Source organism: Esox lucius, chromosome 7, assembly GCF_011004845.1.
Source record: "Esox lucius isolate fEsoLuc1 chromosome 7, fEsoLuc1.pri, whole genome shotgun sequence".
In the NCBI taxonomy this organism is placed as follows: domain Eukaryota; kingdom Metazoa; phylum Chordata; class Actinopteri; order Esociformes; family Esocidae; genus Esox; species Esox lucius.
The window spans coordinates 2,473,803-2,545,891 of NC_047575.1; the positions used below are offsets into that span (position 1 = coordinate 2,473,803).

General features: G+C 41.8%; 3 long non-coding RNA genes across 3 annotated transcripts; 1 reads left to right on the top strand and 2 right to left on the bottom strand.

Annotated features, from left to right (window-relative positions):
* Window positions 1-15,935: 15,935 nt before the first annotated feature.
* LOC105031118 lies at window positions 15,936-16,595 on the bottom strand. Its single transcript, XR_829669.2, has 4 exons — window positions 16,463-16,595; window positions 16,234-16,295; window positions 16,082-16,155; window positions 15,936-15,974 (listed from the first exon to the last, which is right to left on the bottom strand). It is a non-coding gene; the product is annotated as an uncharacterized LOC105031118 (long non-coding RNA).
* A 2,198-nt stretch (window positions 16,596-18,793) lies between these two features.
* LOC109615543 lies at window positions 18,794-19,186 on the top strand. Its single transcript, XR_002196537.2, has 3 exons — window positions 18,794-18,839; window positions 18,930-19,047; window positions 19,141-19,186. It is a non-coding gene; the product is annotated as an uncharacterized LOC109615543 (long non-coding RNA).
* A 30,318-nt stretch (window positions 19,187-49,504) lies between these two features.
* Window positions 49,505-58,997, bottom strand: LOC105031117. The gene is made up of 3 exons (XR_829668.3): window positions 58,959-58,997; window positions 58,596-58,703; window positions 49,505-49,543 (listed from the first exon to the last, which is right to left on the bottom strand). It is a non-coding gene; the product is annotated as an uncharacterized LOC105031117 (long non-coding RNA).
* Window positions 58,998-72,089: the final 13,092 nt, after the last annotated feature.

The following is a 72,089-nucleotide window of genomic DNA, read 5'->3' on the forward strand; positions in this document are numbered from 1 at the left end:
TGGGAAGAAGTTGGTAATTTTTCTGAGTTTATAAAATATATAAGTCCAAACGTAACTAGCGATATAGTGCCGTTTTGTGTCATTACACCTAAAAAAACGTTCATTTTATAGTGTTTCATTTCTAGGTTGAAGAACCAAATTTTTTGGGGGTGCCTATATTTTTTACCTTCTATTATATAATTATTTCATTATTTTCAACCCAATTACAGTGTAATTTGATAGTAAAGGCATGAAAGTATGAGGAAATACCATTGACACAAAATCTCATAATGCTTTAAAAAAAAAATCTTGATGCTGAATGGCAGAAATGTTTTCCGAAAACAATTTTTTTGCCTTTCAAACAGATGAGTTTTATAAATAGTGACCCAGAAGTCTGTTTTTATGTGTTTTTATTGTAGCCAGAGGGGTTGCTATTACCAGGATACATCATAATAGGTTGTATCTGTTACAGAAATGAATCTAGGACCCAAAATGTCCCAGTAGTGAAATCCGGCCGAAAGCCCCATAGGCTACCAAATGACTCTGTTAGATTTGAACTATTTCCAGATTGGAACTAATGTCAACGGCTTAGATTGTGACTGCGGACTGTTCGACTGACGTAAGACCCTGAAGCCCCGCCTTGAGCTAACAGTCCTCAACACAGCATAAAACAGACAGACCACCTGTAACTATCAAGTAGTTGGAAGAATTTATGAAACATGTCTCAAGATTACAACCAAGCGGAAATTGAAGAACCCAAGGCTGAGGACTGGCTGTGTGACACCTGGGGTGACAACGCTGAAGTCTTCTACGGAACCCCGGACCCCGACAGCTCAATTCCACCGGCATACCCAACAAGAAAGTACCATAGGCTTGACCGGTTTGGTGATTAGCTAGGACCTCTTAATGTATCACACCTTTCAAATGCTAACAAGTTATCACAAAATGGAAAAATGCCTTGCACCAAAAGTTTTAAAGATCATCAAAGCAACAATGGGTATGATTCTGGAAAACGTTGTTGCGGCTATTCTCTACAAAGCTTGCTTCGGATGTGAGGTGGACCACCCGAGCCAGACAAGACATTCTTGTCTCGATCCGCCTGATTATTTGTTTGAGACCCATTATGATGACATCATGGAGACAGTTTTAACACCACGACTGAAACTTTTGTTGGTGAAGGCTTTGAATGCATCAGGGTTTCATGTGCTGCTGAGCGATGTTCACGTGGCCGCTGAGAACTTTCTGAATGAGCTCAAGTTGGAGCTGAACATCACACAGAGACTGAGTAAGAACAGGGATGGATAAATTTAAAGAGGAAGCTGTATGTGACGCAGTAACATCTTGGTGTGACAAAAGCAAAGAGTCTGCTGTCTAAGGACAAGTAACTTCAGTTGTCATGTTTACATGTATCTAAACAAATCCTATGTGGCTTTAGTGATTAAACAGTTGATGCACAAAGCTGTCAAGGGTGGTATTGATGTTTGTAGACCTTTAAATAACCGAGACCATGTCGGTATAAAGCGTTTTAATAATCTGAACAAGCATATGGAAACTGTCAGGAACACATCTAATGATTGGCTGCAATTGTTTGTCAGTGTTGAATCAAGGCTCTAAACAACTTAATGTATAAACTTAACATTTTCAAATGCTGATAACAAAGACTTTAAAATTGGGCACCTGTTATGTTTGTTTACATATGTAACAGGTGTTTGTGTGGTAAAAGTGTTGAGTAATGATGCTGTGGATGTAGAATGTATTTCTAAATTGTTTTCAGATTTTCTAATCAGCAGAAATCTGAATATATGTGTAACTTTTCAAAATGTCTTGGATGACGTGTAATTTCTCAAATAAAACTATGTTAAACATGTATTACTTATCATTATTGCCAGAATGCTCTATGATGTCTGAACAGGTTATGAAAAGTATTTATAACGACCCGGCAAACCCTGGTACTTATGTGGGTAGAGAGGGTTTGACAAGAGTGTACTTGGAGAAAACCGGGAAGATCCTCAAAAATGGCGAGGCCGATGACTGGCTGCTCGCCCAGGATACATACACGCTACACAGGCCTGTAGCTATACAACTTCAAAGAAAGTGTTATTGTTCATGATATAAATTCACAATTTTAGCTGGATTTGGTTGACATGAGTGCTTATAGTGTGGAAAACGATAACATGACATTTATGTTAACATGCACAGATTTATTAGGCAAATACGCATGGATTTGTGTGCTTAGAAATAAAAGCGCTATCGAGGTAAATCGAGCAGACATTAAAAGAAGGAAAAACACCACAAAAAGTCCAAACAGACAAGGAGGTGTTTTTGAATTCACATTTTGAAATGTTAATGAAGCAGTATTACATTTTGCTACAGGAAATGATGTCAAAGCGAGTATCGAGAGATTTAATAAAACAAATCATCAGTCTGGAGGTATCTCAAAGCTGCCAGCACTCATGGATATGTTGAAGTTATTCAAAATGTATGGTTACAACCATAGCTGCCATCGGTCTATTAAGATGAAGCCTGCTGACGTTTTGTGAAGAAAAAGTTTGAATAGTTCTCAAGAACCTGTATGGTACAACAATAATGAGAAATTTCCGGGTTGGGGATACTGTGAGACTCTCAAAGTTGAGAGTGGCGTTTACCAAAGACTATGAAAAACGGTACAAAGATGAATATTTTACAATAACAGAATGCAATTAAAGTTGCAAGCAGCGTTTCAGGGGGCCAAGTGGGGCACAGGAAGCATCTCACTCCATTCTCTTACTAGAGAAATTATTTGCTATTTAAAAATGCCCAATGCCGCTAGTAGTCAGGATGTCCATTTGAAGAAGAGGAAATCAAAACAAAACAAAAAGACCTTGAAACCAGAAAAGGAACCAGGCAATCCTAGTTCAGCTGATTAAAAGGGATTAATATTGTTGTCGCTGGCAGGTTTCAATCCCTGGTTTTCTATGTGGCAGACTGTCTTTAATCATTATGCTATTTAAACAGCAGAATGCAGCTTTTACCTCAGAAATGTTATTAACCGAACCAAAGAGTAGTCTTGCACAAAGACTGTATAGATTATAACGAAAACAATGACTCCAATCACTCCATGGCTGATTTCCCTTTAGAAAACAATAATAGCATATAAGGGAGTAGAGGAAGGGAGTAGAGGGTAAGGTAGGAATATGTGTGTGGAGCAAAGAATGTGCTTTGGTGAGGAGTCGGGGGAGGAGAGTGTGGATTGTGTGTGGAGAGAATAATGTGTGTGTGATAGTGTGGAGGGAGGAGTGCATGTATTAGCCATCTTGTGTTAGCCACCCTGCGTTAGCCACACAGATGAATGACAGCTAAAATCCTCTTCTTCTAAACGTCACATGCGCACGCAGTGGCCAAAATGATATGTCACCCTGGTTGAATTCCTAATACCACTGACTTTGAATGGGAAAGGATTTAGCTTGTTAAGCTGAATAATTTTTGGCTCAGTTATTTCATTTATTGATTAACATGTCCAGAAAGTTATGTCTCTAAAATATTTGGCAGAATTTTGGTGAATTTCTTAAAATCAGTGAGGTTTGTAGCACCACCATGAGAGCTAGCTGTTCATACCTTTCATGGTTCATTCATGGCCTTGGTGTTTATCTGTAAAGCAAGTAGCATCTTTCTTGGATAATCCTTTTAGGATTTATAGCCTTATATAAGATTTGCCACAACTATGCCAAATTCAATTGCAGATTGCGGCCACATTGTTTGAGTTATCAACTTTTTTACAGACTTTTAGAGATAGTGGTCCACAGATCCTTCACAGCAAACAGAATGCCAATCCATTCAACGGTCTTGGAGATGTCATTCAAGATGTCAAAATAACGCAAAACACTGGTGAGGTTTATAGCCAGAGATGGGGACAAGTCACACATGGTCAAGTCCAAGCAAGTCTCAAGTCTTAACCATCAAGTCTTGAGTCAAGTATCAAGTCACAGTTCAGATAAATCAAGCAAGTCAAGTCAAGGGTTTACCCTAAGCAAGTCAAGTCGAGTCCTTATAAGTTTCAAGTCAAGTCACAGTACTAAAGAGATGAACACACACACACACACTGTCCTCTGTTTCTGACGTGCGCTCGGTGCGAAGCTCGATTTCAAAATAAAATATTTTTCTCCTCCGCGGTACAATTTTTTGGGGGGACGAAGCGGAGGGATCTTGAGTCAGCCTGAAGGGGTTGTATTCGCTATAACAACCGCCTCGCTATACCTTATCCCGCTTATTACATGGCTACCTAACAAAATAAATCTATAATTTGACACAAAATATTGATTTCAAAAGGAATTTATTGATTTAAAAACGATTGTATTGCTTCCTCTAAAGAAAATAGTCCGTTCTGTCTCTAGTTAGAATCCTGCTGCGTCCATAGCAACGCGCTGTTTTTCATGGCAACGGTCTGTTATCAAGAAATAACAAGCATTCTGCACTGGAATTCAGACAATCCATGTAATAAGGGCTAATAATAACAACCTTATAAACTAATTATTGTGACTGAAAAACTGCCTAATATGTAATTACGCTGTAATTATTCTTGTCTGTATGAGTAAAAAAAAAAACCTCTTCGAAATGTTTAGGTGCTAGTAATCACATCGGCGCCTCCATGTTAGCCTTTCATGCAGTAAAGTTAACTGTTATGGTGTAAGCACAATGCTTTTTAGTTTCCACACGCAGTCCACAAACACTTGAAAATGCCCACATTTAATACAGACATTATAGCCTACGTGGAATAATATACATGCCAGCTCATTTTAAGATGCCCATCAACATTAAAATTCAGGCTATGCCACTGTTATAGTCAAATTCCCTTACATCTATTTACCAGACGTATTCAGTAATGATAATGGTCACATTTCTAACAAGAAAAAAAAAAAAACATAATATGCAACCAAGGCCAAATTATGACAAACAAAAGATTAATTCATTACATTAGTAACTTAATCGTTATAGATCTTAGTGAATATAAAGAGATTACTTTCTTACCTTTCCTTGTGGTTCTTAAAATAACAAATGAAATTTGACGTTGTTGCATATTTTGCATCTGGCAAATATTTTTTATTCATACGGTCCAGTTGAAAGTCCTTGTATCCAAACGATACTATTTGTGGAGCTCGACTAACGTTACGGTCTGCCTTTTTGACGCGGTTTGAATTGTGCAGCGTTAAAGGCACATACGCTGATTAGTGGTGCTGATGTCACAACATATAAAATAATTTTATTGCTGTTTGTTTATTATAAGTTCAAGTCATTGTCGAGTCTTCCACTTCAAGTCAAGTCTCAAGTAACTTGTTCTCAAGTGAAAGTCAAGTCATTTTCATACTTTAATCAAGCAAGTCACAAGTCCTGAAAATTGTGACTCGAGTCAGACTCGAGTCAAGTCATGTGACTCGAGTCCCCCACCTCTGTTTATAGCACCCCCATAAGGTCATTCTATACTTGAATTCTGCTGTCCATTTGTGGCAGAGATGTTAATGGGCCTGATACGCTTCGTAGCTGTCGGATCTTCCCATTTGGGATTTATGGACGTCTAAAGTCACAGACCCGCCCAGCTCAATTTAATTCGCTGATTTCAGCCATATTGTTTGAGATATCAACTTTCCTTACATAACATTTAAAGTTAATAGTTCAAAGGTCCTTCACACCAAACATCATGCAAATCCATTCAGCAGTCTCGGAGGAGATGTTGTTAACGCGTTTTTCACAGAAGTCAAAATGGAGGCCATATTGTTTGAGATATCAACTTTTCTTTTATAACTTTTAAAGACAATGGTCCAGTGGTCCTTTACACCAATTGTCAAACAAAACTGTTTAGTGGTTTCGGAGGAGATGTCGTTAAAGTGTGTTTTTATTAATGGTAAAATCGTGAGAAACATTGGTGATGTTTATAACGCCCCCAAGAGGTATTTTTGTATGGGACATTTTCTGTCCATTCCTGACAGACACATGTACGAGTTTGTTTCGTTCCATAGCTGTTTGATGTTCCATTTGGAATTAATAGATGTCTAAAGTCATAGACCCGCCCAGCTCAATTTCATTCACTGATTTTGTCTGTACTATTTGAGATATCAACTTTCCTTATATAACTTTTAAACATATGGGTCCTTCACACCAAACAGCATTCTAATCTGTCCAGCGGTCTCAGAGGAGATGTCGTTAATGTTTTTTACCAAATTCAAAATGAAGGAAAATCCAAAGGGCATATTTGAAAGAACCCAGATACCTTTTTGGTCAGCATGAGAAGGGGTATATCTGGAACTTGGTTGCGTGTCTCTATGACATTCGGTTCATGAGATCTGAGCTTCACTTTTTCGATTTTAGAGTGAGTGCTACAGCACCACCATGAGGAGTATGGGTACATACAATCTGGCAAAGTTTGGAGCGTTTTGAACCAGAAGGGACCGGGCTATGGACCTCTGAAAATGGCCCTGGAGAATAATAATAATAAATATAGCTGCAAGCAGCGATTAAGGGGACCAAGTAATGACACAAGGAAACTTTGAAGCCCCTTGGAATGTATATATTACTGTAATTAAGCAACTGCCTTTACATTTCCAACTTCAATTAAAGCTGCAAGAAGCATTTAGTGGGTTTCAGCATTTAGTTTGCATAAAAATTATGCAATAATAGTGTAAAAGAAAAACTGTACACGTGTGTACACACATTAACCCAATGTTGGAAGGATGTTTTTTCCTGTCCCCATGTAGTGACCACATGTAGTTTTTTACATACTGCTCTGGTTCATACAACACTTGAAGATCTTCATACATAGACGCCAAATTTCAAACTACGGCGATTTTTTGGGTCTCAGTGGCAAAAATGTTCTTGGTGACGAGATACACCTATGGGCTGATTTCCAAGACTAGGTCAAAAGGGTGGTGAACTTGCAAAAAGTCAAACTTCACAGGCTTGTGCCACCATGAGGCTGATTTTCACGTCCACTGTACCAGAAGTTGTGTTTCTTGACGCTTTACTATATTAATTTGGGTACCTGTACCCCATTCTAACACACAGGAATTTGCAAAAGGGAAGTTTCTTTGCCAGAAGAATAATATTAGTTAACTGGAACAAACATAATAGGATTTTGGCAGACAGTTGAAACCCTAATGACACACATTGTCAATTGACGTTGATTGCGAAATCGCTTAGATTATTACAACAACACTTTTTCAGCATCATTGTAATAAAAGATGGATGAATGTCACACTCAGACATTGTATATAGTGAAAAGCTTAATTTTTCTAAGCTACTAATTTATATTTATCTCTTACTCCACTTTGAAGATTGTAAATACAAATAAGGTCATTTAGCAGATGCTCTTATCCAGAGCGACTTACAAGAAGTAGAGGTACATTTTCCTGGAGTAAATTAGGGTGGAGTGCCTTGCCCTAGGACTCAACAACATTTGGATCAATTGGGAATCAAACAGAACTTTACAATTACAAATTTCACTCAAACTATAGAGCCATTTGAACACACACACACACACACACACACACACACAGTTAAGGACAGGCTCCACACAGTCACACACTGTGCACACCCAAAGACATGCACAAAACACTCAGCATATATCCAGGTTTGCGTGGTATCTATAAAACAAATAATATTGTTAGTCAATTTGAAATACATTTAAGGAAACCTTTATTTTAGCCATGGAATTGATCTGAATTCTGACAGGACAATAAAAGTTATACATTGGGGGACAAAAGTTTGGAATAATTTACAAATGATGCATTTTTGAAAGGACATTTTTACTTTTATTCACCAACGTGGTATTCAACTGATCAAAGTATAGTCGGGACATTAATAATGTAAAACACATTACTATGTAAGTATTTTTTATTAAATCTACACAGGCCTCATTTCCAACAACCATTACTCCAACACATTATCCTTGAGTGATCATTCCAAATTGCTAATGTGGTACTAGAACATCACAATTATATCAAAAAAGTCTTTGTGTTTTTGAGTTACCACAGCATGCAGTAGACTGGCATGTGTTGAGGTCAATATTAGGTCAAAAAGTGCAAAAAAGTAACAGCTCACTGTAGAAACCAGTCAGTCAATCAATGTTTTGAGGAATGAAAGATGTGGAAGGAGCAAATGTACAACTAAACAAAATAATAAGTACATCAGAATGTCTAATTTCAGAAATGGTCGCCTCACGTCCTCAGCTTCATTTAATTCCTTTCTGGCATTTGTAACCTAATATCAACCTTGCCAGTGCATTACATACTGTGACAAGTCAATAACACAGACAATGTTAAGTATAATTTAAGTAAACCAAATAGGTTTCAGCTGGGTTTAATATAATGGAAAATGCTGTACAACCACAACCAGTTTTTGGAGGCAAAAACTCGGGCCTGGGAGGAGTTCGGTGAGGCCATGGAGATCGGCTGGCCTCGAAGAGATTCTGGCAAACCGTCCGGCGCCTCAGGAGAGGGAAACAGTGCCCTACCAACGCTGTTTACAGTAGAGGTGGGCAGCTGTTGACCTCAACTGGGGATGTCGTCGGGCGGTGGAAGGAGTACTTCGAGGATCTCCTCAATCCCGCCGTCACGTCTTCCATTGAAGAAGCAGAGGATGAGGGCTCAGAGGTGGATTCGTCCATCACCCAGGCTGAAGTCACTGAGGTGGTCAAGAAACTCCTCGGTGGCAAGGCACCGGGGGTGGATGAGATCCGCCCTGAGTACCTCAAGTCTCTGGATGTTGTGGGGCTGTCTTGGTTGACACGCCTGTGCAACATCGCGTGGCGGTCGGGGACAGTGCCTCTGGGATGGCAGACCGGGTGGTGGTCCCTCTTTTTAAAAAGGGGGACCGGAGGGTGTGTTCCAACTATAGGGGGATCACACTTCTCAGCCTCCCCGGGAAAGTCTATGCCAGGGTTCTGGAGAGGAGAATACGGCCGATAGTAGAACCTCGGATTCAGGAGGAACAGTGTGGTTTTCGTCCGGGCCGTGGAACACTGGACCAGCTCTATACCTTCAACAGGGTGTTGGAGGGTTTATGGGAGTTTGCCCAACCAGTCCAGTCCAGATCCCAGATACAGGCGGCCGAAATGAGCTTTCTCCGCAGAGTGGCTGGGCGATCCCTTAGAGATAGGGTGAGAAGCTTTGTCACCCAGGAGGAGCTCGGAGTAGAGCCGCTGCTCCTCCACATCGAGAGGGGTCAGCTGAGGTGGTTTGAGCATCTGTTTCGGATGCCTCCGGAACGCCTTCCTGGGAAGGTGTTCCGGTCCCGTCCCACCGGGAGGAGACCCCAGGGAAGACCTAGGACACGCTGGAGGGACTATGTCTCCCGGTTGGCCTGGGAATGCCTCAGTGGAAGAGCTGGAGGAAGTGTCTGGGGATAGGGAAGTCTGGGCATCTCTGCTTAGACTGCTGCCCCCACGACCCAGCCCCGGATGAAGCGGAAGAAGATGAATGAATGAATGAAAATGTTCTAGTACCAAACAAGTATGTTAGAATGATTTTAAGGATGAGGTGTTGTAAAAACTCCCCTTAGTGTCCTCCAGAATTCACCTAGCAAATGTACACACTGAAAATGGAAAACACTATTGCAAAAATAAAGTAAAAACATTTTTAAAACTAGCCAAGCAACTTTGACATTTAAGTGAGGGTGAAACATTTTTGTTTAAGCTCCTGAATTCTAAAATAGTACAGAATTGAATATCCTGCTGAGACATGGTGCACCAAGTCATTTAGTCAGAATTACCATGGCAGTGAAACTTGTCATTACAGCGTGACAAAAAAATTATATTAAAGAATTTGGTAGATAACTGATAGAACCTCTGATAACTCTCCTTAAACGTCCTAATATCGGTCGTCAATCTTAGATAATTTCATCTGTACTGATGCTAGAGGAGTGATAGCTTGTCTTAAAACAGCTTTGTTTACTGTCTATAGCATAGCTCTCCAGCACAGCACTAATGAACTAACTAGTGAACTTCATGTTGCTCAATTAGTAAATTAGCTAGCAACAATACTGCATACAAAATAGCTTTAAGATGTTTGGTCGTTATCTGCCATTAACCTTGTTTGAAACAGAAACTAACTCGCTATATCAATGAGAGAGTGGGCAATGTATGCTTTACCTGCTTGGGCACAACGTAGTGAGAAATGTGGTTGCTAACTAGCTCAAACACACCTTACTATGCAATACACTGCTTCGATTCAGGAAAACTCACCCGCAAGCAGCTTCTGTTGCGAAGTCCAGCTGCACATACCAGTACCAGAAACGATTATGGAACAAAGAGGCGAGATGTCAGAGTTTGATACACCTCTGGAGTATTTTTCTGTTGCCTTGGCCTGCCTGCCACTCTGAAATTACTGCCAGGTGCTGAATTTTTTCACCATAAAATGTGGAAGAGGGGGATAATAATGCAATTTCAAAATGTGGAGGGGACAAGCCAATAGTGAAATTTAGTTTTCCAATAGCTTGTTTAGCAGTTTCCATTTCCAGTGTACAGGCTACATTAGATCACTATTGACGGGAATTGTTGCAACAATTAGGCCTACTATATCTATAAACGTTTCCAAAATACACAACAATTTACCAAATAGGCTAATATCCCTATTACAATACCTAGCTTCATTTGAAACATACCCACAAACCCACAAATCCAAGAATCCTACTTACGATTTGAATACAGTGTTGTGTCCTCTGGGAAAGCTCATAATCTTCCGAAATAGTATTACTTTGTAAAAGGGAGCAGGTGTGACTTAAACAATTTAAGCTGTCGGTGGGATTGAATGTGACAAGGTCATTGATAATTGACAGAAAATCACATGGCTACAAACCTTAAGGGCTGCAAAAGTCTTACCAAGGGAAATTAGTTAGAAAAAAATATCTGCTCAAAACATATTTATGTATACAATAATATATGATTTGTGTAATATTTAACAAGAAACCAACCGCACTGGACACACACTCTTGACTATTTATTTTAAAAAAACTGAAACAAATGCTTTAGTCAATCATATTACCTGGTATACTCTAAAATATTATACAGGGTTTTTTTTAACAAGAAATGTGACAAATATCAAAATAAAGGTCTTCTTTACAAGGGGAAAATAAAATGATAAAATGTACTTATTTTGAATAATAATTTCAATAGGGTTAGAATTTACACAGGCATTTGTCATCCATAGCCTTAACCTTAAGATGGTTTGCACTGGAATCTAGTTTATAGCAGCAGCAATTTCAACTGCCAAGACCAAAATTACTGTTCAAGGAGACATATAAACACTTAACATTTGCTCTTCCTAAAATAATAGTCCAATAATAGTCCAATAAAAATAAAAAAATTGCGCAAAATATCAAGGACTGAATGCTGCAATGTTAGCAACAACCCACCCATTCCCCATTGACAACGTTGTCAGGCACTGCCATGGCTCCTCCCATAGCTTCAAAAATAGCCCTCCGTAACTGCTAATAGAACCACCAATTCCAACTCAACATTCTAGCAGATTCACACACCAATTACTCCAGCTCTTCCTTCAAATTAAGTCCAAAATAGAGAAAGAGAATAACACAAAACTTTGGGGACTGAATGTTGAAATATTGTTTGAGATATACATTTTTCATCCAGAACATTTAAATATCATGGTCCAAAGATCCTTTACAAGCAAACAGCATGCCAATCCGTTCAATGATATTAGAGTACATGGTGTTTAGGTGATTTTACTTCATTCACTTATTGCGATATCTAAATAATTCAATTGAAGATACTGGTCCCAGGGTCCTTGTCAGCTAACGGCGTGCAAATCCGTTCAGCGGTCTCTGAAGAGATGTCCTTAGAGTGTGTATTTTACAGTTCATAAATGCACAAAGTTGTCAGTGTGGTTGTAGCACCTTCATCTTGAACTTCTTCCATTTTCTAATAATTGTTCCAACAGTTGTTGCCTTCTCACCAAGCTGCTTGCCTATTGTCCTGTAGCCCATCCCAGCCTTGTGCAGGTCTACAATTTTATTCCTGATGTCCTTACACAGCTCTCTGGTCTTGGCCATTGTGGAGCGGTTGGAGTCTGTTTGATTGAGTGTGTGGACAGGTGTCTTTTATACAGGTAACGAGTTCAAACAGGTGCAATTAATACAGGTAATGAGTGGAGAACAGGAGGGCATCTTAAAGAAAAACTAACAGGTCTGTGAGAGGTTGGTAGGTGATCAAATACTTGTCTTGCAATAAAATGCAAATAAATTATTTAAAAATCATGTGATTTTCTGGATTTTTGTTTAAGATTCCATCTCTCACAGTTGAAGTGTAGCTATGATAAAAAATTACAGACCTCTACATGCTTTGTAAGTAGGCAAACCTGCAAAATCGGCAGTGTGTCAAATACTTGTTCTTCCCACTGTAGATGGTCAGCAAATACTAGCAAACCATTCCAACCAAATTACAGAACGGGGTCAGCAGTGCGTGAATTTTACCAATTGGCCTTAGCTTTAGGAAAACACCTAAAAGACAGAGCCTTGGCTATTGACTGGTCTGAATTCTTACATGGCTATGCCCTTTATGCATTCAACTGGGCGTTGGATGAGGAATGCGGTCAGCACCTAATCTTGATCAAGTCAGGGAATGTATGACTTGAGATGAGGTTCAGACAACCACTGCCCCACACAATGTTTATTGTTTGTTTATTACATTTTTGACTCCATTATTGTAGTGTCAAACCGGCGACAAGTCATGATTGACTGCTATTAGGAAAAAGGTGTGGAAATGAATACCACAGAGTTGACCGGTGTGGGGAACCAATTTTCATCTAGGACTCATTTCTATGGTGTGCTGGCATGCGACCAACTACCTAGTGGACCAGACCGAGATGTTGCATCCATGCTGATTGTTAATACACACCTGAGAAATCACCCCGGGGAGCACTGGCTGGCTATATACATAACAGACAATGGCGTTGGAAGGTTTTATGAAAGGTTTTATATTGATTATTTACAGAAAAATGATGTGCTAGTCTCAAAGTTTGTATCTAGGATGTACCAGAGTAAGCCTGATAAGCAAATGTTTAATTGCATACAACATGCTCAATCTTCTGAATCATTTAATTTGGGTCATGGTTGTTGAAGAAACAGAAAAGTAAATAATGTGTATCTCAGCTTTATTATTCAAAAATATAACCAAGGTAAAACATACACTTTGACAATGAATCACAAATGATAAAAAAGCATGAAATAAAAACACATTAAAATGGAAGCTTTGGTTGGCTGATAACCAGTTGCTAGGTGAATGGCTAAATCATCCATTGTGTCGCCAAATGTTTGTTTATACAAATGGATTTTACGGCTTAAAAGCTCATTTGGAATAGTTGTAAAAGGCATGTTGAGACATGCCATGGCCTCTAAAAACACCCCCCACCCCAATGGCCTTATAGTCTCCGCAATTCTATTGGTTGCTGTCACACCTTTGACCAGATCCAACAGGTGCAAACCCTTGATTATCTCTCCTTTGAAAACGAATTCCCCATTTAAAGTCCATGAATTCAAATCTAAGGGGGTTTCAAAACCCCCTTAATGATGAGCAGAATTTTGAGTTCCGTGACCTCGCCCGGTATGGCACAGCCGGGGCCCCACCCTGGAGCCAGGCCCGGGGTTGGGGTTCGTACGCGAGCGCCTGGTGGCCGGGCCTTTTCCCCATGGGAAAGGCCTGGTGGCTCAGCCCGAAGGAGCGACGTGGGGCTGCCTTCCCGTGGGCTCACCACCCACAGGAGGGACCATAAGGGGCCGGAGCGGAGAGGATCGGGCGGCAGTCGAAGGCAGGGGCCTAGACAACCCGATCCCTGGACACGGAAACTAGCTCTAGGTATGTGGAACGTCACCTCGCTGGCGGGGAAGGAGCCTGAGATCGTGCGTGAGGTTGAGAGGTTCCGACTAGAGGTAGTCGGGATCACCTCTACGCACGGCTTGGGCTCTGGAACCACACTCCTTGAGAGAGGATGGACTCTTCACCACTCTGGAGTTGCCCATGGTGAGAGGCGGTGGGCTGGTTTGGGTTTGCTTATAGCTCCCCAGCTCTGCCGCCATGTGTTGGAGTTTACCCCGGTGAACGAGAGGGTCGTTTCCCTGCGCCTACGGGTTGGGGATAGGTCTCTCACTGTTGTTTGTGCCTACGGGCCGAACGGCAGTGCAGAGTACCCGACCTTCTTGGAGTCTCTGGGAGGGGTGCTGGAAAGTGCTCCGACTGGGTTCTCTATCGTTCTACTGGGGGACTTCAATGCCCACGTGGGCAACGACAGTGACACCTGGAGGTGCGAGATGGGGAGGAACGGCCCCCTTGACCTGAACCCGAGTGGTGTTCAGTTATTGGACTTCTGTGCTAGTCACAGTTTCTTCTGCGCTGTCACGTCTTCCATTGAGGAAGCAGAGGATGGGGGCTCAGAGGTGGACTCGTCCATCACCTGGGCTGAAGTCACAGAGGTGGTCAAGAAACTCCTCGGTGGCAAGGCATCGGGGGTGGATAAGATCCGCCCTGAGTACCTCAAGTCTCTGGATGTTGTGGGACTGTCTTGGTTGACACGCCTGTGCAACATCGCGTGGCGGTCGGGGACAGTGCCTCTGGGATGGCAGACCGGGGTGGTGGTCCCTCTTTTTAAGAAGGGGGACCGGAGGGTGTGTTCCAACTATAGGGGGATCACACTTCTCAGCCTCCCCGGGAAAGTCTATGCCAGGGTTCTGGAGAGGAGAATACGGCCGATAGTAGAACCTCGGATTCAGGAGGAACAGTGTGGTTTTCGTCCGGGCCGTGGAACACTGGACCAGCTCTATACCTTCAACAGGGTGTTGGAGGGTTTATGGGAGTTTGCCCAACCAGTCCAGTCCAGATCCCAGATACAGGCGGCCGAAATGAGCTTTCTCCGCAGGGTGGCTGGGCGATCCCTTAGAGATAGGGTGAGAAGCTTGGTCACCCGGGAGGAGCTCAGAGTAGAGCCGCTGCTCCTCCACATCGAGAGGCGTCAGCTGAGGTGTTGCTTGAAGTGTTTATGCTGTCTATAACAAAAGTCAGAATAACATTGCACTGCTTTGTGTTACGGGGTTGGGTGTGACAATCTTCATGAAGACAGACACTACAGCTATGTTTACAGCCGTGATCACCGCAGGTGTTAAAAACTGTATAACACCACTCACAAACATATGACACACCCAAATAACCTGTCAGATTCATGATGCCACAGAAATGGTCATCGTAAGTACATAAAGACGGTTCTAAGGTGGGTGTCCTCGCTGTTTTGAAACTTGGTAAAGTGACCATCCCGTGTTCGATGAAAGAGAGAAATGTTTGCATAGAATGTGCAAAAATCCTCAACTTCACCAGTATTTTGTAAATGTATCAATCAATCAAATTTATTTATAAAGCCCTTTTTACAACAGCAGTTGTCATAAAGTGCTTTACTGAGACACCCAGCCTTAAACCCCAAGGAGAAAACAACAGTAGTGTTGAATTACTGTTGTAAATCAACGTTGTCAAATTAATTACGTTGTATAACTCTAACATCGCCATCATCGCAATGAGTTTGCATCAGAGACCTCAGAGTCAAATAGATCATGTGAAAAACAGAGGCTACTAAGCTCGGTTAACAAACCTTACATCTGAGGATTATTGTGCGCATTGCTGTGTAACAAAGTAATGGCCGGTTCATTTGTATTTTGGGGTGTGGTTTGTTGATTGTGTAGATGTTGTTGGTTGTTCCGTGTCTGGTCTGTGGTTAGCAATATCTTTTGCCATTTCTCTAGCTTAACATGTAAATAATGATCCACTTACAGGTTTAAATATTATTCTAACTGAAACATACATTTACATACATCATAGTTTTGATGAGTTGACGGTAAAATATGTATTACCTTCATCTTTCAAGCATGAAAGAAAACAATGAAACAAAAATCCCGACGCTGTGCAGCCACAAGGTGGGGTGTCCGTAACTGAAGCCATTATGGTGATGTACTCTGTATCATCACCTGGGGTCCTCAATCTGTTGGTTGGTAAATAGATTACAAAGGTTCGGCTGTATGCATGTTGTCGTAATGTTTATAACATTTTAGTATTAGACTGAAAATATCTGTAAATAATTAGACTTACACAAAAAGGATCTGTTCAGGTTGTCTAAGATCACAACCACACAGTCCAACTGACATTGATGCTGGTCACTTGGTCTGAAATAAAAACAGAGGGTTAAAAAGCGCATACAGGTATTTAAAGCTGATTAACAATCATGTTAAAAGTGTACTTACCAAGATTTGAATGCCCAAAAATGTGTTTACCAAACACGGCTGGGTTTAATTTCAACCTAAACCTGAGATATAAAACAGACAATATGAAAGACAGATAAGAGCGCATGGAGTGCTCAATCGTAAAAATTGATTTACACATTCTTAAAAAGTTTGAAGGTGTTGTTTGTTGGCGTTTGTAATTGCAACACAACTAAAACCAATTATTTCAAATGAAATAACTTGTACTTACAATGTAAACGACATACTCCGCGCTGGAAACAACAGCTGTCTTCTGTGGAAGCCGTGAATTTAATTGTCTTCACAACTGGGGCGCCTCCAGCAGGTCACGCCTCTTTACTTTGTCATTGGTTACACATCATCGTTCTTCACGTTAGAAGTATACCGGCTGCAATGATTAAAATTCTGGATAAAGCTTAACTAGTTAGTTCAGATAGTTGTTGATGTTTGATTACCAAATATAGTGATACTTCCTCGTTAGTTATCATGGCTCATCCATGACATCACATAATTTAATTGTATCTATTAACGACAAATTCATCCGCTTACATATAAACACTGGCTATTGTCACCATATCGCCATTAATCTCTTCAACATTTAACAAACAAGTCCATAATACAGCAATCAAAATTCAAGTAATTACGAGAATGCAGCACATCTTACACAGAAGTCCCAGCATCCCAAACCCTTCTTTATATCTTACACAAAAAAACATGTTTCCCACACGTAATTCTGTGCTTGTAGAAAAACACCATGCTACATGCACATTGTAAAACATGAAAGGTTAACATCCACAGGTTGTAGGACTTATTGGAACATAAAATGTTGGGGGTTATAGCATTGCTGAACTCTGGTGCCCCATTTGTTAAACACCAAACATCTTGCCACTGATATAACACTTACTTATTGCCTGGGGATTTAACATTCCGGAACCGTAAGAAACCATTGTTAAACATAAAACATATTGCACGTGTTATATCACTTGTCTGGGTTGCTTACCAGTCGTTGTAAAATATCAAACATGGACACAACAATGCAATCATAAATTACAAAGTCACTGGGCATGCATATGTCACACTGGAAGACCCACACAACAAACTAGATGTCCCGCCCACCTGTCAAATCAATCTGGAAGCCCCGCTCACCAAAGTGACACATTATACCCTACATTTACTACTCACATTTGCCGGCTACAACATACATTAGTTACGTTATATCAAGCCTTAACTTAAAATGTATACGTTTAATTTGCAACTGTTTCTGGCAAGTTCATCTTCAGTCTTGCTAGCAATTGCTCAATTCTTATGATTATTCCAAGGAAGTTAGTAGATACTAGTAAGCCTATTACTGGCTAATAAGCTGTTAAAACGGCCAGTGGCAAAAGCAATACAATTCATAGACACTATGGTGGAGGTAAACTTAATAAGAAACGTTAGTCAGTGTAACACAAACTGCAATGGAGTCTAGCGACTGCCGAAACGTGTAATTCACGAATGGCCAACTAACTATTAAAACGCCCAGTGGCAAAAGAGGATTTGTTAAGGATAGAGATAAGAGGCTATACTGACACCCGGCAAACGTACAGCTCCATGGTGTAGTGGTTAACGACACCCAGGTTAGAATCTCGGGATGGCAACACTTTCTATTGCGGGCCGGCTGAACTAGTCTTGCCTGGTTTCTTGTTTTTCAGTATCAGACAGTGGAGCACAGTGACCAAAGCATGTGAGCAGAGTTATCTGTCAGAAATACCACTCACTGACAGAAAAGTTAATTTCCACTGCTCCAGGCACAAAACATGTCACTCCAATATTTTTAGTGTATTTGAAGGCTACTATTTACAGTTCCTTAATTAAGGGGGCCCAATTGGCACACCTATTCCTCAGTGAGAGTTACCATCAAATAGCTACTATTCTTACTTGCAATATTCTATTAACATTAAAATTCTTTAGTCAAGTTACTGGTAGCTGAACGCAAGTTCTAAACCATTAGTGGGAAAACAAGTTATAGAAACTGAGCTTGAAAAAAAACAGCATTAACCTGAAATTAAATACCTACAGTAACCCTTGTTTCTTCGTGTGTCCACAAGTTTGGTTGCTTACTATTTCTTGTTTCTTTGTTTATCCTCAAGTTTGGATTTTCTGAGCTAACTTGTCTAAATCGTGTTTCTTATGGTATCAACAAGTTGGAATGTTAGAATATTTGCTTATGTAACGTTAGCTAAATCGTGTTTCTTTGTGTAACGTTATCCACATGATGTGGATAACGTTACTCTTGGCAGTAAATTTTGTTAGACTAGCTAAACCTGCACTAGTTACAATTCCGTTACTGAGGTGTCTTTGTGTATCTACATTGTTCTTAGCTAGCCTGTGTGTGTCTTATGCTGCCGGTTTTTTAAACCTCTTTGCTAAACATTGCTTTCAGGTGATGACGTTATCTGTAGTTTTGTTCCTGGAGGAGAATGACTCTGTGGCAGTAGTTCCACGCCTGTGTCTCAAAGGAGGACTTTGGCCACCACACAGCATCACCATCATCCACAAATCAGTTTGCCAGAACTTGTTCACCACCTGAATACACCTGGGAGAGTGTCCCTTATAAGCTCATCAAGCATGTAGGTGAATTTGAAAATGTAATAATTTGAAACTTGGAATGAATATATGTTTTGCTTGGTAAATTCTTACAAAACCTTAACTTTTCCTAGACACGTGAGAGACTGGACGTATGTATCGTCAGAGGAGCGAAAATCGTTCCAGCGTGGGCCCCTACCACCCCAAGATGCACATCTACACCTCAGCACCCTGTGGATTGCAGCCCTGGTGGTATGTGAATTACATGTTGATCTCATAATTGCTGCAATGTTTACTTGGTTTCACCATATTTACCTGTTCACCAACTTTTATGTTTATTTATAGGATGGAGCAAGCACAGTACTCCAAGGCACCATGTAGAGGATTGCTACATAGGTAAGTGTGGGTTCATTCACTTAACCCAGATGCTTAACTTGTTATTAAAGCATGTTGATTCCAATTTTATTTGTCAATTTCAATTTATTTTTAAGGGCAAGAAGGCAGAGGTAGGGGGAAGTTTCAGCTCTGCACATGAAGGTAAGAATGAATATTTTGCCAGACACTGCGATTTGAGTTCTGATTGTAAAATAACCAGCTATTTAGGACTGAATAATTAACTGTCTGTCTTTACTTTCAGAGCATTTGGAGATCAAGTGGCTGACTGAAGAGAAGGTCGAGCTGAGGGCACAGCTGGCTCTACAATCAGGTAAAAACAAGACTATAGTTATGCTAGAAACATGATTTAGCCAACGTTACGTATCAGTTGATAAAAGTTACAAGGAGTTAAGCACATATTATAAAATTCTAACTTGTTGATACCTTAAGAAACACGATTTAAACAAGTTAGCTAACGATGTTTCCATACTGTTCAACTGTTGATATGCGAAGAAGCACATAAAATCTGAACTTGAGGATAAACGAAGAAACATAAAATAGTAAGCAACCAAACTTGTGGACACAATAAAGAAACAAGGGTCACTGTTTAATCTCAGGCAAACACTGTTTTTTTCAAGCTCAGTTTCTATAACTTGTTTTCTCGCCAATGGTTTAGAACTTGCTTTCAGCTACCAGTAACTTGAAAGAATTTTAATGTTAATAGAATATTGCAAAAAGTCATTGTTTAATACAAAACAGTCATTATGTTCTTACTCAGTAACCTAACAACACCTAATGCTAGTTATTTATAATAGAACAGAACTCACCATAGCTATGTAGGTGACTCTGCGTTCAACAATATCCAGTCTGATGTCCAAAAAATCCTTGATCTTTGTTTGTTTCGGGAGTTGTAGTAAAACAATGTGATAATCCACATGTTGTATTGTCCAATTCAGAGCATATAGCTTATACCTTATACACTTTCAACAAGAGTTGATGAGAGAACCAAGTCGTTAAAATGAATGTTCCTTCTAGTTTTCACGGTACAACAGCGTGGGATCCAAATGGCGACTGTCTTGCCTTACGCAATTCGCTATAGCACCATCTACAGACACAGTGGTGTTTAAACATAGTAAGGAACTATCCCCCATGTAATATTAAAGTCGAGGCTATAGACGAGTTGAGCCGGTACCATGCAGTGGAAAATGGCCATTAGGTCGGGAAAATATTATGGTAAAGCAATGGCGAGATGTGTTTGCTGTAAAGGTCCTTTACACAAGCAATAGTGCAATAGTTAAAGTCAATTTTATTTTTAAACTACCAATGTTGACCTAAATTCTGTACACTAAGATTTTACAATATTAAAATAAATCAAATAATCAGTACAAGAATAAAATGGGTACAATAGCATCTCTGCTGAAAGAAAATGGTAACACAAGCAGATACAGCAGACTAAAGCGCATGCCCTCTTTTCGGCGGCTAGCCACCAGCATAACACAGTCTTATGCAATTTAATTAGCTTACGCAATTTGAGATCAGGAGAAAAGCAGCAAAAGCTCACTGGGGTTGCTCACCGTGGAGTCAGTTGTTCTTTGCTTCAGAGATGCAAATTTAGTGGAGGGCCGGCACTACCCAACTTTTTGTCCTGCTACTGGGCTGCCAATTTTTAGAAAACGTTTTGTTTGCATGCTCCAAATACCCCATGGTCCCACTTTGAGTCGCGGTCCTGCATTTCTTCCTTTCTTCCTGCTTTACTCTGCTGTTCTTTGCCGGCACCCCTGTCTCGCTATACTGGCAATTCGGTGGTACTTTCCACAATTAATATCTGGTACCAATTTCAGGATAATTTCAAATGAGGATAGCTTTTTTTTGGTATTCCGGAGGACCTGTCCTCATTAGCCTGCAGCCAAGCAGACATTGTGGCTTTTACTTCCCTACTGGCTCGACGCAGGATTCTCCTGAACTGAAAATCTGTTAACTCCCCTCCTATTTCTCAATGGCTATGTGACGTTTTTTCTCACATTACCAGGTCCTGTGAAAATGAAGTATTCCCTCAGTGGCTCCAGCACAATTTTTTTTACTGAAATGGCTTCCTTTTATGTGATATTTTCATGTTGCAGAGGCTCCCTCCAGATGTTGTGCTTTAATCTTTTTTTATTATATGTTTCTTCATCTATGTAACTTTAGTGTCTTGGTTTTGTGCTTGTATTTCATAAATATTTTTTACGTAAAATAAATAGTGTATACTTTCAACAAGTGCCTCTCACTTTCAAAGTTTTGATTTGTCTATTTAATCTCCTCTATCTCAGAAAAGGCAGCCTAACTATTTCCACAATTTACCACCAGGGTTTCCTAAACTGCTCAATGAGACCTTTTGACATTTAGCGTTTTTGTTTTTACCCTAAACTAAAACACCTGATTCAATAAGTGAACTAATGATCTTTGATTCAGGTATTTAATTTAATTATTGACACAAATAGATGTTTGAGAGACCCTGGACCATACAAAACATACTTTGTTTGTATTTGGTGTCAGACACTATTACAGAGAGAAGCTTTATATAAAACATCTTTCAACTAGCTTTATATGCTCATGGTCAGGGCATGAGCAGGTATTCGTGGGTGTTTAATTAAGGTATCAAAAAATATAAACCTAAATTAAAAGGCAAAGCATTTATTAAATACTTTGAATACTCGTATCTACTTTAATTGGATAATAGTTCTTAACTAGCATTTGAAGTGCACTATGTGAAATTGAAATTAAATTCATGAACAACTTCAGTATTTATATTTATAAGAGACATGTGAACCTTTCTTCTTAACCTCAAGGGTCTCTCACATCCCCACATGATGTCACATCCTGGCACGTGGCTTTCATTTTATTTTATCCAACATAGTGACATAATGTTGGTTGCACAAAATTATAATGATAAGAATATTTAAAACCTTTCTGTTGTGGAAAATAATTAAAATTATTTATAAAAGCTTCTGACAGATTTATTGGGATTGAGGACATTTTATTAAAACCTTTTAAGACACGTATCTACATTAGTTGGATAGTCGTTTTTAACTAAAGTATTTTCAGTAGTAGCATTTAATGTGTACTATAAAACTGCAGTGCCAACACAGATTGCATTGCACCTGGTCACCTGGTCAGAGTGCCCATGGTGACCCCTGTCCACCATCAAAAGCACCCAGAATGGCCACGCGAGCATCTGAACTGGACCGTGGAGCAGTGGAAGAAGGTTGCCTGGTCTAATGAGTCCCATTTTCTTTTACATCATGTGGGCGGCGGTGTACGTATTAGACTTTTACCTGGGGAAGTGATAGCACCAGGATGCACTGTGGGAAGACGACAAGCCAGTGGAGGGAGTGTGATGCTCTGGCCAATGTTCTGCTGGGAAACCCTGGGTCCAGGCATTCATGTGGATGTCAATTTGACATGTGCCACTTTCTAAAAATTGTTGCATACCAGGTAAACATCTTCATGGCAATAGCATTCCCTGATAAATAATAATGTAGCCTACAACACTGCACACATTGTTTGGGAATGGTTCCAGGAACATGATGAAGGGTTCAAGGTGTTGCCATGGCCTCCGAATTCCCCAGATCTCAATCAGACTGAACATCTGTGGGATGTGATGGACTAACAAGTCAATCCAATCCATGTCGGCTCCACCTCACAACTTACAGGACTTGAAGGGCCTGCAGCTAATGTCTTGGTGTCAAATACCACAGGACACCTTCAGGAGCCTTGTATTGTCCATGCCTCGGCAGATCGGTGCTGTTTAGGCAGCGCACAGAGGACCAACATCGTAATAAGCAGGTGGTTATAATGTTTTGGCTTATCAGAGTATTAACACTTAACTTTTAAATACGTGAATTTTGAAGCCTATATGTTACTGTCTCATCAATCTTTATGCAAATAATGCTTCAGGTAGACTAAACCTGTAAATTGAAAGTTCAGGGATGGTCATTGGTTTTGTATAAAATATTAAAGTAAAAATAAAATCTCTATTTAAACCATAATTTCTAATAAAGACATTCCAAATAAAGGACACAAAGAAAAACATATGATAGAATTAAAAAAATGTATGAACAAAAGTGGTTTATTTTACAAAAACTCAGATTTTGTGTGCAAAAAATATGTGAACCCCTTACATTCAATAGCTTCCAGCACCCCCATTAGCAGCGATAACAGTAGTAAATGTCTCCTATAGCCACTAATCAGTCTCTAACATCTTTTTTGATTTTTGCCCACTCCTACAGAACTCAGTCAAGGTCCCTGCCAGAGCATCTCTAATGGATTAAGGACTTTGACTTGGCAATTGTAAAACACAAATCTTCACAAGTCTTCTTCCTAGTAAAGCTCCCATGAATGCTTTTTCGATTCAGTGTTCTTATTGTTGAAGCATGCATTTTAACCTGAGATGCAACAAGGGAGGTCTGCAAATCTCTAGACCTTACGTTTGAGTTGCCAGTTACCTGAATTATTATTTTTCTTGTGGTTCTTCGGGATATTTGGGAGGGCCATTCACTTCCAGGCCCCAGTTGCTATCACGATAAATGCTTTCCATTTGTAAATGATTTGCTTCACAGTGGAATGTCGGAGATAAAATCTTAGAGCTCTTGAGATGATTGTATAGCCTTCCCTACACATTTGTGCTCTCACTACCCTGTTCCCGATGCTAGATAATACTTTGTTTTAATTGAATAAACATTTCATAGTAAATTCAAAAAAATAAATCCATGAATGCACAAGGGCTTCATGTAATTTCAAGCAGTAATGTATATGTGCAGACTGTTTCTTTTGTACCATTTTTGTATGCACAGTATAGATAGATGAGCAATATTGTTTTTCATTTATTTTAGTTCTGTAACGTAACAACAAGTTGGAAAAGCAAAGGGGCTTTTTCGAAAAAGCACTGTAGGGGCATTTTCGAAATGCACTGTAGTGTTTTAAGTGACCTATGACATTCACATTTTAATGTGTTACAGCTGTAAACATTCTACAATTATAGATATTTAGAAAACTTTACCAGTTTTAAAATGTACTGTCAGGTCAGTGGATCTTGTCAGTCACAGGGTTGACTCATCTAGTACCTTTCACATCTCATTTTCAGTTCAACATTTATTCTCTGTCGTAGTCTAGAATTAACAACTGATGAAATTAAAATTGGGGACTACGCTAGGTTGATTGCCAAACATCTCTTTAAAAAAAAAAAGTATTGCATTCAAAGTATAAATTCTCAGATTGTCTCACGCTTAACTCAATTGCCATGAGCACTGGATGCCTGAGAGAATGTGTGTAAAGCTATTGATATGGGCATTGAATGTTTATTTGCTTGCAAAAACACCATTTAAACATTATAATAAATACAAATAAATCAGAAAATATGTAATACAAATGGTAAATAATGTCTTGCAAGGTAATTGATATCTTGTGAGATGGTTAGAAGAAATGTAAAAAAAAATTGTTATGGCAATTACTTCAGGACAATTTACCACAGGACTACTTGTAAAAATTACTCAATAGCAAATCTAGGAAACCCAAAAGATAGATGTTTTTGTTAGCTTTCATTGTTTTAATGTTTTTTGTGTTTACTGAAATATTATATTACTAAAAAATAAGAGTTACATAAATCTCTCATATCATCTCATCTGCTTATCCGGTATCGGTTGCGGGGCAGCAGCTCCAGCAGGGGACCCCAAACTTCCCTTTCCCGAGCCACATTTGCCAGCTCTGACTGGGGGATCTGAGGCGTTCACAGGCCAGTGTCGAAATATAATCTCTCCACCTAGTCCTGGGCCTACCCCGAGGGTCTTCCTCCCAGCTGGACGTGCCTGGACACCTCCCTAGGGAGACATCCTGGGGACATCCTTACCAGATGCCCGAACGCACCTCAGCTGGCACCTTTCGATGAAAAGGAGCAGCGGCTGTACTCTGAGTTCCTCATGTGATGGCTGGCTTTCTCACCCTGATCTCTGAGGGAGAAGCCAGCCACCCTTCTGAGAAAAACCCATTTCAGCCGCTTGTACTTGCTATCTTGTGCTTTCGGTCATGACGCACAAGCATTCATGACCATAGGGTGAGGGTAGGAAGGAAAAATTGACTCAGTATATTGAGTGCTTTGCTTCCGGCTCAGCTCTCTTTTCGTCACAACGGTGCGGTAAAAGCGAATGCAATACCGCCCCCGCTGCTCCGATTCTCCGGCCTGTCTCCCGCTCCATTGTCCCCTCACTCGCAAACAAGACCCTGAAATACTTGAACTCCTTTACTTGGGGTAACGCTTCATTCCCTACCCGGAGGAGGCACTCCATCGGTTTCCTGCTGAGAAACATGGCCTCAGATTTAGAGGTGCTAATCCTCATCCCAACCACTTCGCACTCAGCTGCGAACCGGTCCAGTGAGTGCTGAAGGTCACAGACCGTTGATGCCATCAGGACCACATCATACGAAAAAAGCAGCAATGAGATCCCCAGCCCACCGAACTGCAACCCCTCCCCACCCCGACTACGCCTCGATATCCTGTCCATAAAAGTTACAAACAGGATTGGTGACAAAGCGCAGCCCTGGCGGAGGCCAACCCCCACCTGGAACAAGTCCGACTTATTACCGAGAACACGAACACAGCTCTCACTTGGGACGTACAGGGATTGGATAGCCCTCTTCACCCCATACTCCCGCAGCACCTCCCACAGTATCTCCCAGGGGACCCGGTCATACGCCTTCTCCAGATCCACAAAAACACATGTAGACAGGATGGGCATTATTCCCAGGCCCCCTCCAGGATCCTGCAAGAGTAAAGAACTGGTCGGTTGTTCCGCAACCAGGACGGAATCTGCATTGTTCCTCTTCAATCTGAGGTTCGACAGTCTGCCGAACCCTCCTTTCCAGTACCTTTGAGTAGACTTTCCCAGGGAGGCTGAGATGTGTGATACCCCTGTAATTGGCACACACACCTCTGGTCGCCCTTTTTGAACAGGGGAACCACCACCCCGTCCGCCACTCCTTAGGCACTTTCCCCGACTCCCATGCAATGTTGAAGAGGCGTGTCATCCAAGACATCCCCTCCACACCCAAAGGCTTTCAACATGTCTGGACAGAGCTTTGCCACTGTGGAGTTGTTTGACTACTTCAGTGACTTCTGCCATGGAGATTGACGATGCTGACGATCATCCTCCAGCTCTGCTCCACTATAGAGGGGATTAGTGGGATTTAGGAGTTCCTCAAAGTGTTCCTTCCATCACCCAATTACCTCCTCAGTTGAGGTCAACAGTGTCCCTTCCTTACTGTACACAGCATTGGAATAGTTCCCCGTTTTCCCCTCCTGAGGTGGTGGACGGTTTTCCCAGAAACACATTGGTGCCAGACTGAAAGTCTTTCTCCAATGGCTATCCCAAACTCCTCCCACACCCTGCTGTTTTCCTCTTTCACAGCAGAGATAGTAGCCCTTTGGGTCTGTCGGTACACTGCAACCAGTCTCCGGAGTCCCTCCGGTGATAACATATCCTGGCAGGCCTCCTTCTTCAGTCGACGGCTTCCCTGACCACACGGTGTCCACCAGGGTGTTCGTGGGTTACCGCCCCTTGATGCACCTAAGACCTTTAGACCACAGCTCCCCGCTGCAGCTTCGGCAATGGAGGCTTTGAACATCGACCACTCAGATTCAATGCCCCCAACCTCCACAGGGATGCCAGATAAGCTCCGCCGGAGGTGTGAGTGGAAGATCTTTCGGACAGGGGCCTCCTCCAGACATTCCCAGCTCACCCGCACTACCCGTTTGGGTTTTCCCGGTCTGTCCAGAGTCTTCCCCAACCACTGACCCAACTCACAACCAGATGGTGATCAGTTGACAGCTCTGCCCCTCTCTTTACCCGAGTGTCCAAAACATGCAGTCTCAGATCCAATGAAACGATCACAAAATCAATCATCGACCTTCGGCCTAGGGTGCTCTGGTACCACGTACACTTATGAGCATCCTTATGTTCGAACATGGTGTTCGTTATAGATAATCCATGACTAGCACAGAACTCTAACAACAAACGACCACTCAAGTTCAGATCAGGGAGGCCGTTCCTCCCTATCACGCCTCTCCAGGTTTCTCCATCATTGCCCACGTGTGCGTTAAAGTCCCCCAGCAGAATTATGGAGTCCTCTACTGGAGCCCCATACAGGACTCCATTCAGGGTCTCCAAGAAGGCCAAATACTCCAGACTGCTGTTCGGGGCATATGCACAAACAACAGTCAGAGATCCCTCAACCCTTAGGCGTAGGGAGGTGACCCTCTCATCCACTGGGGTAAACTCCAACATAGCGGCACTCAGCCGGGGGCTTGTGAGTATCCCAACCCCCACCCGGCGCCTCACACCCTGGGCAGAGAAGAATAAAGTCCATCCCCTATCCAGGAGTACGGTTCCAGAACCGAGACTGTGAGTGGATGTAAGCCCCACCAGATTTAACTGATAGCGCTCCACCTCCCTCACAAGTTCCGGCTCCTTCCACGTCCCCAGAGCCAGCCCCTGCCGCCCAGGTCTGGTCCGTCGAGGCCCCTGGCCTTCACTGCCACCCATATGGCAGCGCACCCGACCCCAGCGGTTCCTCCCATGAGTGGTCGGATGGAGAGGGGGGTGCCACATTGCTTTTTCAGACTATACCCGACCGGGCTCCGTGGCAAACCCGGCCACCAGGCGCTCGTCGGCGAGCCCTCCCTCTGGGCCTGGCTCCAGACGGGGGCCCCGGGCTTCTCCAGACAGGGTAACTCCTCCTCTTTCTCGGTTATACATAGGGTTGTTTTGAGTTACATAAATTGTTTTAATAATTATTTATTTTTGAGAATGGCTGATAGCTTTTGCACATTACCAAAATGCTGAGGCATATACAAGAGCTATAAAGACCTCTGAAGACGTCCTGTGGTATCTGGCACCAAAGCATTAGCAGCAGACTTTTCAAGTCCTGTAAGTTGAGAGGTGGAGCTGCAATGGATCAGACTTCTTGGTCCAGCACATCCCACAGATGCTCAATCGAATTGAATTTGGAGGCCAGGGCAAAACCTTGAACTCTCCATCATGTTCCTCAAACCATCCCCAAACAATGTGTGCAGTGTTGCATGGTGCATTACCCTGCTGAAAGAGGCCACTGCCATCAGGGAATACCATTGCCATGAAGGGGTGTAACTGGTCTGCAACAATGTAGGTAGGTGGCACGTATCAACCTGACGTCCACATGAATGCCCGGACCCAGGGTTTCCCAGCAGAACATTGCCCAGAGCATCACACTCCCTCCACCTGCTTTTTGTCTTCCCACAGTGCATCCTTGTGCCAACACTTCCCCAGGAAGAAGGTACACACTGTCCACGAGATGTAAAAGAATGGGACACATCAGACCAGGCAACCTTCTTCCACTGCTCCAAGGTCTAGTTGCATGTGTGCCCACTGTAGGCTCTTTCAATGCTGGACATGAGCACTCTGACCGGTGTGCAGGTACACAGCCTGACCAGGATGCGATGCACTGTGTGTTGTCACACATTCCTCCCGTAACCATCATTAATATTTTTTGTGACTGTACCACAGTAGACCTTCTGTTGGTTCGGACCAGACGTGATAGCCTACATTGCCTTTGTGCATTGATGAGCCTTGCTGGTTTATGGTTTGTCCCTCTTCAGACCGCTGTCGGTACTCACCACTGCTGACTGGGAGCACCCCACAAGCCTTGTCATTTCAGAGATGCTCTGACCCAGTTGTCTGGCCATAACAATTTGGCCCTTGTCAAAGTTGCTCAGGTCTTTACTCCTGCCCATTTCTCCTGAAGTTGCTTGCACAGTAAATTTTTATACATTATATATTCTTATAATATTAAATAGATTTTCATCAATCCAAATCTCAAGAAACAAGTTATATAAAGGACCATTTAGGGTAGTCATTTTAGGGTCTTCTAAAGTTAGCTTCTGTGACCTAGAAAATGACACGTACTTGACCCTAAATTAAACCCTGTGGAACACCTTTGTGGACTTCAAGACATGCAGAATGAATTCCATCAGCTACAATAATAAATAATAAAGGCTTATGACAATATAATAGAAAAACAGTAGTTGCTATGATCGGTAACAATAAAGGCTTATGACAATATAATTGAAAAACAGTAGTTGCTATGATCAGTAACGCTTTATTTAAAGGCCATATGCGTAACACATTATGCAGCATTATACATGTACTCATAATGCAATATAATACAGTAATAATGGAGTATAAGCATAGGTATGAGCATAAGTTATAGGCACTCATAAAGACTCATGAAGACTTGTGATGTTTTATACAAAACTCATAATGCTCATAAGAAGCATAGTGCTTCACAATTACAGGCAAATCTTTACTCAAAGATCATACAGCACTGCGATTCATCCAAAACATGGGACCAATGGGATCATGGGATCAGCAAATCACTATTAGTGCATCATAATCTTTTTCATGGTGTTATAACATTCCTATAAGCCACTACTAGGTAATCTTTGATTGCTTTAGGTAAAGCTATGACATGTCTAATACACCATAAGACATTACTTTAACATTATAAAGTGGTCATTGGCCCCCCAAAAATGTGATGGGCAGAGAACAGGCCTCAGAAGTGCACCTGTATTCAAAGAACACTCATTAAACAGAAATGGTGCCATTTGCTATGCCCTCGAAAAGGCAATCCCTTCTCCGTCATGGTTTTCATTCTCTTGGGTAAAATAGTCACTATTAATCTATAACAAAATGATGTGCTTATTCTGCATACATTATAAAACTATATATAAACTATAAAAAACGATTCAACAAAATTAATAATTTCAAATTTTCTTCAGTATTTTTTATATACAGATCTGCAATGATGATTGCTGGGTAATATGTTGTTGTCCAATGTCAAGTCCAGAGCGGTCCAGAGGCGGGCCGTCAGGACCAGCAAACCCTTCTTTGCTTGTCTAGTGATGTCAGAATCCTGACGAGGGAGGCATCCAGGATATGACCGCGGGGAATCCAGCTCCTCTCTTCAGGCTCATAACCCTCCCAGTTGACGAGGAACTAGACCCCCCGGGCCTGAGCAGGGAACAAGGGGAGTTGGTAACCATATAGATTCTGAAATGGGGACATACCTGTGGCAGCTGTGGGAAGCTGTGTGTTGTGGGCGTAAGCGACCCAGGGGAGATGGGAGGACCAGTGAGTGGGGTCAGAGGAGGCCAGGCAGCGAAGGGTCGACTCCATCTTCTGGTTGGCCCTCTCTGCCTGGCCGTTCGACTGAGGGTGGTAGCCGGAAGACAGGCTGACAGAGGCCCCGATGGCGTGGCAGAATTCCTTCCACACATTGGATGTGAATTTGGGACCTTGGTCGGACACCACATCTGAGGGCAGGCCGTGGCGTTGAAAGACCTCTCTGACATGGCGTTGAAAGACCTCTCTGACAAGAAGGTCTGCCATTTCTCTGGCAGACAGGAGCTTGGGCAGAGGAATGTAGTAGGCATATTTTGTGAACCGGTCGACAACAGTTAATATCACAGTGTTACCATCAGAGGGGGTAATCCGGTAACCAAGTCCAAGGACAGGTGGGACCAAGGACGTTTCAGGACAGGCAAGGGGTGTAGTTGACCGGAACTGGGCTGGTTGGAACCTTTGTTGAGAGCACAGGTGGGACAAGCAGTAACATACAACCTGACATCCGTATTGACAGACGGCCACCAGAACCTCCTATTAAGAAATGCTTTGGTGCGGCCGATGCCAGGGTGGCAAGTCAGGTGGGAAGCATGGGCCCATTTCAACACTGTAGGACAGAGGGCGTCGTGAACATATAGGAGGCACGTTACCGGGGCCTGGGTCGTTCTTGAGTGCTGCTCTTATGTCCTCCTCCACCTTCCAGGTGATGGTACCGATGACGCACTGGCTGGGGATGGAGTCAGGTCTTCGGGAAACAAACTCCTCCTTGTCGTAAACCCAGGATAGGGCATCGGGTTTCCCGTTCTTGGAACCGGGCCTGAAGGTTATGGAAAAAGAAAAACCTGCAAAAACAATGCCCATCTGGCTTCACGGGAGTTGAGGCGTTTTGCCGTCCTGATGTATTCTAGAGTTTTGTGATCCGTTCTAACAATGAAGGGGTGTTCAGCCCCCTCCAGCCAGTGACGCCATTCCTCTAGTGCAGCCTTGACTACCAGCAACTCCCGGTTACCGACGTCATAGTTCCTCTATGCAGGTGACATCCTGGTGGACAAAAAGGCACAGGGATGCACGTTACCGTCCATAGTGGAGTGTTGGGACAGCACCGCCCGATACCAGTCTCTGATGCGTAAACCTCAACGATGAATTGTCTGGTGGGATCGGGTTGGGCCAGAATGGGCGCAGAGGTGAAAGAGAGGTCACTTTCATTTGCACAAAAACAGGTAACATTGATTCACAATTGCTTATGCTTCCTAACTGGACAGATTGACATTCCTGAAATTTGATGGACTTTGTGTTATTCTGTGATGATTACGTGTTCCCTTAAATTTTTTTGAGCAGTATATTAAGAACTCACTGATGTGCACTAATGTGCCTACCAATGTACTTAATTATTAATGTCAGTAATTACACTCACCTAAAGGATTATTAGGAACACCTGTTCAATTTCTCATTAATGCAATTATGTAATCAACCAATCACATGGCAGTTGCTTCAATGCATTTAGGGGTGTGGTCCTGGTCAAGACAATCTCCTGAACTCCAAACTGAATGTCAGAATGGGAAAGAAAGGTGATTTAAGCAATTCTGAGCATGGCATGGTTGTTGGTGCCAAACGGGCCGGTCTGAGTATTTCACAATCTGCTCAGTTACTGGGATTTTCTCGCACAACCATTTCTAGGGTTTACAAAGAATGGTGTGAAAAGGGAAAAACATCCAGTATGCGGCAGTCCTGTGGGCGAAAATGCCTTGTTGATGCTAGAGGTCAGAGGAGAATGGGCCGACTGATTCAAGCTGATAGAAGAGCAACTTTGACTGAAATAACCACTCGTTACATCCGAGGTATGCAGCAAAGCATTTGTGAAGCCACAACACGCACAACCTTGAGGCAGATGGGCTACAACAGCAGAAGACCCCACCGGGTACCACTCATCTCCACTACAAATAGGAAAAAGAGGCTACAATTTCCACAAGCTCACCAAAATTGGACAGTTGAAGACTGGAAGAATGTTGCCTGGTCTGATGAGTCTCGATTTCTGTTGAGACATTTAGATGGTAGAGTCAGAATTTGGCGTAAACAGAATGAGAACATGGATCCATCATGCCTTGTTACCATTGTGCAGGCTGGTGGTGGGGGATGTTTTCTTGGCACACTTTAGGCCCCTTAGTGCCAATTGGGCATCGTTTAAATGCCACGGCCTACCTGAGCATTGTTTCTGACCATGTCCATCCCTTTATGACCACCATGTACCCATCCTCTGATGGCTACTTCCAGCAGGATAATGCATCATGTCACAAAGCTCAAATCATTTCAAATTGGTTTCTTGAACATGGCAATTAGTTCACTGTACTGAAATGGCCCCCACAGTCACCAGATCTCAACCCAATAGAACATTTTTGGGATGTGGTGGAACGGGAGCTTCGTGCCCTGGATGTGCATCCCACAAATCTCTAGATTAAGTGTATTTGATCTGTAATTATCAACTTCCTCTTTGATCGTCTGTTAATAAAATAATTTCCAGTGTTCATAGGGAACATTGATACCTCCTCCCTAACAAAATGGCAATTGGAAAATGTGAAATACTAGAAGATCATTGTTTAAAAACAACAGTTATTTTTTAAACACCAACGTTGATCATTCCCATGTGGGGTTAGTGCCTGGATGTACGAATTACAAGAAACTGCTGATGAAACACCTGGCAAATGTCATTACATTTTGAAATATGCCATTAAATGATGAAATACGGCATGAAATTGTGATATAGGTCACGATATTATGAAAAAGGCCATGATTTTATGAAATACATGTTACGATGAAAATAAAAACATTAGGAAATACAATGTATTCTTATGAAATATCATACCATTATTTTAAAACGGGCCTTATTTCCTATTAATTTGCCACTTAAAATAATATATTTATTGAATACATTTTTAATTATTTATGTATTTAATTATTTCATTTTGATCCCTTTGGACATCCATAGGACCATAGCTTAATCAGGGAAAGGTGGGTATGATTCATAGGGCCCATGGCTTGGCAGGGCCCACTGACCGTGATAATATCAATGTCATCTATAGATGAGGGGGCCCAGGCATATATCATATCAGGGGGCCCAGTATTCCTGGCGACAGTCCTAGCAGAATCCAATCTACTTTTTAAACCCGCCGAGGGGGAAGGGGAATGAGAGGGACTGGGCCAAAGTAGGAAGTACTATCCCATCAGAGTTGTAAGATTAAACATTTTTGACACCAAATGAATCAATTTATCCCCGCAGATAGGAACATTGTTCAAAGACATATACGTAAATCCCAATCCTGTGCTCTTTCTGGACATTTAAGTTTGATAGAAATCTCAATGACTCCAAAACCTCTCAAACATGATACAAACTAATTAAGGGTCCCCAGGATGAAAAGGCCAAACCTACAATAATATCTGGCAATTATTATCCAGAAGGTAGGCATGTATGTCTGGTATGTCAGTGTGGTGTTTGCATTTGATCACCCAGTTGCTAATATTGATGACTGTGTTGTAAGTTTTGAAATTGAAATACAAAAAAAAGCACCAGTAGGTGGTAAACAAATCAAAGACCACACATTGCTCTTTTAGGCTAACTTTGATGTTTCCCTCTATGAAGGAACTTAAAGAAATTACTAAGATGCTACGGAGAATAACGTTTTGGAAAATGTTGAACAATCTTCTTTTTTACCAGACACAGTCTACTGACAAAATATCTAGTGCAGTACCCTCTCATGTACCTTAAGGACCTTGAGAAAAAAGTTGTAGTGAATAGGACATGAGAAAAATTTGCTTAATTGAAAAAGTAGCTTGTTTCATTAGTATTTTTATTTTTTATGTTCTATTACCCAAAAAGATTAAAGACCCCTATTTTGCAATAATGCTATACTATGCTATTAAATTCCATCTTGTTATGTAGCCTAGAATATTGTAATCATTGTGATCTTGCAGACATTGTTTCAGCTTTGATCTAACTTTATTACATTCTCCAGAGTAGCTTTTTCTCTACGAATAGGAACAGACCATGTGTAGAGAATAAACACATGGCAATATAACCACAGGAGCCTTCTTGGCCACTGCTTCAACTGTCTTTCAAAGCAGGTACAGCCCTGGTGTTTACAGTAAATGTACCCTGGTAGTTGCACAACTTTCTTGCAAAATTCCAGGTTGCTCCAAGCAGAACAGAGGTTTTGTGGCCAAGGGTGGTCCAGCAGCCTCAGTACTTCAGTATGGTTTCATATCTGGTAGGATTTGTAGGATTTGCTCATTGCCAAGCAGTGTTTACAGCATCATTGTATGTGATAACATGTATTTGGTAAATTTCCTGAACTTTGAATTACAGCACTGTGTTCTGAATGATCAGGTCTCATTCTCTTTCCTGTAATACTGTGATCAAACTCGGTTTGAATTGGACTAGACTTGTTGGTGGGTGGTTGGCAAATCGGTATAAACTGAAGTCAGCCCTAATTGCTGACTTCAGCGGGTTTTGCCCTATGAGACTTTTTCAGCATCCTAAATTGCCCCCTTATACCCCATGGGTTCTGGTCGATAGTAGTGGACAATATAAGCTGTAGGGCTCCATTTAGGAAAGCTAAACTTTGTGTATCTATATCTGCCACAGAGAGCTTCTAGAGAGCCCTGTCTATTTTTATCAGCACTGTACTGAATACCGTTTGTATGTGCCTGATAGATTTGGACTTCAATCGTTTAGCTGTCTACTACTTTTCGACAATAAGTGTCTCCTGTAATGAAGTTCACATTGCTGTTGTTTGTCACCTGAACTTCGTGATTATTTTGTTTTGGTTGATGCATGTTGTTGATTGGTTGCTTGGCTTTTTGTTTAACGTGTATGCTCGTTATAACAGTTCTGTCTACTGTGTCTGTCACTCCTCCTTTTTTCAGGTCACTGGAGTCTGTCTAGGCCCTGGTCCCACCAGCTGTGAGCCAATCAAACAGCTATTTGATCAGACGCAACTCCACTGTGTGCCAATCACAGGCTTGTTTGATCAGACCCGTGCTGTTTCATGTGTTCCAGGCAGAAGCAGTGGATGACAGAGCCAGGAGAAGGAGACTGCTTGGTGGTGGTGGTGGAGGGGGCAACACTGTAATTCCTGTCAGCCTCAGAGAAAAACTTTCTTAGGCTAGACTCACTTATATATGTCTAGATTGTTATAAACCAGAGATAGTGCGGCCTAGACTGGTTCAGCGGTCTAAGCTGCTGCCTTTCTGCTGCATGTACTGCTACAGGAGGTTTGATGCCAACTGGGATCGATTCCAGACTACTGCAATTCAAGCACACTTGCCTTTTCTCTTCCCAGTCAATGAAATCATAAAATACCCCAATAATGTCACGGAAGGCAACTAAGACTGTAGTTTGATCAATCTCCCATCAATCAATTATTACATTTTTCCGAGTATTTATGAGTTAATGTTTGTATCTATAGGAATTTGCAGTGTTTTAACATGTAACCTTTTTTATGTTTGCGGCACTGTATTGGGTGTGTGCTGTTGTCACATGAGACATGTGACAGCTCTCTATGTCCAACCCACCCACTCCACCTGATCCTCATCTCCCCTCAATTAACACAGCTAACGAGATGGCTGCAACGATTGACCAACCAGCAAATAAAAGGATTTCTGAAATCTCATTAGGGAAGGGAAAAGAAAGACAGAGGGAACTACCCAGCCCAGAAATGAGGAAAGCCCTGCCTGCAGTGTGCGGGCCGGTAGATCGCTGGAGATCACACAAATGTTGATTTGTTGGATATAAGGCGAGTACCTGTCCTATGTGCTCCTTTAAACTAATTACTGGTTAAAAGCCGACCTTGGGTGCTCTCTCTTTTCCCCACAAGAGGAACTGGTGACGCAAGGCAGAAGACAGTGACTTCATTACGTGAGCCCTGCTGCCCTCTGCCAGGTTGTGCCTATCCCTAAAGATACAGTACCAACTTCTACAGCCCTGCTTCTTCGACCCTGGAATACTGGATGGTCAATTTTAATATTTTTCAATCATTTTTGATACAGACTCTGCTCACTGTTTTTTTTTTTAGGAACTTTTATACATTTATTTATAAATTGTTCCAAATGATCCATTGGTCTGTATGTGTGGCAAAATCCAGAATAGAACCTGCTTGGTGTCATGTAGTGTTAACTGATTAGTAGAGGTTGTAGTCCTCTAGAACCTAGGTGGTGTAGTCAGCAACCCTCAAGTGACATATACTGTATCTTTAAATAAAAATCACAATGCAAACACAAGTACATACACATCCACACACTTCTCTGCTTTCTGTAAAAGCAGTTTTCCTCTCTCTCTAATGTTCCTCTCTCTTTCACTCACTCTCCCCACATATTAAAGGCAGCAGATTTACAAAATACAGCTAATATAGGGTATCACCACTGTAAACGTTTTTTTCTTAGCAAAATCTCTGAGAGCCTCATGCATATATTTCAGAAAAATTGTAGAGTACTCATACCTGGTAGTGTTCATAATCACAGTTATATCTCTGACAAGTAATAAGTAAACAACCAATTTGTAAACATGCAGGACTTGTGCTACAATGGACCCTTCCAAGCTATTAACAGTGTTCAAACTAAAGTAAAAAATAATTTCAAATATTACTTATAGTATTAATTAGTTGATATTTTGTATCTGTAATTTTATTTTGACTACTTTTAGTTTTACTTAAAGCTCGCCTTACATTATCTTTATCAGTATTCTGAACCATGAATACTGATAACCAAAAGGCTCTGTAGTCCGCTGTACCAATAGCAGAATTATTCGACTCCTCTATGGTAAAGGACTGGTGCAATTACAGGGTATGCAATTTCTCCTTTGTGCTTGCCTATTTATTTCCTGCAAACATACCTTCTGTTCCAGTATAGTCCAGCTGATTGTAAGTAGTTACAAAAATATGGGAGTGAAGTGATGTGAACTAGACAATGTCTATTACCAATACACATACACTCACCTAAAGGATTATTAGGAACACCATACTAATACTGTGTTTGACCCCCTATCGCCTTCAAAACTGCCTTAATTCTACGTGGCATTGATTCAACAAGGTGCTGAAAGCATTCTTTAGAAATGTTAGCCCATATTGATAGGATAGCATCTTGCAGTTGATGGAGATTTGTGGGATGCACATCCAGGGCACGAAGCTCCTGTTCCACCACATCCCAAAGGTGCTCTATTGGGTTGAGATCTGGTGACTGTGGGGGCCATTTCAGTACAGTGAACTCATTGTCATGTTCAAGAAACCAATTTGAAATTATTTGAGCTTTGTGACATGGTGCATTATCCTGCTGGAAGTAGCCATCAGAGGATGGGTACATGGTGGTCATAAAGGAATGGACATGGTCAGAAACAATGCTCAGGTAGGCCGTGGCATTTAAACGATGCCCAATTGGCACTAAGGGGCCTAAAGTGTGCCAAGAAAACATCCCCCACCACCAGCCTGCACAGTGGTAACAAGGCATGATGGATCCATGTTCTCATTCTGTTTACGCCAAATTCTGACTCTACCATCTAAATGTCTCAACAGAAATCGAGACTCATCAGACCAGGCAACATTCTTCCAGTCTTCAACTGTCCAATTTTGGTGAGCTTGTGCAAATTGTAGCCTCTTTTTCCTATTTGTAGTGGAGATGAGTGGTACCCGGTGGGGTCTTCTGCTGTTGTAGCCCATCCGCCTCAAGGTTGTGCATGTTGTGGCTTCACAAATGCTTTGCTGCACACCTCGGTTGTAACGAGTGGTTATTTCAGTCAAAGATGCTCTTCTATCAGCTTGAATCAGTCGGCCCATTCTCCTCTGACCTCTAGCATCAACAAGGCATTTTCGCCCACAGGACTGCCGCATACTGGATGTTTTTCCCTTTTCGCACCATTCTTTGTAAACCCTAGAAATGGTTGTGCGAGAAAATCCCAGTAACTGAGCAGATTGTGAAATACTCAGACCGGCCCGTTTGGCACCAACAACCATGCCATGCTCAGAATTGCTTAAATCACCTTTCTTTCCCATTCTGACATTCAGTTTGGAGTTCAGGAGATTGTCTTGACCAGGACCACACCCCTAAATGCATTGAAGCAACTGCCATGTGATTGGTTGATTAGATAATTTCATTAATGAGAAATTGAACAGGTGTTCCTAATAATCCTTTAGGTGAGTGTATATGTTCCACCATAAACGCTTTTATGTTGTTCTTTGTGAGTCTTCATGTAATTGGCTTGTTTTAATCTGTAACTTTCCAGTCTGTATCCTTTCCAGTAACTAGGTGTACACCGCAAGTTGTGGTGCTTACCAGGACAGAACCAGAGTCCCATGGCAGGCTTTAGTATTACCATGGTTTTAGTGTGATCTAGTCAGCTGAGCAGTGGCAGCAGCAGGGCTCAGTCCCACACAAACATTTGCTTGAGAATTGTCGTAAATGTACGCACAGCCACGACCATGCGCCACGACCATGCTTTGCTGGAGGAAGGGAACTGCTATGATGCTGCTGAATGCTGTTTGAACCCAGCTGGATTGCTCGGCTGACTGTAATAAATGCTGTTCAAGCACTATGAGGATGCTAGCAGGCAAACAACAAAATTAATGTAATTCATAATAGTTGTTTTTGACACTGATAAACAGGGAAAAAAACTCCATATTGTCAAAGAGAAAAAAAAAATCTGCACAGTTTGGAAAAATGTATTACAAATATAAAATGCTTCACGGTAGGGATGGTGTTCTCAAGATGATGTGCTGTGTTAGGCTTGTGCCAAACAGCGCTTAGCGTTGATGCCAAAAAGCTATATTTTGCTCTCATCAGACCATTGAATCTTATTTCACTCAGTCTCAGAGTCTCCCACATGCCTTCTGGCAAACTCAAACAGAGGTATTTTCAACAATGGCTTTCTTTTTGCCACTCTCCCATGAAGGCCACTTTTGTAAAGCACCCAGGCCATTGTTGGAGTGTGCACAGTGTGTCCCTTATATCCTACCCCTGATTGGTGCTTTTTTCCCCCACATTTGCTTTGAATGTTCCTTTGTATGTAGCTTTGACATAGTTTTTGTTAGGAACTGTACAAAACAAATGTGGGACCTTTCAGAGACAGGTGTATTTAATCTGAAACACGTGGACTCCATTCAACTAATTACGTGAATAAAGCACCAGAGGTGATTTAGGTGTGTCATGGCAAAAGGGGGTGAATACTTGTGCAACTGAATCCACTTTTATTTAATGTTGTCACACATTAGGTTTCAGAGATTGTATCGATCCGTTGGTTGCCATGGTCAGTTCCTGACTTTTAAATTACTGCTGTAACTATAACTTTTTTCTGAGTAGAGACACATCATGAGTAGGGACTTGTTTCTGTGAAGGTAGGTACCAGAAAAGTTAAGCAGGTCTTGACAGGGGAGGTGGGGATAGGATCAAGTGTTAGGTTCTATTGTCCTAGCCAGCTTGGTTACATAAGCCTCAATTACAGTTGTAAAGTTGGAGAACCTTGACTCAAAGAGCAAAAGTCTAGCCCAGTTACAGAGCCTGGACAGGAAAGGTTGCTGGTTTTACAATGGAAAGGCCTCCTCGGATATCCTCCTGGTTTAACACTAGAAAGGCCTCCTTGAATCTCCTCCATTACTACGGGAAGTAGGGGTGCTACAGCTCCCCTCATTGTAGTCTCTGTCAGCACTTCGGGACAAGATTATGAAAGTCATCTTTAGCATTGTATTGCATGCAGACACATTTTAATGTTTTCATTCATTTATATAACTGTAGGATATCTGTTGCTGCATGTTTGTATAACATTTTTATTATAATTGGTAGAACATTTTATTTTGAAGTAAAGCTCATCTGTCCAATTTTGAGTTATTGGAAAACAATAACTGTTTTGGAAATCCCAGCATCCATAATTGTTGTAGCTTTTTTTTTTTTTTTACAGACATCTGCGCATATTACCTGCATATGACACTTCAAAATAATTTAAACTAAACATAGTTATATGATATTTCAACTCTAAATTAAAGTGTGTCAGAATGACTCACTCTGCCTTGCTGGTGTTAATTGTTTCAATCTTGCACTAGGAGAAACAAAGGTGTTGATTGCATTGTTATGGGGAAGCTGAAGTAGCAGAATGTTTCACAGTTTGGAGGATTGCATTTTTCACAGCTTGCTCACTGTAGAGAACATTACCCCAGAGTTACTGATGCTGCTGCTGAATAGTTGGTAGTAGAAGTTAGTCAGAGCTGTATTTTACCGCTTGTTGATATGCATCTGTGTATGCACAATTAGCCCAGTGTTTTTATACTGTGGTTTTAGACAACTGCAAAGTTTCTTTGAGAGAGCGTAGCTCCTTAGTGTGCCAGGTAGAACATCTTGGAGGAGATAATAACAGCAGGTATACAAAGCAACAAATGTATTCAGTACGAAGGCCAACACAGTGCTGTGTTAACCAACAAAGTACCTGGCAGGTTTGAATTTAATAAGCTGGGCTATGTTTAGAAATGTTTGACTACTAAACTTTTTGTTTTTTGAGTTGAGCGGGTAAAGGGATTACTAGGAGAAAAGTGTGAGTTTGTGATCAGACACCCCTGACACACTTGAGCCATATCCATGCCTGTAATATAGATGTAACTATACAATGATTGTACCAGAAGTAATGTTTTTTTACTAAAGCCAGCTTGTTTAGAGTGTTTCTGAATCAAGCTCATATGAGAAAACATATTTTTTGCTGTCAGACCATGTGTGATAGTCTAAAGAAACAACAAACCAGTCAAGTCTAGTTCAGCCGGCCTGCAATAAAAAGCATAGATTGTTGTTGCCTCCTGAGATTCGAACCAGGATTGCCCACATGAAAGGTTGTGTCTTTAACCACTATGCCACAAAGCTACACAGCTGCCATGTGTCGGTACAGCCTCCTCTAATGCATTAACATCAAATCAAGTTTGAATATTTCTTTAGACAACATTAACCATTGTGTTAAACTGATCAACATTTCTTACAACCATAAACAGTTTTATTGTGGCCCGCAATTAAAAATTCATAAATATTGCCATCCTCACTGGATTCAAACTACAGACTCCCACGTGAGTGGCACTGTCTTTCACCACAACGCCAAGGCGCTAAATGTTCTACTGTTCGATTGACACCATTCAGCATTGTGTTAAACAGACTAGTTTTTTATTATGTTTACCTTCAACACAATTAGTGTCTGTGAACTATGGCTTTTGCCACTGGCCGTTTTAACACCTTATTAGCCGATAATAGGCTTATTAATATCTACAAACTTCCTAGGAATAGTCAGAATAATTTAACAATTGCTAGCGAGACTGAAGATCAACTTTTCCCATTTCATGGCACAAAATCATTTGTGAATGACAAAATAACTATAGGTGACAATAACTGACTTACTCTTTTACTGCCCAAGGGGTTTTGATAAAGCCAATATTATTACCCACAAAGGCATGCACAGATGTGTACCTTTGAAAATCCACCAGAAACAGTAGCAATATAACCATATACAGTTTTAATTTAGGCTTACTGTAACATAGCTACAGAATGTTGTATGTAGCCAGCAAAAAAAAAAGCATGTACAGATGCGTACTTCGAAAATCCCCAAGAAATAGTCACAATACTGAATAACCATAAGCAGTTTTTTTAAGCTTACTATATGGTAGCTACTGAATGTAGTAGCCAGGTACGTTTTTGTATATTCTGACCGAAAAAGAATGCACAGATGCGTACTTCGAAAATCTACCAGAAACAGTCGCATTATAACCGTAAACAATTTTATTTTAGGCTTACTATAATGTAGATACTGAAGGTTATAGCCAGCGAAGTTTCTGTCTATCTGGGAACAAATCTAAATGCATTCTTTGTTTTGACGGAGAGGAGAATTGATTGCAGAACCTGTAGTTTGCAGGTCCGCTTCACTAACCACTACGCCATTTAACAAGGAAGGAAGGTAGGTAGGTGGGTGGGTTGGGTTGGTGGATCGGTCGTTCGTTCTTCTAGGCCGGCTCCGCTTATGTGGTCCGGCAAGAAGGGCTGCGCTTAGATGAGCTTCCTCCATTATATTCTTACTATAACGTTATGGCCGTACCTATGACTACAAAACAATCAATCTAAAGAATCTTTGCTGTGACACCCCAAATTGATTTCAGATCTATCTTCACTATCCTCCTTGCCTCAGTCCTTAGTTTTACGCTGGTATAGTACTGTGCCGTGGGAGTAGGGCCTGTCTTTCTAGTCTCAGTCTCAATTGTTTATGGTGCATTAATTCATGCAATGGGTCAGTCGGAAATATATGTTGAGGTATACTATTGAATCCATGGAATGCTCTGTAATTTTTTTGCTGTTTTGTTGAACCTCAGTTGAACAATGCATCAGGCCTTGTATAGACGGCTGCTAGCTGTCTCTGTCCAAAGGTTGTGTTGCAGATCAGGTTGCTTGCTGATGATTTCAGCTTTCACTGCCCACAGACCACCTGGTTTTGTAACTTATCTGGATTTTATCTAAAGACTCTGTATACAGTCCACATTCATTTATTGACACACTGGTCATTTGAACATGCAAAAGTATCAATGTGGCCAAAAAGAAATGTATTCTTCTAATCTTCACCTGGCACAGCCAGAAGAGGATACCCCTCAGTGTCTGGCTCCTCTCCAGATATTTCCTAGGTTCCTACCCTAGTAAGGAGGGTTTCCTAGGCACTGTGCATCATCTCTTGTTGTTGTTGGCTCTTCAAGGTTTCAGGCTGGATGTCTGTAAAAGCACTTTGACAACTGCTGAGGTAAAAAGTGCTTTATAAAGCAAATTGATTGATATTCAGACCAGTAGAATATATATCTGCCATTTTGTTTTCTGTAAAAGGACTTTCTAAAAGATAATAAAGAAGGACATTGAGATTGCCTGGGGGAATGGTACTTTTGGCCATCTTCATGATATCACATTATTTCACATTTGACTATTATTGATCAGTAACTGTTCATCTGGTTAAGGTTAGTTCAAGACCAAAAAATCAACATTCTGTTATGTTGTGTACTAGGATTTAAAAATTTTTTAACATCCACACAATCAAACTGAACATTTCAAGGAGGCTCGGGAACATTAATTATTTATTATAACCTTTTGAGTAGGAGATCTTAAAAAAGATACACACTGTAATTGTTAGAAATACATCAATAGGAAAAGACTGCATGAGAGTATATGGTAAGTAACTAGGTAAAGGGAGTTCATTATTAATCACTGACTTTCGTTGATCAATGAAAGAAAAAGGAAACATAAAAAATTCTAAATGAAGGTAATCATGGTACATTTTGAACACCCTTTACCTGGTCTCCATTTACATAGGACTTAATTAGGAACTTTCATAAACTGGTGAACTCAACTGAGTACTTTCACTTCGTACTTTCTTCACCCCTTTTGGTTAACAAGCCCAAGTTTAAGCTAATTTTCCATCAAATAATGTAAAATATATTGTCCTGGCCTCTCTAAGATCAGTTTAAGACTGAAAATAAATACTTTTTAATGCACACAGCAAAGCTTCTCATTTTTATATATACCACTGTTTGTTAGTGTATTTTCTTTCTTTTAAACTATATAATTACTAATTTGAAAATGAGAATCAGTGAATTAATAAGTAAATAAATAAATCTCAGCAATAGCTATTCAAATGGCTGATTCTAAATGTGCCCAAATTGTTAATACATTTTGTATGAATTCACAATGGAAAAAACTAAAATATGCAAAATGTTATTATTATTATTCTCACAATTTAACATGTTTAACAAAAGATTTATCAAAGACGTATTTCCCCATTGACTACTATGTTTGATATATAGTTCCCATTTTCCAAAACCTGGCTCAATGCCAAACAGTCATTCTCAATCACACTTTATTGTTGATAAATTATACTCTTTGCACGTAATTTCCTTGTTGTCTGATGTACGGACATATTTGAGACAATTTGCCTATTTGGAAAGTGTTATTAAATATAATCCCCCATTTAGACTCTCCAGAATATAAAGCTTTGATTTTATGATTTCACAGATGGACCAATTTAAAGTTAACTCCTGGTAAATTTTTATAGTATTTTACCCAAAGATAGATACTAGGCTTTCATAAAATTTCTGGTGGTGGGTAACTACTTTTACATTTGCCTATGTTACTTTGCTGGTTAAATTTTTTTAAGTAATGAGGTGTATTTTACTAATTGAACTATGCATTTTTAGCATACTGTATTGTTTTACATTCTGTTTGTGGTTTTAGGTTTTGCCTATGTCAATTTAGCAAGAATTCTAGGGCACAGCACATTAACAATTTTACGTAATTGCTGTGAACCTAAAGTGCAGCTGTACAGGCAAGTTTGTTTTGTTACTCAAAAGTATTTACCCCCTTGGATTTTTACACATTTATTTACATCAAAATATGACATTTAATTGAATTTATTTTAACTGTGACATTAAGGACTTTTTTGATCAGTAGCAAACATTTTTTTTAATTATACTAAACCAAAATAAATTAAGTCTGACTATGTTGTAATACAATACAATTTGGAAAACTCCAAGGGGGTTGAATACCACGGAATACAGAGTGTATACAGACTCTATTCAATTCCTGTACTTATTTCTGTTTGACAGAAATAAAGATTTTTTAATAAAAATTAAAATGGTCTGTAGGAGAACCTGAGTAATGTCTACATGTTACAACAGGTTAGACATTTCTGTCATGAACCTTATTCTGTAGGCTGATATGCCCCAAGGGCAAAAAGGATATGATTGGTTTACTTAATGATCTTAATGGATCTTATATCCCAACACTGAAATGACCCAATTAATGTTGACTGTTAAAATAGTTAAGGTAATGGTATGGGTTAGGAATAGAGTTTAAGGAAAAATCTAACAATAACCCTGACCAAATGCCCTCTCAGACCATGCAGGCTTTTGAAATGTAAGCTCCCTACAACATATCTGCCTTAGGCCAGATCTACCTATTGAACAAGAACAAGGCAACCTGTAATAGGGTATATCACACCCATATACTACAATGCTTAAACCTTGGAAATAGGAGACTGCAACCGTCCGGTCCAAATCAAAGTATGTGATAAGAATGCACAGAGAGCACATCTCACATATTCACCTCCAGCAAATTAAGAGACCACTGCACCTTTTTCTTTCTGTTCCAAAAAAGTTGAAAAGGAAGGTTTTGAGTGAGGAACAGAAGGGTTCAAATTAAGAGACCACTGCAAATTGAATGCCTCACTCAAAACTTTCCTTTTCAACTTTTTTAGAAAGGAAAGAAGAAGGTGCAGTGGTCTCTTAATTTTTTCTGGAGCTGTGTATGTATGTATGTGTGTATTTTTTTGTCTGAGAAGGAAATGTTATACATTCACTTCTCATTTGTTGCCTGCCTACTTATAATAAATATGTTGTATGGTGTTTATTGTAGCATGGTTAACTGCACAGAATGTCCGCTGTTGTGTTGTAGATTGCAGGGTAAACAACAAAGAATATTTTGACTGCTAGCTACACATAAATAATTTGTAGCAAAGATTGATCATCTACCTTAAATAGCACTTTTTACATTGTTTTGACAAGTCTAAATTAAAGAATAAGATTCACATGTAACTAACATCATTTTGAAGTAAAATTAATTGGTTAGCTTTGTCTGTCAGGTAATGCAATTGCACAGAGTGCAGTTTGAATCCCAGGCACAAGGAAAAAAATCTGTTTTTCTGTTCCTGAGCAAGACAGTTAACAGAACAGTGTTGGATTGTTGCTGAAAATGTGAATTTGTTCTTCAAACTTACCAGGTAAAATAAGGGTTAGAATTGTTTTAAAAAATTTTATGCGATCTTACCACTCTTATCCATACAAGAACATTCTCAAAAGAACAGACTCGGTGCCTGGAAATATGGATATTTAAGAAAACTCAATCACTAGGTAAACCTGTTAAAAACCTGACATACAATACAGTGCCTCTTTCTCGCTCTCCACCCTCTCACGGAATTACTTTTTCTCTTTTCCTCTGTCTGTCTCTTTCTCTTGGGTCACACACAAGGTCCTACAGTCCCAGTCTGTCTCTGTGTCACAGTCTGTCTTTTGTTCGCGGTCAGACAGCGTTGAAGGCAAATCCTGCGGTGCTGCTGAGGAGAATGTTAATATGGCAACTCTCGGACCTCTGGGAGTGAAAAGAGCAGAGATGGATGAACTATATAGGGGACTAACTCTTCAGTAAACCCGGTCTGCTTGTGCTTACCTCTTCTTAACAGCTTTGATTTTCTATTGTGTTACTTGTCTGGCTCGCTCTCATAATCAACATTCATTCTTTTAAGATATGTTTTCTGGCATTTGTATGCTTTATTTGATAGTGACAGAGAGACATGTTGGAGATGTTTTAACTAAGAGAGAGGTACTTGTGCGATGGAGGCATTACTTGACCACTATATCCAACTAGATATTTATAAACGTTCTAAATTACTAATATTTTCATTTTGCATTGGTAACATTTTGTTTTAGGGGGTCCTTAATACAGTGTATTTACACTATAAAAAGTTTCGTCATTCATTGTAATAATTTAAAGTCGGACAGTAATGACATGTAGATTGGAGTCAGAAATTCCAACAATTGATTCTCAGACACATCTGGTTCAGCAGCAACTGTTACAAGGTATTAATCGCTCATGAACATATTTGGTTAGTGTTTGAAATTATAAACGTAGCAGGCTCAGTACTTTCCAACCAATTTCCTATTTCAAATATTCAAAACATGTTGTAGCTTGTATTAGTGCCCAAAAAAGTTCACCATCTGGCTTGAATTTACAGGAACAGATTAAATAAAATATACCTTATAGACTGAAGACTTGATGATTCCACACATGCTCTTTGCAATGTGCAAGATTCCCCAGAAATCTGTGTTCTCTTCAAACTTCAACTCTACCAACATCATCCAGTACCACATCTGCAAAGAGACCCTGCAGAATCCCCAAAGCACGCCAGAATGCTGTTGAAGAAGAGGTGATGGGTATGGACATCTTTAAGGAGCCCCATAGCCCCAGGTCAGGTCTAGCCCCTGGGTGGTAATTGTGCCGAAAAACTATGTCTTTCTCCAGTTTTGCAACGATTTTCGAGGTCTGAAAGACGCAACAATGTAAAGACGTAAAGTTTGACAGATACCACCTGCCCCTAATGGAAGAATTTGGTAGAGCCGCTAGACAAGGCCCAGTTTATTTCCACACTTACCACCAACCCCAAACATTTTGGCCTGGAGCTAAAAGAAGTGCACTACTTGGGTCAGCTGGTTTGCCTGGGTCAGATGAAAATTTTAACAGTAAGAAACTTCCCCCGGCCTGCCATACATACTCAGGTGCACACCTTTTTGGACTTACGAAGCTAGAGAGCATAGCGCCAGCGGTGGTTCAGGACCATGGAGAGCGCCCACGGGAAAATACCAAGAATGTTCTGAATAAGGCATATCACGCACCAAGGGAAAGCGAGGAGATTCTAGAACAATGTTCAGGCTGCCGAAAATACCTGCTCCACCCTTCCCCACCTGCCACTCTTTAGGATTAAGCAGAGCAGCTGTAAATGGGAGATTAGCAGCCAACCTGAGGGAAGCTCAAAATTGTAGACACTAACGTCTTGTTTGTGTGTGTCGTCACAGACTGAGGACACTAACCCAGAAATACCGGTGGTGAGCCATTTGTTAATAAAACACCCTGGGCTTTAAATTCTCCACCTGTCTAGACGTCCTTGCTTTGCTTTTCATGTTACTATATATATTATACATACAGTACCAGTCAAAAGTTTGGACAAGGGAATGAGTAGGTATATGCGTAGTGTGTCACAGTGTTTTACTTATTTACCTATTTTCTGTTAGCAGATGGTTGTATACAGAGTGATTCACAATAGTATTGTTTAATCAGGCTGGATAGTGTTTTAGAATTGTGCTTGTTAACAAGAAACTAGCTACTGTAGTATTACCTTTCAAACAATACATTTGGCATTTCTGGACTTATAACAATAATAAAATTAAAATGTATCCGCTCAAGGCCCTTACGTCCTCCAATTAAGGCTATAATTGTGCTGATAACCTTTGCTGCAGTCAAACAGTTGCATTCTGCTAAGCATCATTCGCCAGGCAGTAGTGGCCACAGCTATATTTCTTGAAGAGTTAGGCTTATCGAAAGAAAATGAACCGCAAGAGTGCGAAACATATGAGCTTGGTAGAAGGAAATAAGATGGGTCTTTTCAGCCTGAGTAGCCCACAATATTAAAGGGGTATACAATTTTTTACTGATAGGCTAATCATATTTTTGATTTGATTGAAATGGAGCTCAGTGGTGGTTTCTGTTTTGTATTTCTACTAGTGATTGTAGCAAAAAAAAAAAACATTAATATAATTGAAAATGTTTCCTCTGTATGGGTTAAACTGTGTTTTATCAAATTTAAAAATATATTTATAATGGATTTAATTGGAATTTTTGGGGTTTTCAATACCATATTCTGAACTTTGAGTCATTTTATGCTGCCCAGCTGGTATAAGAGTGTGTTGTTCATTTTAAGGGTGCAGTATTCAGGGAGTGTCTCAACATACAACAAGCTACAACAGGTAATTGTCACAATGTTGGGTAGGCAGGACACAAGGCAAAGAGTTAGGGAACATCCTTTTAATGTTCTTCTTACAAGAAAACAAACAGAAAAACAACAAAAGGAGAGTACGACAATGAACTGAAGAGCAGCAAAACACAACGCTAGCTACAAACAATGACCAACAAATAAAGCAGAACCAGAGCAATTTAAATACGATCCCTTATCAGAGGCAATAGGGAGCAGCTGCCTCTGACTGGAGATAATGAAACATAAGCACAGAGATGCCAAGAGGCACCTCTGCACCCAGGGCTTGATTGTGTCCTCCAGGCACATAGAGATGCCTAGAGGCAACCCAGCTAGGACCTGACAGTAATTTTATGATGGAGACATATTTACAAAGTTTTAGGATTTAACAGAAGTCAGATGGATAATTAATTGTCACATCGAGAGGGGTCAGCTGAGGTGGCTTGGGCATCTGTTTCGGATGCCTCCGGAACGCCTTCCAGGAGACCCTGGGGAAGACCTGGCCTGGGAACGCCTCGGTGTCCCCCCGGAAGAGCTGGAGGAAGTGTCTGGGGAGAGGGAAGTCTGGGCATCCCTGCTTAGACTGCTGCCCCCGCCACCCGGCCCCGGAAGAAGATGGTATGGTATGATTTTGCATCTTCTTTGTGCTACACGGGCAAAGGCTGAATCTCTTTCTCATAATCTCAACCCTAACTATTTATTAATGATAACATGATTGTTCATAAATGCATTAACTCTGTCATCCTCTGCCCTCTTCAGCTACCTTTGCATATGTTGGTCATTCACATTTATAACAAGAATAATATCAAACATTAATACCTTTATAAGACTGCTAACTAAAAATGTGTGTGTACAGTATGTCTTTCATTGGGTGGTGGGGGGGGTAGAAATCACAAGTGGGGCACCCATTCAATTGCAATACTGCATATGTAGCACTGCTTAACATGAAGCTTTAACGCTATTTAAAAGAACGTTTTCCCACCTGTTATTATGGTGTTGTTTTACCTAGCTTAGTTGGTTGTATTGACAGTAACTCGTTATGGAGGAGAATTAACAGAAATATATGGAACTCTGTACAGCCTTTCAACATTACTACTAATCCAAATCGAGGAGAGACAAACTAAGCTGTTCTGAGCTAGCTTCTTACACATCCAGTGCCTGCAATAAGCATAATAGGGATGAAGATCTGAACCAAATTAGTTTGCATAGGTCAGGACAATAGGGTATGAAGGTTGCAGTATATACTTCTAACACCTCCACCAATGTCACTATCTTATCAAGACCACACAGTACATTTACAACTGCACCTGAAAATCGCTCTCTGCTCCCTTCACTACGGACGATATGGAGCATGACTCAGCCTCTCTCACACCTCTCTGAGTCACCACGGCGACAAGCACAGGCACACATACACACACGTACACACCTCCAGATTGTTTCTGATTCTTACGCCTCGCGCACACTACTTGAGCCCTATCACAGCAAGTCAGGTGTCATTTTAGGTGTACAGTGGCCTGGTTCTAAGACCTACTTCATTTGATTTCTCTTTCAAGTTGTATAGTCATTGTTTTACCCACCCAACATGATTTAATCCCAAACTATGCATTTACGCATGCAATGAAAAAATATTTGGAAAACTGCAATCCATTGTTTTTATAGAAAACAATCAATTTAAGAGTGGTCGTATCTCCAGTCTGCCTTCACCAGTCACCACATATCCATCTTACATGGTGAAGTTCAGTCAGATATGCCACATCATGACTATTACCAAAGGAGCAAGCAATGTAGCACAAACTTTGGGTCCAGGATAATGCCACTAGATCTACCCTTGGATTCAGTTAGAAACTAATTCCCAAGCACTGAGCTCTGGTCACTAAATAATTAATGTAGAAGCTAAAGGTTCAGCTGAATCAAGAGGTGATCAAATCAAAGAGGTAAAATAGGAGCACAAAAGGCAACACGTTCCAACCTCTTTTTCTCTCTCAGCCTCTTTCCCTCTATATCACAGCTATGGATTAGGGGAGAATGTGCAGCCATCTCTCCATTCCCCTAACCCTCTTGTACACTCTCGGTGTCTCTCGCTCTGTCATCTAAAGTCCTTTCATAAAGAATGGCAAGGTACGATAATAGCCTTCACGTTTCCATGGTAACCACACAGGAGCTCTGTATGTGTTTTGATTTTTTTTCAAGCAGTGAAATGACAGTGGAATCTCTTCCTCTCTGTGGCAGCGTTTACACAGCCCAACAAATTCTGATCTTTTCCCTCACTATTGGATATTTTTACCAGTCAGATCAGCTTGTTTCATCTAGAACAGGGCAATGAATCAGAATTGGGATGCCTGTGAATACACAGCCACTGTGTTTCTTTTTTCGCTCTCTCAGAAATACACACACACAAACAACCAGCTAGTCCATCTCACTCTCTCTTTAGTCCCTCTGTTTCACTGCCTTCTTTTGTTTATTAGTGTCTATTTATTTATTTTTCTTATCAAGTCTCTAATATGTTTTCCATTTGTCTGTCACCTTAGCGTTTGGAACAGAAGATGACCAATAAAAGTGGTTGAGGCATCCTGTTTTAATTTTTTTTATCCAGACTGCCCTTCTGCCAGGCAATGCTCACAATGGCATCATTGACTTGCCAAACCTCTCATATTTCACCACCATCCGGATCTACCTTCCCCTGTAACACTGGCTCATGTTGTTACACCTCTATTAATATTCACTCACAACTAATTATAGACTGAGTTCAATACGAATTTAGGCATTGCAGCTTTAAAAGGCTGTTGCCTGAGATTGTAATTCACTGAATGTTCCAGATGTCTGCTCAATTGGAAATCGCCTTAAAAATCCAAAAGGCTTATAACTCTAAGATACCTTACAGTATAGGAAATAGGAGGCCAATTGGGCTCCGGTCAGAAGAAGTGAACTTAACAAGAACGGAAATTGTAAATTTTCAAGGCGCAGATGGGACTCCGGCACAAGAAAGATCCAGTAATGCCAAAGCTCATGGCAGTGGCTCTCTTGACTGAATCAAGCACCTTACTGCAGCTGTTGTTTAGCCCATTGAGACAGAGTGTGTGTGTGTGTGTGTGTGTGTGTGTGTGTGTGTGTGTGTGTGTGTGTGTGTGAGTCCATTAAGACAGAGCCGGTGTGTCCATTGAGATAGCCAACAGCTGCCGTCAGACCAAAATATTGATCACATTTCTTTTTATCAATCATGCTCTATTTCTGGTGTGTGTGCGTACATTGTATGGTGGACCAGAGAACAGCCAGTAAAGCCTCTGTTACACTTCCCATTGTTGGCAGTGACACTTTCCTCTCCTGCATTTGCCTTAATTTAAGGTCATATGAAGCCATTTATTATCACATAGTTTTTTGGCTTCTTTTTAAATCATAATGATAAAAGAATTCATCCAAATGGCCCTGATCAAAAGTTTAGATTCCCTTGAATGTTTGGCCTTGTTGCAGACAAGACAAGGTGACACACACAGGTGAAAACGGCAATTAAAGGTGAATTTCCCACACCTGTGGTTTTTAAATTGCAATTAGTGTGTGTATAATTAGTCAATGAGTTTGTTAGCTATCATGTGCATGGGTAGTTAATGTAGGGTATAATGTGTCAGAATGGTGATTTATGGCCCTGGAGGGCGGGGCTTCCATATTGATGTGACAGGTGGGTGGGACTTCCTGTATGACGTGTGTACGGGCGGGACTTCAGGAGTGACTTATGCATGTCCGGTGACTTTGTGATTTATGATTACATTGATGTGTCCGTGTTTGATGTTTTACAACGTGATGAGCAAAACAGACTAGTGTTATAACAGGTGGGTTATGTTTGATGATTAACAAATGGCCCTTAGGGTTCCAGAATGTTAAATTCCCAGGCAATAAATAATTGTTGTGTCAGCGATAAGTTGTTTGATGTTCAACAAATGGTGTTCGTCAGATCTAAAACTCCCAGTGTTTAATCTTGTGACAAGTGGTGCAACACTTACGTATTTAAATCACGCAGTGTAATTTCGAAAACTCAAATAAAACAATGTTAAACATGTATTAATATATACATTTTAAAAGAAATAGAGTTATTGTTCATGATATAAATTCACAATATCAGCTGGATTTGGTTGACATGAGTGTCAACCAAATGTTTTCCAGTGTGTGGAAAACGATAACATGAAATTTATGTTAACATGCAGAGATGTATTAAGCAAATACGCATGGATTTGCGTGCTGAGAAATAAAAGTGATTCAACATTTGGATATGGTTGACCTAGAAACTGGATAAAACTTCAGGATTTTCAGGATCACGTCATTTACATTGACTGCGATCAGCATGGGTGATGGTGGTTTCTACATAACGCTGCCCAGTAACTCATCGAGACATGTCTATCCAAGCAATACGAGTTCATGCTATACCACAAAATTTGCCAAAGGTATAGATTTGAAAGGTGACAGGGAAGTATCTGATAGAATTCCAATACCTGCATACGTGGAAGACTTCTACATGGGATGAAAACGCATTTGAACTACATGACTCGAATAATGACAAAACTTGGAAATATGAACTCAACACGGGTTATTACAGCAGCATATCAAAACTAGTGACAGAGATCAACAGTTATATAAAACCACATGGTGTATGGGCGGGGTACAATTAATTTAAAAATAGAATGTTTCTAAAGGGTGAGCCCCAGTTTAGCCAAAATTTCATCAACAAGGTCAACATTTTGGTCAACAGTTTGCTTAGTCTCAGTCACGTTTAATACATCAGACCCAGTCTCATACCCGGGTAGACTTAAAGTCAGGGTGTTTGTATCAAGCTCCCCCTGTCGCACAACCGTCAAGAATCTTTGTAAAATGGCAGAGTAACTTTTAGCTTTCTCATGTAGATCCATATCAGGCTTCAACAGTATAATGCGAATCGATGAGTCCAAATCATTTTCAAACAGATTGTCTTACATCGTTGCTAGTCATTTTGGATTCTCGCAGTTTTTCTAACTGATGTTGTGGCACCAGAAAATTTTTCTGAGCATGCTCCATGTTGTTTAACCCTGTCTCGATGTATTAGACTGGTTAAGAATGGAACTGCGACACTTAGTAACGGCAGTAGAAAACCTCCAGATTGGTTGATGGTTTTTCTTTTCCTTGCGACTGAAGTGTTCTTTCTAGACATGTATATAATTTTGTCTTTTTGTCTCTTTACTTTTCGGAGCTGCGATTCTGTTAAGGGTATATTTCCGCACCTTAGGTTAAGCACTATTTCACAGAGTGATAGAATGAGGTCGGTGGATGCTGATTCTAAAATAACTTTTCGTTGACTTGCCGGTGCCTTAAATATCATCTTCAAAAGTGGTAAATTTCTACAAATGCGTTTAGACATGATCAAACTTTCTTAGGAACGTACACGACAGGCCAATCCACTAAAAATAACCCTGTTCTCAGACTTTAGTCTTCTGGTGTTGTAGCTTTAAAGTCAAAAAGTAAATAACCAAAAGGTGGATGTGTTGCATCTTTAAAACTCTCCATGAAGAATCCAGAAAGACGGGGGTATATCTGTCTGCCTAAAATGCTAATCTGCTGATTGTCGTGTTTTTTTTTTAAACAAGATGAGGTAGTTTGTGTTCAATTTAATAATTCTACTAAATTTGCCTTTAACAAACATGGTTTGGACAAGGTAAATTGCACTCAGGTTACGGTGGTGTGAATATTGTGTGAAAACTCTCTCCATCTCCAAACTCTCTGATGCACTTTTCATTAAATCGTCAATAATTAAAAGGTTGTTTTTCTGAATCGGTAGCAGATTGTCATCACACAGCGATGTTGGTAGACCTGCTATAAAAGTAATCTCCCTTACCTTCAACATTTCGTCATATAGCGGTTGCCAACATGAATAAACCCAGACAATATTTTTAATTACTTTGGAGAAAACAACGTCAGCATTATCCAGCAACATCTTCACAAAATATGTTTTACCAGAGTTACTGGGGCCACTAATGACACAATGGTTGTGTTGTAGCTGTTGAGTGTAATGCCTTTTGCTTTGAGACAGGTCAGACTTTTAACGGTTTTGCAGTCTTTGGCCCACCACTAACAAATTGAGCTATGCTGTCACCATCCGGTAACTCATCGGTCAATCACCCAAGAATGTCCCCAGTGGTGGCACCCAATCCCCAAGGCGTGTGACCAAGATCACGGAATCAGTGTCTGTGTAGAGTACACGTCTATCCAACTTTTCCAAGAGTGAATACAACTCAAGTCTAACATAAGCGGTTGTGAACGCGGCAATAAAAATGTTGTCCTTAAGTGGTTTGATTGGTGTCTGTTTTGTGTAACGCCACTGTACCATCGCAACAGTGTCTGAGATGAACGAGAAATAACCAACATCTATTTCACTGGAAAAAAGGTAGTGGCTAAACTCCTCCGGATCTGTAATTAACATTGTGTTCATAAGGTTAGTCCGCTCACCCATCTTACCCCAAAGACTATTCATTGCCAATTTAGCCAAAGATCGCCTAGCACTGTTTACAACAATGTTTTCCTTGTCAAGCTGCACACCCTCCTTTTCATGATATTCACGGATATACTGGTCTTTATCATCATTGTCAACCACAGATGGCCGCTAGCTTCCTGCTTGTGCTTCAGGAATGTTCTCATGTAATCTGCAAAAAGATAATCTGATGTCCTTGTTAAATCCCAAAATTAGAATATTTTCACAATGCGATAACCTTTCTCAACAGCCTTACCAGATCAATAGAAACCCAGGTACCAGTTAAAGATCTTTCTGAATCAGTATGTGAACAATCAGTTACCTGGTTTTCAGACTGCAAATAATCTACACAAGGGAATGAACAGCTTACCGCCGACCCTGTGCTGTAAAACGGAGTGATAAAGGCCTTTCGGTGGACACACCATAGCCTTAACAATACCAAAGTAGGTGTCTAGTGGTTTGAAATCTTGAAAGATTATGTCTGGATGCCTTTGTCTTGTTGCAGAATGGGTACAGACATCGTTATACTGAATAGTCTCCCCTTCCTCGAGCCGTAAACTTCAGATGAATCGCATTAGTACAACCGCCAAAAAGAGCGTCCCGAGGGTCAAGGCGCTCTGGAGCATCAAAGGTCTTCAAGAAAGCTTTGACATCTGCGAATGTGTTTTTAAGCTGATTCCACTCACACTCCCATATGTATTGAACATGTACGTTGTGTTGTTCCTTCAAAGCCTCTAGCTTTGTCAACCATTGCTGATGCATCAACCCGTACTGATTCTTTGTCACTGGATTGATGCTTGTTGAACAATGACACTTTGGGTGACCGTGCCAGAAACAACATAGAAATGAATAGACCATGCTCAACCCATCACATTCTGCATATCCTTCAACACAGTAGGCACCGATTTTCACTTCACCCTTGTTCAGGGCGTTGTATTGATATATTCTCATCGGAGGCCACATAATCAATACATATGATTGAGCTGTTTGAGAATGTCTTCTGACAGCGGTTGTAGTTCTGTAGGTCTGAGGGGACCAATGCAATAGTGTCCTTGGTGAGGAATCTGTTGCAAATGACTTTCATGCAAGCCGAAGCAATCGTAATTGACCGGAATGGGTCAACACCACCACACTCCAGGAACTTGAGTCTGTAGCGCATACAACCCTCTCTCAAGATGACCACATCATTCACGCAGTAAGCCTTTATTTCATCCTGCATGACAAAGGGGTCTGCGGAAACAGTTGCATACCATTGCAAAAACTCATCTTTTTCTTTAGTCATCACGGTATTCACACCATAATAATGCGGTTCCGGATGGGGGCCAACATAGTTCTCATTCTCCTTGATGTTAAACTTGTAAGGAAAGTAGCATTTTTTCTAATGCTTAAAACCCATAGCACGTGGCAAGGCCGACAGCTTCATAGGTAGGAACCAATCACTACCAATGTATCTCTGATTGAATGTGCTGTCTGTAAAAATCATGGGCTTGCTACCATTAGCAATAAGTGTCGTGCCAATACCATTGTTAGCAAGGTAGTGCATCAAGATGTAACCATTGAAACCTTTAGAGTTGTGTGCTATAAATGTGTAGTCATTATATTTCGGTTGCCTAAACTTTTGGAAAAAAGCAGCGACACAACCATCTCCGGCTGAACACCACTTCTCGTTATCAAAGCTTATCGCTCACACAGAATTTGCAGTGTGTACGCCATTCACCAGATTGGCAATTGTCTCGAAATCATAAAATATGTAGAGTTCACTGGGGTCCTCGAGCTTGGAGGGTTTTATAAAACACTGATGATTCATTTCAACCATCAGATCCACGTTACAATTGGGGCACATGTTAATCATGCACCTGTGTGCTTTATAGTTGGTAATACCACTGGCTGTAACAAAAATCTGAATAACATATCCGTTTACAGTCAGGGCACTGCTTTGTGTTATGGGGGTGGGTATGACAATCTTCATGAAGACAGACACTACAGCTATGTTTACAACCATGATCACCACAGGTGTTGAAACCAGTATAGCTCCAGTCACAGACATAAGACACACCCAGAAAACCCTTCAGATTCATTATGCCATAGAAGTGGTTATCGTGTAAGTACATAAAGACAGTTCTAGGGTGGGTGTCCTCGCTGTTTTGAAACTTGGTAAAGTGACCATCCCGTGTTCGGTGAAAGACAAATATTTTACACCCAGTCATTTCTTCAAACCGAACAATATCTGTGAATGACACACAATCATCTAAAGCTAAACCAGCTCCCGTATGTAACTCACAACCACTAACCAGGGCCTCAGGATATGTGTACTGCGGGTTCAACATACCCATCAAACAAACAGAAAAACATGTAGAATCATTATTCACAGCCACATATAAATGCCTTATTTTCTTATTGATAATTTGCTCTATCAACAGTGTTTGAGCTTTACGTCGCGGGGCACCACCCTCACGGTTTTTGACAATTTGTACCACCAGTTCTAGAGATTCATCAATCATAATCTCGGCATTACTCTGCATAACACATTCAAGTAAATTACCAAATGTGTGTTCATTATATTCATCCGCTCTCATGATCACATGTAGGGGATCGATCAGAGATTCACCAATCAACTCAATCTGCAGACAATCACCAGGCCCGTGTACAAAATCTGAAGCTCTAACAATCAAAGTATCCAAGCCTGCCATAATACTTGCGTAGAATGTGCCAAAATCACCAACTTCACCAGTATTTTGTAAATGTATCAACTGTCGTAATTCAACATTGTCAAACGCATTACGTTGTATAACGCTAACATCGCCATCACTGCATTGAGTTTGCATCAGAGAGCTCGAAGGAGAGTCAACTAGATTGTGTGAAAAATGGGGGCTACTAAGCTCGGTATTTGAGCAAGCCTTGTATTTGAGGATTATTGTGTGCATCGCTGTGTAACAAAGTAATGTTTGGTTCATTTGTATTTTGGGGTGTGATCGATTGATTATGTGTAGAGGTTGTTGGCTGTTCCGTGTCTAGTCTGTTGTTAGCATTATCTTTCACCATTTCTCTAGCTTAACATGCAAACAATGATACACTATTCAGGTTAAAATATTCTAACGCAAACATCCATTTACATACAGCGCAGTTGTTGATGGGTTGACGGTATTACCTTCAGCTTTCAAGCATGAAAGAAAACAATGAAACAGAAATCCCCTCATACTGTGCAGCCACATGGTAGGGTGTCCGTACTCTGTATCATCACCGGGCTGTCCTCAATCTGTTGGAATAAAGAATGTTGTACCAAGGTTCAGATGTATGCATAGTCAATTGTTAATAACACTTTAGAACAACCCTAAACATTTCTGTAAATATTACACAAATACACAAAAAGTATCTGCTCAGGTTGTGTAAGATCACAACCGCCCAGTCCAACTGACACAGATGCTGTTCACTTGGTCTAAATACAAATAGGATTAACAAGCGTATACAGGTAATTAAAGCTGATTAACAATAATGTCAAATGTCTACTTACCAAGATTTGAAGGCCCAAAAATGTGTTTACCAAACACGGCTGGTGTTTAATTCCGCTCAACCTAAACCGGAGATTTAAACAGGCAATATGAAAGACAGCTAAACATGCATGGATTGCGCAATCGTAAAATTGATTTACACATTCTTAAAAAGCTCAAATGTCTCGTTTGTTAGCGTTTGTAATTGCAGCACAATTAAAATAAATTACTTAAAATAAAATAACTTGTACTTACAACAGAAACGATATACTCGCTTGAAACAACAGCTGACTTCTGTGGATGCTGCGGGTTTAATTACTGTCTTTACGTTGCAGCTGGCGCCTCCAGCAAGTCACGCCTCTTAACTTTGTCATTGGTTACATGTCATTGTTCTTCACGTAAGATAAAAATTGTGTTAGAACTATACAGGCTTCAATGATTAGAATTCTGGATAAAACGTAACTATTTAGTTCTGTTGATTGTTGACGTTTGACAACCAAATATATTGATACTTCCTGTCTGGTAGAAACGCCATTCTCGTTAATTTTCGCGGATCAGCCGTGACATCGCGTCATGTAATTTTATATATTAACGATAAACTAATCTGCTTATATATAAACGCTGTCGATTGTCACCATATCGCCATTAATCTGTTCAACATTTAACAAACACAAGACCGTAATACTAGAATCAAAAATCAGATTTCAAAAGTTGGTCATTACGAGAATGCAGATACTACAGTTTTTATTTTTTTTTACCAACGTCGCCTATTATTAAACATTTCTACCAATGTGTGGAAAACTGTCTCGCGTTGACCCCCGTTGTACAATTTCAAAAGACGCCTTTATGAATGATTTAATTAACTAAAATAACATATCCTGACCTGTCAACGATTCGCCATTGTTCATGCATATTTATATGCTACCTGGCGGGTAACTTTGTAACGTTTTGCCCTATAATGCAACTTAAAAGTTAATGCTTACTTAAAACAACCATTTTTATTACAAAACTCAGCATTGCTCATACATACACGTGCCTAAATCCATGTTTTTATTCATAACAATATTTTCAAACCCAAACCGCGACACAATCCACCTTTGCATAATGTGTGGTTGGCCCTAGCCATGACTATTCCTTCAAAATAATAGCATTGCCCATGCGATGTTAGTTTGCTGTAGTGCTGTGTTGGACTACAAACCGTGAAACATGGGATGATTTTTGACCTGCATATACTACAGTTTGTAATAGTGGTTATTAAAGGGCCATTACTACAGGGCAGAAATGGCCCATCTCCGGTCAAAATGAAAAGTGGGCTGAAACTCTCCAAATCGTAAGTCCCTACCCCCCTTCTTTATATCTTACACAAAAAGCATGTCTCTCATGTGTAACTCTGTGCTTGTGGAAAAACACCATGTTACATGCACATTGTAAAACATGGAAGTTTACATCTGTTGTACCACATGGCAGTGGAACCCTGGCACCCTTTTGTTGAACACCAAACAACTTACCCCTGACATAACACTTATTTATTGCCTGGGAATTTAACATTCCGGAACCCTAAGGCCCATTTGTTAATCATCAAACATAACCCACCTGTTATAACACTAGTCTGTTTTGCTCATCAGACGTTGTAAAACATCAAACACGGACACATCAATGTAATCATAAATCACAAAGTCACCAGACATGCTGAAGTCCTGCCCGTACACACATCACACATCAGTCCCACCCTACAAACCGGATGTCCCACCCACCTGTCACATCAATATGGAAGCCCCGCCCTCCAGGGCCATAAATCACCATTCTGACACATTTTATCCTACATTAACTACTTGCATGCAATGAGCAGGCTAGATACTGAGCCATGGGGGGCAGAAAAGAACTGTCAAAAGACCTGCGTAACAAGGTAATGGAACTTTATAAAGATGGATAAAGAAACAAAAATATATCCAAAGCCTTGCAAATGCCACATAGTACTGTTCACTCTCTTATACAGAAGTTAAAAATTCATTGATCTCTTGATACCAAGCCAAGGTCAGGTAGACCAAGAAAGATTTCAGCCAAAACTGGCAGAAGAATGAATCGGGATACAAAGAATGACCCACAGGTAACCTCAGGAGAAAAACAGGCTGCCCTGGAAAAAGACGGTGAGGTTGTTTCAAGGAGCACAATACAACGATACTTGAAGAAAAATTAGCTGCATGGTTGAGTTGCCAAAAAGAAGCCTTTACTGCGCCAATGGCCAAAAAAAATTGTTACAACACCTTGACACGCCTCACAGATTGTGGCACACTGTAATTTGGAGTGGCGAGACCAAAATAAAGCTTTAGGATCACAACCATAAACGCTATGTTTGGAGAGGGGTAAACAAGGCCTATAGTGAACAGAGTACCATCCCCATTATGCAGTATGGTGGTGGCTCATTGATGGCAAGATGATTGCAGCATGTTATTAGAAAATACTGCCAGGCAATTTCCATTCTTCTGCCCCGAAAGCTGCGCATGGGACACACTTGGACTTTCCAGCACGACAATGACCCTAAGCACAAAGCCCAGTGGACCCTCCAGTGGTTACAGCAGAACAAGGTAATGGGTTCTGGAGTGGCCATCACAGTCTCCTGACCTTAATATCATCAAGCCACTCTGGGAAGATCTCAAACGTGCGGTTCATGCAAGACGACCAAAAACTTTACATGACCTGGAGGCATTTTGCCAAGACATGGGCAGCTATTCCACTTGCAATAATTTGGGGCCTCATAGACAACTTTTACAAAACACTCCCCACTGTCATTGATGCTAAAGGGGGCAATACACAGTATTAAGAACTCACCCCCCTGAGAAGGATATGCAGACCTTTGAGGGTTCAGTTCATAGGACTGTGACATCCTGTTCAGACCTACAGTTGAATGTGAATACCATAAGAAATAAAATACCTGTTTTGCCTGCTTACTCATGTTTTCTTTACAAATGGTAAATACAGTGGATATAAAAACACAACCCTGTGAAAATGCCAGGTTTTTGTGATGAGACAAAGAATGAGACAAAGATAAATAATGGCGGAACATTTTCCACTTTTAATGTGACCTATAATGTGAACAATTCAATTGAAATACAAACTGAAATCTTCGAGGGGGAAAAATGAAATATAAAAACCTTACAATAACCTGGTTGCTTAAGTGTGCACACTCTCTTATAACTGGGGACGTGGCTGTGTTCAGAATTAACCAACACATTCAAACTCATGTTAAAAATAAGTCATTACACACCTGCCATCGATTAAAGTGACTCTGATTAATCACAAATAAAGTTCAGCTGTTCTAGTAGGATTTTCCTGACATTTTCTTAGTTGCATCTCAGAGCAAAAGCCATGGTCCGCAGAGAGATTCCAAAGCATCAGAGGGATCTCATTGTTGAAAGATATCAGTCAGGAGAAGGGTACAAAACTATTTCCAAAGCATTAGATATACCATGGAACACAGTTAGGACAGTCATCATCAAGTGGAGAAAATATGGCACAACAGGGATATTACCAAGAAATGAACGTCCCTCCAAAATTGATGAATAGACGACAAGAAAACTGGTCAGGTAGTCTTACAAGAGGCCTACAGCAATATTAAAGGAACTGCAGGAATTTCTGGCAAGTACTGGCTGTGTGCTACATGTGACAATAATCTCTTGTATTGTTCATATAAATGGGGTGTGGGGTAGGGTGGCAAGACGGAAGCCTTTTCTTACAAAGAAAAACATCCAAGCCCGGTTGAAGTTTGCAAAAACAAACATCAAGTCCCCCAAAACCAAGGTTGAACTTTTTGGCCATCATTCCAAAAGGTATTTTCTGCGCAAAAACAACACTACACATCACCCAAAGAACACCATACCCACAGTGAAGCATGGTGGGTGCAGCATCTTTCACACCCTCCGCATCCATATCCTCATAGTCCGGGCCAGGCTTTCTCTCTCTCCTTTCTGTCCATGTATGTGGGGCTTTCCCCCCTCAAGTCTCAAGTCTTAAATACCCTGGTTTCCGTCTGTCCAGCGCTAGATCATTGTTATTCACTACTAGGTAGTAACGTTCACGGCCACTCAAAACCATAGTTTGAGCACCCAGTTTAGGTTTTCCTTCCAACTAACCCTGTATATACCCCGTTACCAAGATCCACCTTACCCAGCCTCCAAACACCTCCACCTGCCCGCCGGTCAGCCACCTGCTCTGCCTACCCGCTGTCCGGTCTGCCACAGCCATGGACCCAGCCGACACAACCCCCCCTCTCTCCTCTCGCCTGGTTACCCTCCATCAAGCCCTCGCTAGCCAAGGCGTTTTGTTGGGGGAGCACGACGCCGCCCTCTAGTCCATCCGTTCGAGCCTGAGTCAGACCTCTGCTGCCATCGGCACCTTTCAGAACCCACCCACTTCTCCTCTGGCTTCCCCCGTGGACCCCAACCCTGTTCCAGTCCTGCCTCTCCCTTACCGTGAGCCCTATATCCCCGCTCCTTAGCGCTACGACAGCGACCCCGTGTCCTGCCGTGCGTTCCTGACACAGTGTTCCCTGTGCAGCTAGGACATGCTCGTTTGGCTCCAGAGGAGAGAGCCCACCAGATGTCTCACAGGTTGCGCCTTTACTGTGGCCAGCCTGGGCATGTCATTGCCGCTTGTCTGACCCGCCCGGGAAACGGACAGGCTCATCAGTTGTCGCAACCTTTCCTTGCCCCTACAAGCCCTGGTGGATTCAGGAGCTGACGAAAGCTTCATCGAGATCGGAGATCGGCAAGCAGCTGGGGATAGGAACTGAGCCCCTTGTCCGCCCTATTAACGCCAGGGGTCTTAATGGGTTGCTGTTACCTCAGATACCTCAGATAACCCATAGGATGGTCCCTCTGAACCTGTTGTTGTCCGGTAATCATGAATTACGTTTTTTCACGTCCTATACTCCGCTGGTGCTGAGGCACTGTGGTGCCTGTGGTTTATCACCACCTGGCCCAGGTGTTCAGCAAACAGCGCGCAATGTCTCTGCCTCCTCACCGCCCTTACGACTGTGCCATCGATCTCCTACCAGTTGTTCTCCTCCCTGGCAGTTGGCTATACAACATCTCCAGAAGCAATGGAGCGGTACATCCGGGATTCCCTGGCATCATTCGTCCTTCATCCTCTCCGCTGGCGGCTGGGTTTTTCCTTTGTGGGGAAGAAGGACGGAACCCTGTGGCCTTGTATCGACTTCTGTGGCCTAAACCATATCACAATCAAGCACAGGTATCCCTTATCCCTCATGAGTTCTGCTTTTATCCCTATCCATGGCACCAAAATATTCACCAAGTTGGACCTGGCTAACGCTTACCATCTGGTCCGTGTCCGGGAATGGGATGAGTGGAAGATGGCTTTCAACACCCCCCTGTGAAATTTCAAGTACATGCCTTTCGGACTCACCAATGCCCCTGCTGTCTTTCAGGCCCTAGTTAACGACGTCCCCCGCGACTTGATCAATCGTTTAGTTTTTGTTTACCTAGATGGCATTTTGATTTATTCCTGTTATGGAAATTCTTGCACTGATGTATACTTGGTCGCCCTATACATGTATAAATGGGTTACTAGTTAAAGATGCCGAGAGGGATCTGGTGTTTGCCTAGGAGACATCCTTGACCGGCACCAGCGGATTAGAGGGTTACTTGTGAATCAATATAACCCTTTAGTGTCTCTGTGGATTCTCCAGACATTGTGGCTCCTCAGGAGTTGAGAAGGATAAGGTGGGGGGACAGCCCGCCCTTTGGGTAAAAGCCTATGTGACACAAGACAGATGGGCAACAACTTACCACACCCCTTTTGACTGTAATAAATGATACGCTGTTCATGTGTTAAGGCAGAGACTCCTCGGATGATTATGTTTGTAAGCGTTTTGATGGTTTTGTGGAAGTTGATAGATGGAATTGATAAAGTACCCCTCCTTGAACTGCCACCTTAACGTGGTGGAGGGGTTTGAGTACCCGAGTGACCCTATGAGCTATGTTGTCTGGGGCTATATGCCCCTGGTAGGGTCTCCCAAGGCAAACAGGTCCTAGGCGACGGGTCAGACTAAGAGCGGTTCAAAAACCCCTTAATGATGATGAATAATTTGTGTCCTGTGACGTCGCCCGGCATGGCGCAGCCGGGGCCCCACCCTGGAGCCAGGCCCGGGGTTGGGGCTCGTTCGCGAGCGCCTGGTGGCCGGGCCTTTCCCCATGGGGCCCGGCCGGGCCCAGCCCGAACGAGCGACATGGGGCCGCCCTCCCGTGGGCTCACCACCCACAGGAGGGACCATAAGGGGCCGGTGCAGAGAGGATCGGGCGGCAGTCGAAGGCGGGGGCCTAGACAACCCGATCCCTGGACACAGAAACTAGCTCTAGGGACGTGGAACGTCACCTCGCTGGCGGGGAGGAGCCTGAGATCGTGCGTGAGGTTGAGAGGTTCCGACTAGAGGTAGTCGGGATCACCTCTACGCACGGCTTGGGCTCCGGAACCACACTCCTTGAGAGAGGATGGACTTTTCACCACTCTAGAGTTGCCCATGGTGAGAGGCGGCGGGCTGGTGTGGGTTTGCTTATAGCTCCCCAGCTCTGCCGCCATGTGTTGGAGTTTCCCGGTGAACGAGAGGGTCGTTTCCCTGCGCCTACGGGTTGGGGATAGGTCTCTCACTGTTGTTTGTGCCTACGGGCCGAACGGCAGTGCAGAGTACCCGACCTTCTTGGAGTCTCTGGGAGGGGTGCTGGAAAGTGCTCCGACTGGGGACTCTATCGTTCTACTGGGGGACTTCAACGCCCACGTGGGCAACGACAGTGACACCTGGAGGGGCGTGATTGGGAGGAACGGCCCCCCTGATCTGAACCCGAGCGGTGTTCAGTTCTTGGACTTCTGTGCTAGTCACAGTTTGTCCATAACGAACACCATGTTCAAGCATAAGGGTGTCCATCAGTGCACGTGGCACCAGGACACCCTAGGCCGCAGGTCGATGATCGACTTTGTTGTCGTTTCATCTGACCTGCGGCCGTATGTCTTGGACACTCGGGTAAAGAGAGGGGCAGAGCTGTCAACTGATCACCACCTGGTTGTGAGTTGGATCCGATGGCGGGGGAGGAAGCTGGACAGACTCGGCAGGCCCAAGCGTACTGTAAGGGTCTGCTGGGAACGTCTGGCAGAGTCTCCTGTCAGAGAGATCTTTAACTCCCACCTCCGGCAGAGCTTCGACTGGATCCCGAGGGAGGCTGGAGATATTGAGTCCGAGTGGACCATGTTCTCCACCGCCATTGTCGAAGCGGCCGCTCGGAGCTGTGGCCGTAAGGTCTCCGGTGCCTGTCGAGGCGGCAATCCCCGAACCCGGTGGTGGACACCGGAAGTAAGGGATGCCGTCAAGCGGAAGAAGGAGTCCTATCAGGCCTGGTTGGCTTGTGGGACTCCTGAGGCAGCTGACGGGTACCGACAGGCCAAGCGGACTGCAGCCCGGGTGGTTGTGGAGGCAAAAACTCGGGCCTGGGAGGAGTTTGGTGAGGCCATGGAGAAGGACTATCGGCTGGCCTCGAAGAGATTCTGGCAAACCATCCGGCGCCTCAGGAGAGGGAAACAGTGCCCTACCAACGCTGTTTACAGTAGAGGTGGGCAGCTGTCGACCTCAACTGGGGATGTCGTCGGGCGGTGGAAGGAGTACTTCGAGGATCTCCTCAATCCCGCCGTCACGTCTTCCATTGAGGAAGCAGAGGATGAGGGTTCAGAGGTGGACTCGTCCATCACCCGGGCTGAAGTCACAGAGGTGGTTAAGAAACTCCTCGGTGGCAAGGCACCGGGGGTGGATGAGATCCGCCCTGAGTACCTCAAGTCTCTGGATGTTGTGGGGCTGTCTTGGCTGACACGCCTGTGCAACATCGCGTGGCAGTCGGGGACAGTGCCTCTGGGATGGCAGACTGGGGTGGTGGTCCCTCTTTTTAAGAAGGGGGACCGGAGGGTGTGTTCCAACTATAGGGGGATCACACTTCTCAGCCTCCCCGGGAAAGTCTATGCCAGGGTTCTGGAGAGGAGAATATGGCCGATAGTAGAACCTCAGATTCAGGAGGAACAGTGTGGTTTTCGTCCAGGCCGTGGAACACTGGACCAGCTCTATACCCTCTACAGGGTGATGGAGGGTTCATGGGAGTTTGCCCAACCAATCCACATGTGTTTTGTGGATTTGGAGAAGGCATTCGACTGTGTCCCTCGCGGCATCCTGTGGAGGGTGCTTCGGGAATATGGGGTCCTGGGTCCCTTGCTAAGGGCTGTCAGGTCCCTGTACGACCGAAGCAGGAGCTTGGTCCGCATTGCCGGCAGTAAGTCAGACTTGTTCCCTGTGCATGTTGGACTCCGGCAGGGCTGCCCTTTGTCACCGGTTCTGTTCGTAATTTTTATGGACAGAATTTCTAGGCGCAGCCAGGGGCCGGAGGGTGTCAGGTTTGGGGACCACACGATTTCATCTCTGCTCTTTGCGGATGATGTTGTCGTGTTGGCCCCTTCAAGCCAGGACCTTCAGCATGCACTTGGACGGTTTGCAGCCGAGTGTGAAGCGGTGGGGATGAAAATCAGTACCTCCAAATCCGAGGCCATGGTCCTCAGTCGGAAAAGGGTGGCTTGCCCACTTCAGGTTGGTGGAGAGTGCCTGCCTCAAGTGGAGGAGTTTAAGTATCTAGGGGTCCTGTTCACGAGTGAGGGAAGGATGGAACGGGAGATTGACAGACGGATCGGTGCAGCTTCTGCAGTAATGCGGTTGATGTATCGGTCTGTCATGGTGAAGAAAGAGCTGAGCCGCAAGGTGAAGCTCTCGATTTACCGGTCAATCTACGTTCCTACTCTCACCTATGGTCATGAGCTTTGGGTCATGACCGAAAGGACAAGATCCCGGATACAGGCGGCCGAAATGAGCTTTCTCCGCAGGGTGGCTGGGCGATCCCTTAGAGATAGGGTGAGAAGCTCGGTCACCCGGGAGGAGCTCAGAGTAGAGCCGCTGCTCCTCCACATCGAGAGGGGTCAGCTGAGGTGGCTTGGGCATCTGTTTCGGATGCCTCCGGAACGCCTTCCTGGGAGGGTGTTCCGGTCCCGTCCCACCGGGAGGAGACCCCGGGGAAGACCTAGGACATGCTGGAGGGACTATGTCTCCCGGCTGGCCTGGGAACGCCTCGGTGTCCCCCCGGAAGAGCTGGAGGAAGTGTCTGGGGAGAGGGAAGTCTGGGCATCCCTGCTTAGACTGCTGCCCCCGCGACCCAGCCCCGGATAAGCGGAAGAAGATGGTATGGTAATTGATAAAGTATGGTAACTAGAAGTTATTTTTGAGGTGTTTTATTTATAGCGCCTGTAGTAAGTTAAATTTAATTTTGTCCTGACGCCCATTCCCATGCAGCTGCGGGGTGATTCGTGCAGGATTTTAAGCAGCTCTCTGTTGGTGGAATTGGTTTCTGTGCAACTGTCTCGCGAAATGCGAGAAGGTTGTCTCGTTTGTTTTTCGACTGTAGAGGAATTGTGCACCTATGTCTCCCCGTGCGACCTGTATTATAGGTAGGGTGAGACTCGGTCCTATGGGCTAGCGGTGAGCAGGCCTCGGGTTGATTTCCAACCGCGTAGGTAGGGAACTGATGGCTTAGGGGCTATATCTGTTGCGCATCTATGCCTACTGCTGTGCTCGGGGGACCTTACGGATTTTGTCAAAGCTCTATGTCCACCAATCTCAGAGACTGTAGGAGGGGGTAGGGATTGCTTCTGTAAATTGCCAAAATTGTTGATCAGTTTACAGCTTATATTTGTAGTTGTGCTACTTGTTGTATATGCGCGAGCGCCACTTGAGTTTGTTCTGTATGTGATTATGGCCCGAGTCACGGGCATTTGTCAATATCTCTTTGTGGTCGACGCCTAGTAAATGCATTTGTCCATTTTGGTATTCCCTGTGCACGAGGGTTCCGATTGGCTGCATTGTGTGTTCCTTGGTGTAATATTTGTGTATTTGTTCGAGATGTGTGAGTGTGCACTCGGGTGAACGCATTCATTGCGTCGTTGATATGGTTATTTTGCGAGACCCACTTTATCAGCTTTTGCCTTAGTGCCGAATCTGCAAAATTTAAATTTGCCTTCTATTGTTGTGCTGGTGGCTGGCACACATGGAGGTGTTCGCCTGTTAATTTAGGATGGTATACTTGAATAATGTCCTAAATTTAATTAGAGGGATAGATTGGACATTGGTATAATGATGCTTCTCTAATTTGGTGAAATATGCTCTCGGGGTTTCATACTGAGGCCTTAAAATAGTGTTTCTCTCTCATTGTATGGAGAAGAATGGCCAGTCTTTAATATTAAGATAAACACGCTGTTTTCCTTAAAGACTGGATTCGCAGCCAATTCAGTCATAGCCTGCAACAGTGGGCAAAATAGCCAAAGCCCTTTTACTCCCCAAATAGCCAAAGCCCGTTTATTCCCAGAATGAATAAACCCAGTTATCATTTTCAATTGGGTTTGGTTAATTAATGTAGTTTCGCTTAGTTTGTATTTACATTGATACCTGAGATAATACTTGTGTTTTCAGACCTACGCCTGATGCTCGTTACTGGTGTTAAAATTCTGGCCTAGTGACATGTCAAATGGGGTAGATTGCAAACATTTTAGCTGGGTTGGAGACTGAATCAAACTCTTCAGTTAACAAACAACGTGGGCTGAATTGATGGTATGATCTAAACTTTGGGTAGGGGGTCGGATCCACTGTGATGGCTTCTACCAACCTTTACCATTGCATCAGAGTAGCCTATTCCTGAGGGTTAAATTTGAGTGTTCAGTCTGGTCTCATCTATTACCAACACAAGCATATTCAGACTTGGGATAATCAAACATTGAGTGGAAGCTCGATACATTTTCCTCTCAATAGCTTTAATGTTGAAATTTATGATTTTGTAACCAACTGTAGTAAGGGTGGAGACCTAAAATCATTCAACATTGTTAATTGCTAGAACAATCTTGATGTCATTGCATGACAGTAGCGATTTTTAGTGAGTATTTTGAGTAACATAAACATGCATCTAAGTTGAGATAATTTCTTAGACTTTAGGAGGTAAATTGAGTCATGATGTTTGTGTGGTTTCTACTTAGTTTGGCCATAGCCTGTGGAAAGGCAAATTTTGATATGCTAATTTGGGAGTTGTTTCTATATACTTCCTTCACACGAGCGACCGTGTGGCCAGTTTTTTTTTTTTTATTTCCTTTGTGGATGTATTTATCATTGTCACTTTTGTTTTTGTTAGGTTTTCAGTTTGCGACTTTTTATTGAATGAATGTTAGATTCCTCCCTACTATCGATTTTCTTTTCATGTCAGTCCTGTAATGGTTCTGCTTTCACGCTTGGAGTCATTTTCCGTTGACTCTGTCGTGAAAGCAGGGGGGGGGGACTGTATGAAATTATTATCTACGATGAAAAAGAGTTGAACTTAGAGTTCAAAGCGAATTAAATAGGTATTTAAAGAGTACATGAGTCAAGACTTAGAAAAAGTAGTGCATGCTTTCATCACCAGCAGGGTGGATTATTGTAATGGACTCCTCACTGGCCTTCCCAAAAAGACCATAAGACAGTTGCAGCTCGTACAGAACGCCGCGGCCAGGATTCTCAGCAGAACCAGAAAATATGATCATATCACACCAGTCCTCAGGTCTTTACACTGGCTGCCAGTTACATATAGGATCGATTTTAAAGTATTACTACTGGTATATAAATTGTTCAAAGGCCTAGGACCTCAATACATTGCAGATATGCTCAATGAATATAAACCCAAACGAACACTCAGATCATTAGGATCACATCAGCTAGAAATACCAAGGGTTCACTCTAAGCAAGGAGAGTCTGCTTTTAGCTATTATGCCAGTCGCAGCTGGAACCAGCTTCCAGAAGAGATCAGATGTGCTCCTACAGTAGTCACATTCAAATCCAGACTCAAAACACATCTATTTTACTTTGCATTTAATGAATGAGCACTGTGCCACTGTCCGTGCCGACTGTTTTCACTGTCCTTTATTTTATTATATTTTTATTCTAAACTGTATTTGACATTATATTCTTAACGGTTTTAATTTTTCTTATTTCTTCACTGTTCTGTATTTGATTTTATATTCTTAATGGTTTTTATTATTTCTTATTTCTGTAACAGTTCCTCTGTCAAATGGATATTTATGTAAAGCACTTTGAATGACCATTGTGTATGAAATGTGCTATATAAATAAAATTGCCTTGCCTTGCCATGAAGAATTTAGTTTTTCTGTTTCCATAGTTATAGCAGAATATTGGGACATACCTTAAGTGTCCGTTCAGTGTTTATTTAATTGGGTTTTTGAAAAGTTTGTCTTATACAAAATCTAACATGATTATTATCTTGGTTTAGATAAGAAATAACTAATTTGATGGGATGAATAAGTGAGTATGGGATTGTAACTGTTGATATTTGATTAGAAGTAATCATATTAAATCTCATGCATTATGCAGGGAGCACATTTTGTTATTTCTTACATGTTTACTAAATGTTGCCATGTTTTAATGGATACTGAAAAAGTAACTCTGAGAGGTACAGACCCCCTGGAGTGCTCAACTCACTCACACAAACACCAGTCTGTGGTATGGGGGGCTGTATGAAATGTGTTTTTGACTTGTTTTAACTCTTTAGAAGAGAAACAGACTTACTGGTGACATTATCAAAATTGGGTATTCTAATTCAAATAGAATTTCTGTCCTAAAGGCAATCATTGGAATATTAATGGTTAACAGATGCTTCTTTGAGGTGTAAGGTTGGCTTACTATTGTCTGGCCTCAAGATTACACCACTCTGTCCTATGAGATTGGACTTATCCTTAGGTTAATAAACCACCCCCCACTCCAGGGTGAGCTCTGGGGAGATAGGGCATAAAGGGGGGGGGGGTCATGATTTATGACAGGATTAAAGAGTGTCTTTTTTGTGCTAAGATATTAAGAAGAGACTTGGAGAACTTCACACTGAGTTTCATCTTGTAGAGAAATTAGGCTAAATAACAGTTATGTTAGCTGACCTTCAAGATGGTGTGACATGTTTTAGTTTGCAATAAGGTATTTGAACATTTATGTGAAACAATGGGGAATTTTATTGTAGTTCCGAGACAACACAATCAGA